We start from the raw sequence: 72089 nt of genomic DNA on the forward strand, positions 1-72089 counted from the left end.
AGTGATCAAAAGCATGAGCATCATTCTACGCAACTGGGATACAATGACCACACGATCCCGTTATTTGCTTCTGACGACAAGACCAATTCTAACCTAGATCTCTACGGATAGACACGTAAGTAATGTTAAATTAAAAAAGTTCACATACTGAGTTCATACTGTTCTCATTTCAGTTCATGCAAAGACCGGTTGCTGAACTATATGAATCGGTTATTTTGCAATATAAGGGAGTTATTGTGGGGTTGGGAGAAAAGGGATATTGATTTCGAAAGAGTATTCTGCTTCATTATCATATTGAATTACATGGGTCAAAAATTTATTTTAGGTTTCAAGTCATTATATCACCCTTTGTAGTTCCGTATTGTAATCTTTTTCTCAAAATTAATTCACTCGACTGCATTCAAAATTTACAATTTCTAATTTCATTTGAATATGTGTACCACCTCAAGGTCGGATACATTATATTTATTACATAACAATATACGTTACATACAATAAATATTTGGTTTAATTCAATGGGCCCCACTAACGGGTATCAATATCTTAGGCCTAAGCATAAGTGTACAATATATCTGACAACCCGGCCCTTGTTAAAACGATTACTTTACGCTGGAACTGAGTGACTGTTCAACAGCAGCATGTGTGAAGACTCCACATATCACAGGTATCGAGGCAACATAGGTGTCACTTCAGCATTCCAGCACATTAGAGGTTACTACATTCTAATTTTCGGTCATGCAACAGAGTCTTCCTCGTATGATACACTGTACCCAAGATGTGTTCTTTACTCTTCACTGCAGAAATAAACGCATGTAAAGTGGATAAATGGAAGGCTCAAGCGTCCTTCTGCGACGAGAGAAACAAAGGTCCCTCACTGTTTTTCGTGTTGGTTTAATGATGACTGAGAGGTTTAGTGGGCTAAGCTTGTTATCTAATGGAACAGACTGGACTACTAATCTATCTATCTATCTATCACATATGCATTTATATATTAAAAAGTCCGCCATTTATGCATAACATTACTACATCTCGAACAATACAACCCCAGCTTCAGCCTGGGACATCTTCATTCCACAGCATCGTAGGTACATCTGATCATACACATGGTATTGAGATATGAATTTGAGGTATGACACGTCGCTTGTCGATGTCTTTGAGATGATATTATAAATAAAACGTTTACATGACATTTTCAGACCTCCTAACCTATTTGCACTTGAGGGGCGGTTGGGTTGTCTTGTTGTTAAAGTGTTCGCTCATCACGTCGACGGCCTGGGTTCGATTCCCCACATGGGTACAATGTGTGAAGCCCATTTCTGGTGTCCCCTGCCGTGATATTGTTGGAAAATCCCTGAAGGCGGCATAAAACCCAACTCACTCACTTTTGGCATTTGCATAAGTTGGAGGCGTAAGACGTTCCTTGCAATTTTTTTGAAAGAGCATACTCAGTTGAACCGGAAAAATTATGAATTGTCGGGAAGGTTTGGAATGTTGCTTAACAAGATTTGATAAGTGGAATCTTGAAGAGGTCTTCTCAAGCAGAACTAAAGTTACATCACTGATGCTTAGCGCAGAGATATGAATATTAATCAGACGAAACGCTCTTATTGGCCTCCTCAATTTCATGCTCAGGAGGGAAAATCAGAGTAATCATGTATCATTAGTATCATTAAACGACGTCAGAACATCGATGTACCTGGACTTAATATGGAACTTCTTGGTCAAATAATCTTGTTTTGATGCCGCCAATCCAAATCGGATTCATATCCATAAAGACAAAATTTCCCCAAACAATTTCTAATATAGTCCAGACATGCATTGTACTGATTCGCATAGAAAGCATCAATTTATGAAATTAACTTTTTATGTAATCATGTATCATGACTATCATAAATACAGCACATAAAATAACGATAAACATTATCTTTAATTACACCACATCATGAAAATGAGATATAATGCGATATATCCTGTGTAACATGTGAGCACAAACATTAGGTCACAACGGGGCAGATATGTCCGAACACTATGAATGTCTGATAATAAGAGTTTAGTTGCTAAAGGATAACCAGCAAATTGACCAACACGACCGGTCCTCGTTCCTCAGTAATAAGCCTTCTCAGGAAACATTTCCACAGTTCCCCTTTGTTGGCTGAGATCAATTGTATATAGTAGGAGTCGTTATGAGCTGGAATTAGTTTTGAAGTCTTGATGTAAGGACTTCTATTGACCGTTGTGATTGGGATAAAGACAGGCGTGCATATTGGTTAAAATCTCTAGTGTTGTATGACTTGGCATTGGACATTACACGAATATCAATTTAAGTTGTTTGGAACCGCCACGATTCTTCACTATTTTCACAATTAATGGGTCTAATTACTCTGAATCAAACACAACAAATTAAACGGTTTTCTGCACAATCTGCGTCATTAATATTAATGGGATTTGCTCGTTTCAGAGCAACTGAAATTTCTGAATAACTGCATCACGTTGAAAATAAGAGAATGTATTGTCAACGAATTCTTCAATTAAGGGATCTGAAAATTCGACAGTATAAACATAACATGAGAGAAAATGTATTTTCTATAATTTTACTTTCAGTTCGGAGCAAATGTTATTCGCTTTATTTTGTATGGTAAACATGGTACACAAATACAATCAATCTGAAAAATGCAATTGTGTCAGTTAAAGGGCCTCGAGGCTTGAAAAGTTAACAAAATACGTTATTCAAATGAAATAGCAATTTCTATCTTGGCAAAAGTGATGCTTTGACAGTCCGAAGCTAATCAGGTCACGCAATGCGAAAAGAATGAAAACATATAATATCTCACAAGATAAACATATAATCTCTTTAATGTATTGGATGAAATCACAGAATGTATATTTTGCTCCAGACAGTTAAAATTATTGCACACTGATAGCCCAGTATATATCAATTTAAGATCTTCGGGAGAATAATTCATAATTCATAATTCATGAGCAGAATGATTGAAATCTATACTTGTTTTCATCAGTAGAATTATCTGCCATATACTTGCCAAACATAATCAATACACAAAATATCGAATTCTATATGTTTCATATACATGAGAACCACTAAAGAATACAAAACGTCTGTAGAGCTTACACTGATGGAGTAGTTCTTAATTCCAAAAGCATGGCAAAAGCCATGATATCGTCAATACATTCAAATCGTGATTCCACACCCTCGTGTATATATAGAATCGCTATAAAACTTTATATGCACATTTTAGCTCCAGTTTTGCATATGCCACCTTCAACACCATTCTCATGTTTGATACTCTTCACCAATATTATATTACTTTCATTTATTGGAACCCATGCAAATGTCAGAGTCCAATTCTACCATATGGCACCACATTAGAAGTACATTCTTTAACCCAACACCAAGTCATCGTTTAGCTAATGCTGAGTGAAATCAGTGAAACAACACCCCTCGCTACAATATAACGGATAAAATCAGTACCATGACATGGCAGGTTTTCTGATGAGATCCACAGATTTCCAGTAATCTATAGCTATTTTAGAATTGTTCATCACTATTTGCCTTGGTGCTCTGTCTGTTGACATTGGAGACTGATGTCGAATCTTGGATCATCACATTCTGACTATTACGGGACGAGACAAAATATACTTCCCATCGAAGCTTAGACTCATTTAAAATACTCACTATATGTTATGTATATATATATATGTGGTTACATCGAAGACTGATTTCTGCCATTTTTTACCAAGTGCAAACCTTATGCACATGAATTGCACAAGGATCATGCATCAAATTGCTGACAAGCATGTGCAAATATCCTGCATGTGAACAGCTGCGTTTTGGTGTAAAGTTTTGTTAAGAATTCGCCAATTTTTACTGAGTTTTATCATTTATGGAACTCATGACAATCATCTTTTCAAAATTACGAATTTGTTTTCAATACATCACTTCATCCGTAAACAGTACCTTTAAACAGTATGGAATATTTTGCAAAATGTAGTTTAGAACAGTTGCCTGAAGCAAGTGGCTATATTTACACTAGTGAGTCTAAATGTTTTAAAGCGAGTGGATGATGATCGAAATAGTATATTCTTTTTGTTTCATGTGTAGTTGTGTAAGTTCTTTATACATATATAGGTTTTTAATTTTTAAGAGTTCACAGGTAACACTGACCACACAAACTGTATTTCTATTGTAGGTGAAAAATAACTGATCACATCTCTCCAGCAATTCTTAGCTGGCAATGGACAATATTCTTACTAAATGAAATAAGCTGGATAGGTAAACATGTTCTTATTGCAAATGTACAAGCAGTTGATAAGACGATCAACTGATATGTGAAACACGTTGGACGTCACGTCTGAAGTCACGTCTAAGAGATCTGCAACTCGACCTTTATGGTTTGCTAGAAGTGAGGGACTGATCTGGCAACTTCTTTTTTTTACCACAAATTATTGTTATTACTCTTTGAAAGACAGTACATTCAATTGACGTATTTACAGTTATAGTTACTGTTGGAATGGCCTACTTGAATGATAACCCCGGATTTTCTTAGCTGGTAATGGACAATATTCTTACTACATAAAATAACCTCCGTCTTCAAGTATATTTTGGAATTGGCATCGTACTTAGGTATGGTAAATGTTTGGTGATTTGTTTTTGTCTACAAAAAGACCTGATAAAAGGGCATTTCGGGACCATCTTTTTAGAGATTCGCACCTGATAGGCAAATATAAAATATATTTGGACATCATTGTCTTTGTTGGACGACGGGTATCCACTGCTGACTTGTCGACACTCTGCATTCATTGTTTGAACGTGACACTTTGAAAATTCCAAACCAATTATACCAATGTCAAACACTGACTGCACATCAGGCACACATTACTTGCAAGAGACTGGTCTGGAAACAAATATGTCCATTATGCAGTGAAAGGTCTAGCGTAGTTTAAAGTTAATTGTCTTCCAGTATAATCTGGACAGGATATTGCCATTTCATAATGCTGTTGCGATGGCACGTTTCAGTCGCCTGTTTGGTGCTTCTTGTTGCATTCTATTGTTTTGGTTTACCGTCAGTTCATACATGTAATTGGTACTCTTCAGTACTATTCTGTTCCTGAAACTTACTTGTCCATCCTATTCCAGACACATTGTCTTCATTCAACTCCGCCACGTACGTCAATAAGCCCGTTTCAGTCATATCGACAGCTACAGTCGTCTCGACTATGTCACTTTAGGGATCCCACACATTTGTTGAACTTCATCCCTTTCAGTCCGCTAACCCTCTCACTTCTATCAACCCAATCACTTCAGTCAACTCGCCAACTATTTCCAGCGAAACTACTTCCTGAAGATATATTCTTCAGTCATTTTCCTGTGCAATATTGGGAGCAGTTGTCAATCCTGTACGCTCCGATCTGGTTCTATGTAAATATGAAGGCGACGAGTTCGAAGATCCCAAGTCTAGGTGTCTAAATATACTCTCGTTTTAGTCGTTCTGTCAAATAAATTATGTTGGATCTGTGGTTCTGACAACTTCATTGTTCGACCGCACCCACAACCACACACGCCTGCACCCATATTACCTTTACATATACATACAATAATACACATATAATACACCAACAACCACTCCCATTGCATTCGATATCTGTCTCTATACCAACCATCAGCCCTTGTTCATGTACATTGTTTGGTTCAACATATATTGTCGAAAGGTTGATACTAATAATAACAAAAAGAAAATATGTTTCAGACGTACAATGTACTTGACAATAAGTCTTTCAATGGACCTCTAAATCGTTGTTTACATAACCAAATAACAGAAATATTGAACAAAGTATATGTTCACTATTTGGACGTAAGTATACATGCACCAATATTTGATGTACCGCTGAACAACATGATGTTTCGACTCCTGAATCACCACAAGGGTACATAAGAATCCCTTTTTGTGTCAAGTTACTACACCAGGTCAAGATGCCTTGTGTCATAGTGACTCCGCCAGGCGCTGGGGTAAGGTCACAGTTAAAAGTAGAGTCGGGCTTTTCGTGCCAGGATTGGACAGTGTCTGAGACGGAAACGGCAACACGCTCACTGAATGATCGACTAAACAGTCAAGAAAACATGCAACCGTCCATAGCTGTCTTTAGCTCTCTCACACACCTCCACCCCTCTAACTCTACTCTAACTTGTCACAACACATTCTTCATCCTCAAAAGCTGATCTATGATCTGTTTAACCAAATGTTAGTTTTGTCCACAGCTTCAGAAGCCACAGTCTGCCTCTTCTTCATAGACCGGCCAGTCTGACCTTGTGCACTCGTCTTATGTGTGCTTTGAGTAACCTCTCATCCCCATCTCATCCCTCTCCACACATCATCAGGGGGATCGACTGACACCAGTCTGTCCATTAATAGCAAACTCCCAACTGTATGTTTAGGGATTCATGCCAAACATTGCAGGTTTCAAGTCAGCTTAAGATGCATGATCAGTACAGGAACCGCCGAGACCATCATGTCATGGAAGCACGGAACGGTGTACGCTGTATATTATACAATTTAGAAGAAGAATGAGGACTATTTTCATGGATATACAACTTATGTAGGCGACGTTTCGTAATAGATTCTAATGTCGTTGTCAAGCAATCTATGTCGAAGCGTCGCCTATATAGAATAAAGAAGTTGTATATCCATGAAAATAGTCCTCATTCTTCATCTACCCAACTTCTAGAATGCCTATCAAAGAAGTCATATTATACAATTTGTCCAGAAAGTTAGTGTAGATCATGGTACAATGTATGTTGTATATTTATATACTATATTTAGTGCAAAGAGTTTGCATGGCACATGGAGAATAGTGGTTGATGTACTACAGTGTATGTTAGGTCCAATGTGAATGGCGCATTGGAAAAATGAAAGGTGCATGGCAGTCTGTATTATGTCCGGAAAGGGTTGGGCGCATGGCACCTCTTCCACGGTATGTGATGGTTCATCAATGTCAGGTTTCAAAGGTAACCAAAGTCAGCATCTTTGAGATGTGGAGTACTGAGATTACAAATGTTCAATACACATTACGTCATCTGGAGATAACAAAGCGAACAGATATTATATCTATGTCAACGATAGTTGGGAGGTCTAGTCATCTAATGTCCTTCTTGGTGGTGGCATGGGGTAAGCCCAATGATTAAAGCGCCAATGAAGCCAGTTTCTTGTGGTCCCGTCGGGGTATTGGACAATGTGGTGTATTGCTAAAGCAGGGTAAAACTAACTCGCTCAATCAGTTAGATATAACATAAGCCCGTTGTCGTTAGTTCGAATGCCCGATTTGACCTTAAAATAGTTCTATGTTAGTACCATACCAAACTGGTAAACGGCTCACAGCTGTATCATTTGTGGTTTTCCTCGTACATGAAGCTGATGCAATACAACACAAACCATCAAATTCACTCACTAACTCACAACAGAGTGTGGCAGTAAACGCATAACACTGAATTTTAATAACATCTCACTATAGATTCCCACCGTCGACTTTTGTTGCGTGTTGGAGCCTATACAGTTTGGGGGTGATGGGGGGTGGGTTTTTTTACCTTACTTATGCATAGATCGATTAACCATTTTAAGGGTCAATTCTGAAGGTAAAAAAATCGTACAGTGCTATGTAAGGATCGTGTAAAACCGATTTTTTCCCAATCTAATATTTGATTTCATGTTGAATGAGTGACCTATTTACCCTGTTGCTCACAGCACGTACGTTATATTTCAATATGCCTATCACCAGGCAATTTGACTGACATCAAAATAATCTGACAACAAAAACCAGACTGGCGCCGTGACCATTAATAATATGCCACGAGATTACAATCGAAAAGTGTAAATACTGCGAATGAAAAGTTATAGCAAAAGTCAATATTAATCTCAGAAAGTATCAAAGTAACTTGCACAATGTGTCCTGGTCGGATGTAGTTGGGTTAAGCGTCGCTGTCACGCTTGTCGCAATGTCTTCAGAGTACATTAGCCCACGCCAGACTATCGACACATACTTCAAGTAAACAACAAAACAGACCAGCATATCCGCATTCGTTGCCTACATATGACAGGCTTGGACTTATTTCTCTGTGTTGGTGACGTCAAGGAATATTTAGTAAGGATGATACGCGCGACATCAACTGCCGTGTTTGATGAAGCTGATACGGTTTAAGACATTGTGACATATATTCTGATGTTTGCTGCAACATCGGCCGTCATCCTTTTGCATCATGTATGTGTTGCTGTATAACCTGTAGCGAGTCCCGAAAGAAAGGGCACGATGTTCTTAAAGGGATATCATAGAGGACCAGGATACATGATAACATTTAGCAATGTTTTACACGGTTCAACTACAGCTTTCAATTTGGTCATCTTATGTTTTTGTCATCACATGGCTCAGTGAATGAGGTTCAAAAACGTAGTAAGCATCATCATACCATTATAATTCCCACAAATACCTATCTCTTCGTTTTGACACGAAAATGCACCTCTGAGCATCCGGAAAACAAGTCAGATAATATCCGCCATGAGTATGAAAACGATGCATCCGGAATCGATATTTACATGGAATTAGATATGTACGCTCGCGGAGTTGCCATATTGTACCGCTATTGCATAGCACATATAGTCCACAAAGTAAGAGACAAGACAGTATGTTAAGGTGCGATGAGCATCCATCAAATACTGACGATAAGCTCTGGCATGTTACTGGCAGTGCAACACGGCCTAATGTCGGCATATCACGGTGAACATCCTCCCAATACTAGTCCTATTACACGGTTCTTAAAGACGGTGATATTTTACGGTCTATTTAATTACTCGCACTGGTTGATCTAAGTCGAGTCGAATGAAAAACTAATTTCTGTCATATTTTCCAACTGGGAATACTGATTTAACTCTACATTTTACAGATCCATATCATAGCAGTAAACTATTTATAAAATATATTCATCACGAATCGTACTTGCAACCTGCTGGATCCGATAAACTGAATCAAAATTGTCACGTTTTCTAAAATGACATATGAACAATTTAAAACCAATGAACATCATATCAAATACCTTTAGTACTTACTTGTTGGATTAAATTAATAACTGATTAAATTAATATTTAATTTGACTTACAGATTTAACCCTACGCATTGTTAAACAATCAAAGAACACTAAACATTTTATCAAATACGTTCATCATTAGTCATACGTTGTTGGACACGCGATAAATAGAGTCAAAACTGCCATCAAGAAATACGCAGCATGTGAAGGAATTATCAAACCACAACAGATAAAGCCCACATAATACCAGAGTTTATTTCGTTACGCCGAAACAAGATAATATGTTAACAAGCAGGGATCGGTAGTCTGACACGGCTCAAAGTCATACCAACAGAGACGAGGGATGAGTTCTCCCTGAAGTACATCTCTGTGGTACGATCTCCCGCGCATGGAGAGCTGTTCATCAGACTGAACGCAACATGATACTAACTAATTGCTCGCAGTGTTTGTTTTTTTTGCGAACGTATTCCCTGGCTTTAGCTGTTAATGGTTGAGAAGAGTTGTGTTCGCTACTAGCCGGAGAACTGTAACAGCTGAGCTCGCTGTAAGGGTTTGGTTAATAACTAAAGGAACATATTTTTATCACATGAATCAAGCGACCGAGGGCGCGTGGTTGCACTTAATCTCGAAACAAAGGTATGAAGCCGAAGCCTAATTTCTAATGCCATTACTTTTCTTCCAGATATAGTTCTGTCACGATTCTGTGTTAAAGAACAACAGCATACTCGAGTTCCATGAAGAGTATATCCGTGCACAAAGTTGATATTCCAAATGGTCTTAAATTGATAGAACCGTGTTATCAAAACAATGTAAAATCAAACACATATTGAGTTCATACTGATGGAACATTTCAGTTCATGCAAATATGGCCGTGTTAGAAGGTCCTCTTCCCATATGAAGGAACTAAACTACCCATCAAAAGTTTAGACTCACTTAAAGCACTCACTATATGTTATGTATGTATATACGGTTACATCGAAGATGAATTTCTCCACTCACTTAGGGGAACCATCTGCAAACCTTATGCAGATGGATTGCACAAGGATCGTGCATCATTTTTCTGAAATGCATGTGCAAATGACGTGCATGTGAACAGCTGCGTTTAGGGGGTAACGTTTTGTTAAGTATTCGCCAATTTTCACCGAGTTTCATGATTTATTGAACTCATGAAAATAATTTTTTCAAAATTACGAATTTGTTTTACAATACATCAGTTTATGTGTAAACAGTACCTTTAAACATTGTGGAATATTTAGCAAAATCTAGTTTAGAACAGTTGACTAAAGTAAGTGTCTATATTTACACTAGTGAGTCTAAACTTTTGATGGGTAGTATACATGTACTTCGCTACCCACAACAGTACCTCCCTGTGGAGTTGACAACTAAGGGGTTTCACACAGGCAATGACAAGCAACTGTTCATAGTTGAGGTCAACGTCGGCATCGAGCCACAAGCAAACGATCTCTGCACTTACAATACACACCCTCCGGGCCACCTTGGTCGTTGTTATCTTATTCTATATAACGCGTGGATGTATCGTTCATTTAGTTATATCTTACAAAGTTTTGAGTTTTGTTTGTGCTTTAAAAGTACATTTTCATTGGACACCCTTGTAACGTTAACACTCAAGAATTTAAATTCAATTGGAATTTTGCTGTTGTTACCCTTTTCGAGATGTGGAGGATGGAGATAAAAAGAATATTGATTTCTACATATCATTCAGTTTCATTACACGTCATATTGAATTACATTGGTCAAATATTAGTTTCAGATTTCAAGTCCTCATATTACCCTTTGTAGTTCCATATTGTAATCCTTTTCTCCAAAGCAATTTTATCGATTGCATTGAAAATTTACAATTTAATCTCCTTTGCTTGCTTGTACCGACTAGAGTGAGTGAGTTTAGGTTTACGCCGCACTCAGCAATAGTCCAGCTATATGGCGACGGTCTGTAAATAATCGAATCTGAACCAGACAATCCAGTGACCAACAGCATGAGCATTGATCTGCGCAATTGGGAACCGATGATATGTGTCAACCAAGTCAGCGAGCCTGACCACCCGGTCCCGTTAGTCGCCTCTTACGACAAGCATGGGTTACTGAAGATTAATATTCTAACCCGGATCTCCACGGGTCCGTACCGACTAGAGGCCTGAGACAATTTTTGTATATTTTCAAAGTAACCATTTTCATCGTAATAGTGTTCTGCCTGTCTGGTCCGCCGTGATATTGCTGGAATGTTGCTAAAAGCGGCGTTAACTTAAACTCACTCACTCGCTCTGCCTGTCTGGTCAATAGTATTCGTATTTCAAATGCTTTACTGTATTAGTGAGGATCATAAAGATTCATTGAATGGTTCATGAAGCTTTGCATGTATAACTAGAGCCGTATCTTGTAAAACCGTTATGACGTCAGTGGGCCTGAGAGTTTCCATCCTCGGTTGGCAGGTGGTCCTTATCTTCATTCTATCATAGTGGTCCATCCATTTACAACCGTAGCCTCCTCTTAATCTGAAATCTTTTAATGCCAAATTAGACGTCACGTAATATTACCCAGATACATTATGTGTCATTATGGTGTCCTCACCTTAGTTGCTAGCAATCTCTAGCTCACCTACATATTGTTTTTGTAAATGAAAAGCTAAATATTTTAATTTTTCAAATAGTTTTAATAATGTTCTCAAACGAGTTTTAATAATGTATGTGATATTCCAGCTGTTATGCTGTCCTCCGATGACAGCTTTTTAATCTACGATTTATTCTAAATTTATGAAATTCTGTTTATCTGACGATATGGCTGAAATATTAGCGATACGACGTAAAATTGAAACTCACTCAATACCTAAATAACGCTAAACTGACACATGGGTCCAGGGTATTACCAAGACAATGGTCTGAATTATTGAGGATCAGTATTGTCCAGAAAGGTTTGTTGGAGCTGCCAGCTTTGACTTTCAGGTGTATATGTTTTATGATAGCTCGGACAATTCCCCTATTTCCCAACACTTATCAATAGAAATTGTCAATGCACTTCTGAAATAGAGCATAACAATTACCACACATACTTGTATGAAAAACAAAGATTTTCATTTCGCTTATAAAAGAAAATGCAGTTGTACCAGTGCATTTATGTCTATTTATACACATATACCAAAAGGAGATTGACATTCACATATCATTCATATGAATACAGTAAACATGAAATATGGAAACTTGCATACAAGGGTGGCTCTAGTGTTATTGAAGAATAGTGTACCCGTGGAGGTCCGGTTTAGAATTGGTCTTCAGCAACCCACGCTTGTCGTAATAGGCGACCAACGGGATCGGGTGGTCACTCTCGCTGACTTGAGTGACATGACATCGTATCCCAATTTCGATGTTCATGCTGCTGATCACTGGATTGTTTTGTCAGGACGCGATTATTTATTTATATCGTTGAGTGCGGCGTTAAACAACAATCCAACCAACCAGATGAGTCGTCTTGTATGACTAGCATGGGTTATCGGGGCATGTGTAATGTATACTGTATAGAGTTGTAGCGATGGCAGAAAAGTTACCGGAGAACGGCGAAGGAGATACGTCAGCACTTCTGTCAATGGAAACCCCATCAACTTGGCAACGACCAGCTCAACTACCATGGGGCATGTCTGAGTGAAAACCAGATGGATGCAAACGCAGTATCGGTCGGTAGCGCAACAACGCAGCTGCGGGTTATCACCAGCTGACAGTAAATAGATAGCTGAGAACCTCTCTAACGTCATTTTCGTCCGAGCGTTACGTGTAAGCACGTGTCAACTTCTCATGGGAATGCAAGGTCGTGCGATCACTTATGAATGTCATCCGTGATAGTCCATGGGAAATATAATATAGACATTATCGCAGTGTGATACATACGATATCTGTCGATAGTTCATTCGCTACGTATTGAAACAAACACATGACTGACGCTTGAACAGTCCGGGTAAAAATGCAATATCGCTTTACAAAAGCTTTACCAAGCATAAATACCCGACCTTCTATTGAACAACGTGCATTGAAAAACCCATATCAATACACGTATCGCATTTAAAACACATCTGTTTATCTGTAAAGATGATGGACATTTATCATATGCTAGCAGGTGGGAAAAGATGATGTAACATGTTTGAGATCTTTTGACGTACATTTTTTATTCACTGTGTGATGTATACACGAGGGACCAGGGGTTTAATGCATCTTATATGTTTATCCTGACAATACATCGGACGTTACAATGTGAAGAAATGATCGAATGTCAAGGGATAGAAAAAAGCTATTTTAAGGATCATTATTTCCACCGTCAATTTGTTTTATTAAGGTTACAACGCTATGTCATGATCGCTCGTGTGGAGCGAGTCTTGAATTCGGACACAGGGTCAGCTTGTGAGTGTATCACTGCACAACAAACTGTGACGCGTCAGACCGGAGGGGTGTTTTAATGTGTATACCACTCAATGTTTATACGAAGGATTGATTTCGTTAATTCTTGCGTTACCTCTTCAACTGGTTAACGTGTTCACCTCAGTAGTAACATTTCCAAGATGACTGACTCAGGGTAATTAAATTCCCATTTAACTCCATTGGCTGAAAACAAGTAACGCCACGTGTAAGTTGCAGTGCTTGGAAAAAAACTAAAGTCAGAAACCACAGCGTTATTTGATAAAACAATCTCAAGCCATATGTTTCACAATTAGGTATGTTGATTGCGATCAGCATGGTCACACATATAACCGGTTGTAAAACATGTAAAGTCAGAAACTACAGCATTATTTGATAAAGGATCTCAGGCGATGTTCATTCTGTTCAGCACAGCCACACATGTAAATACGATTAATAGCAGGTCATGATCTGATTCATCCTTCTCAGGAATCTGCATGACTTGAGGGCATTCCAGTCATTCAGTCTCCGCTAATCTTGTAGTGTTTCAGACAACATATGGGACTACGGTCAAGACAGCAGTCTCTTGTGTGTACTCTTTAAGAATGCTCGATGTCCTTTAGATATGACATATGATATTTGAGATAATAGTATATTATATTAATCATGTGGTTTATCTTTCACAAACATTTCAGGCAGCTGTAAATGTCCGCCTTCTCAAAAGCGAGGTTGTTTGGGTTAAATAAGTTTCTATTTTGACTTGTACCAAACTTTCCTGTGTTTGAGGTAAATATCTGACATACCTTTGGATATGTTCCTGATGGGTGCCACCTCATGAGTCAGACTACGCTAACCATTTCGCAACTATGTGATATGCTAAACCACATGCTTGTGATTGCAATTGTAGAATTAACTCTGCTTCTAGGGAGGGTGAAACAGGTAGATCAGAACATGGTGATCGGAATGTCGGAATGTTCATACTACCAGGATGTATAACATATGTTATATCATACTAGTCTGTAACGATCTCTAAACGTTGAGTAAATTATTGTAGTTTTTTCAAACTGCCTCTGAAATTTTATTTCAATTCTTTGCTTACAAGTATTTGCACAGGAAAAATAAATGTAAATCTCTCGTTCAAAAAAACTATTTTATCAACTTTTGTCTATGACGTTTGCTTCGCAAGCTGCCTGTCCCAGTCCGTCTTTGTAATACCCTCTACAGACACAGATTCAGGGAAGTGATATTCCATCGACAATCAATAGAATAACGCTGTCCTGTGTCGAGGAAATCCACTTTCCCAGATACCGTGCTGAGTACCAATTCCATTTCGAAAACGTATTTTGATAAACCTTCTTATAGTTGTGCTTAAATCGTTTGCTCTCATATCGTGGTATCAGCGTTATCCCAAAATGATCGATGCACGCACACGGTGGAATTCTTCCAAACTCGGCAGGCTATGTGCAGAACTGGACAGAGATAAGATACTACATCTGCACAATATTTTAGAACAAAATGAAATATTATCACAAAGTGTAAAGACAAGATGAAACATAGCAGCAAGATAAATCACGAGAATACGCCAAAACAGGAAGTTATATAGTTGCAGAACCAGAACCAGAACAAGATGAAAACAGTATAATTCGTCAAATACGTGATACGATCTTTATTCACTATGTTCACGAACAAATTATCAACACCAAAAAGGTAACAAAGGATCACCAGCCGAAGGGTTCTACAAAAGTAATCGGCTCCTTTCGGTGCTCCTTCAAATTACGAACACTACGTTAGATTATTGAGTCGCCAGCACCATAAGCTCTGAGAGGAAGGGCCTTGTAGAATTTGTGTAATCTAGCATTTACCCTTCAGACATAAATTGCCCATAGAGAGTACTTCCAAACGAGAAACTGACTCATCCGACCCACTGTAACAGCCATCCTTCCGGAAACTGTCGCTTCCAGTGTCCGGTTGGTTAAATGGAGTCGGCACTGATGTAACTGAACACATTCAAAATGCTCAGCACGTAACATGTTTGTGTCTGTCGATTTTCCCAAGTGTTGGGTCCCACTCCGCTTCCATTGATGGATTACAGCTACTTTAACGCTGTGGTATCTATCTATGGTCAAGTTCCGTGCACACCTTTGCAAAGTCATCTGTTCCGATATGTCATGCAGCTAAAGCTGTACAAGTTGACACTCCTTTCAATTACTTGTATGCAACACTACTCTGTTTAATTTGGACACTGTCTAAATTGACAATATGTGTCATTATAATTAATAACATTGTCACAGTAACCACTTTTAGTTGTATGGGTAAACTAAAAGTAGGGTCAAAATAAGCATTATAATTCAGTTGACTGAATTGCAAAGTGTTGTGTCAGGGAAGGCAATATCTCCGTTTGACTTTTTATGTTATTCTTCAACAATCCTCAGAATTGTAAACGGCTAAATATCTTCCCCACGTATATATCCCGAAATGAAACAGTAAGACGATGGAACCACAGTTATAATTTGAAGTAGTTTTGCAGGTTCATGGAAAGTAGTTTTGCAGGTTCACGGAAGCTCAGCTGCTCTCTTGCTTTCCATCTGATAGATATTCTGTTTCCAACGTTTGATGATGTTTGGGAGTAAATAAGATAAGCCTGTGGTGGCTGAAGTGATAGCTCGTCACCTACAGACCAGGTTGCAGTTCCTACCAATGCACATGTCAGTCAAATTCGAAAATCATCATTATTGATGAAATTTGTTCCAGGGAACCACGCCAAGACGTCAAGCCAACTACTGGCTCCACAACTACTACGAAGTGACACAAGAACAAGTCTTTGAAAAAGCATAAAAGAATTACTGTATTGCATTCCACCTGGTGATAAATATTCTATTCCTGCATGTCATGAGATAATAAGCCATCAATGTTGGAATGAAATTATTCGATTGGTAATTTTCAAAACGTCTGACAGCACAAGCATAATAATCTTGTATAATTTAATGAAGTGAAATGGAGGATTGAGGTTTTTCATGTCCATTCAGTTCCAGTCAACAGACGAATTAGTATTACCGTCACCGTCAATGTTGTCAACAGAAAATTCATATAATTGTATTGACTTTAGCAAATTTAGCGCTAGCCCATAAAAAGAGCATTTTGTAAGTTTCATAGCACTATTTCCAAACTGGGTGAGGTTTTATCTTAATTCATTGCTTCCAGCCCAATATTAAATAGCATTACAGTGTAATCTGTGAACATGATTGATGCATATGCAAGTTCTTTGATTCGTTTCATTATGGACAATAATCTTTTAGATATTTTTGCCATAAGATCAATCCATTTCTAATTATGCATTAAAGTTCAAATGTAAAACGTCAGTTTACTTCCACGTTATAATGGCTGCCAGAGTATTTTCCAGTGTGCATCGCAACATTGACAATGTGACTTAAATACTGGATACTCTTAAAGTTGTGTAGCAGGTCCATCATCGCACGCAGTAGTTATTTGGGACGCATAATATATGATATAGCAATACATAATATAGTGTGTCTAATATGTGTGTCTAACTTGCTCAGAAAAACACGCATTTTGTGATGATTCCAGGGTATTTATTTCTAAGTGTATTCAGAGTGTAAAGATATAATTCTTATTCATACAAGGTTTTGATTCACGTTTTGTCTGAACATTAATCATTATAGATATTTGCATGTAAAACCTACTGGTCTCCATTACCTGAAGTTTCTAAAGTGTTGCAAGTTTAATTCCACCAGTGATGTCAACGCCAGTTAGTGTCATATGGTGTTTGGACATATGATCTCTTCAAATGTCATGCTCTGGTTTCAGCTAACATGTATTTCAGTGAAAGTAACACTTTCTGATTTACTAGTTGGCTAGGTGCGACCCTTGTTGTATCTTCAATAGTTGATGGTATCAATGGCAGACGCCTGCTGGCTGGAATCTCAGCATCGTTGCTTAACTATTCTTGAATCTTTTTTACCTAGATACAATTGCATGTCAAAAATAAAGTTTGCTATGTCAGAAAGATCCCAATCAATTTGCTACCCAAATGAAAGAGCGTTGTTGGGCATTTCCTCCAAGCTCTGCATTATGTAACATGTCACCCACAGAAAAACACCCATCCGTGATTACTACCAGTGTCTGCATGAATTACTACTTGATATCATCATCTTCGACCTGCCTCCCGTGTATGGTGACAGCAAATACATGTAATGTCCAAATGTATTTCACGTGGACTGACGGTACCTACGTAGCCTGCGCGTGTATTGATCAGGGACATCCGCTGATCCTTTGATGGGAACTTCAATTGTAATGGTAAAGAGGCATTTTATTGAGGCATGCACACTGCCAGCAAACACTTTCTCATCTTTTCCTGAACCTTTTTTGGCTCGTTGTCCTCACTAGGATGAAAAGTAGGATCAACAGTTTCAAGCGTGTTTTTCTCCCTAAAATGACGTCTCAAACGGACCATTTTTCCTTAATTGCGTGACTACATTTTGGTCGACGATTCCACCGTGTTTTAAACATCACTTAACTTAGATAATGTAACTTGATTGGAGTGTAAAGTTGTGTTAAAATGTGCTTAGTTTCCTGAAATACATCATCACAGCAGAGACACAAATAATACAAGGTCTTTCATCGACACCACTCCAAAATATCTCCGAGGTAATTTGAGAAACTCACGGCGGATGGAACTCACACTGCTGAAAGGACCAAGTGCAGGTTGGGACAGTAATCAAGCGATTTTATCACATTCACACGCAGTGGTCATGGACTGACTTTTCTACCGAATCTGATTCCATCATTTTCAAGGCGTAAATGGCAATATTGTGCTGCTCTACAGAAGTGTAATTTACAGCAAGATAAGGGAAGGAATTCTGGAAAAAATGGCAGACAGTCATTACGGTGTGTCCTGATAGTCGCAACATCGCTACTGTTACGTTGTATTGTTCTGGGCTACCTGCATGCTAGTAGCTCGTCCTTCTGGAGGTAATGGGGTCCCTGTGTTAATTGTCTCTAACCTGAGGCACCCTAAACATTTAGCTCCAGCTCGTTGAACATAAAGTACTCACTTGATTCTTCTCACCCCTTGTTAAGGAATGGGGACCTGGTACGGCAAAGTGTTATTCAACATGTTTCCCAGTAAAAACCTTCTTTGAAAGTGTGATTGACTCTTGTTGCCATTTTGAGTGCTTTAAAAACTGTGTGGAAAATTCGTGTAAAATCACCGAAATGTGATCCCCGTTTTTGCTTTCTCTAAAATTGCAAACGTCTCCGACACGTGGCTTTATTTATATACCGTTACTATTCCAAGTGGCTTTAAGCTAACTCACAGTCTCAATGCTTAGCCAAATTATATTTTTGATAGACGCCCTCTTTGCGTCGTCCTTGTCCTTCATACACATGTGACATTATCTTTATTGTGTTAGTTCTAGAGGAAAGGACCGCTCAAAGAAAACTTAATGCAGTTAAAGGCGAAGACAAAGAGGGTAATCGGTGAGAAAAGAGTCGAGCTATCATCATGGTTTACCTAACTTTAGACAATTTTCTGACAAACCTTTAGTCTAAACCATATGTTTCTGGCATATATAATATATCCTACATTCAAGGAGGCACTGGGGATAAAGAAAGGACTATTATGTTGTGAAACATGTCACTAATCTAATTGATATCTTGGAATTACTATCATGAGTTAACATGTTCGACTGATGGTTAGAGGGTGGCTATCGAAGTAACATCATTCCCTCCATTCACATATATTCATCAGTGCCATATCTACTTCGACACATTCGTGCACTGTCAGAGGAGAGTTTGTCAAAATTAAACACCTAATCTTTTGGTGTCTGAATTGACATTGCTACCTGACATTAAATCGCACTTCACATATCAAAAGTTCCGTGCGAGGTATATTTTGCTTGATATATTCTTCACACATATAACTCTTTAAATAGTGGAAAACAATTGATTCCAGCCAACAGAAGGATCACTACTGTCGTCATCATTGCTGTTGAGAACAGCAAATTGATAACTTTGTATCAGCCTTCGAGAATTTTAGCTCGCCCCCCAAAACGGAGTTTGAAGGTTTCAGAACATTATTACCAAACTGGGTGAGACGGTTGTAAACAAGGTTTGATCTTAATGCATAGCTTCTGGGCCATGATAAAGCAGCATTACAATGTAATATGTGAACATGATTAATGCAGATGCAAGTGCTTTCGTTCAATGTATCATGTCTAATAATCACTCACTCTTTGCTCCATGATCAATCCATTGCCATCTGTGCGTGAATTTCAAATGCGAAAAGGCTGTTTCATTTCAAATATTAGTCACAGCCGGACCATTTGATTTCCATCTATCATCGCCATATTGGAGATAGTGACTTAAATACTGCTTTCGTTAAAATCGCCGTAGTAGGTTGATCATCGAACTGTAAATTTTATAGAAGTAGATTACCTTAACTTGCATTTGTTTCCTTTCGGAAAGGTTCAGGTTTTTGTAAACATCTGGCATCATCACTGTTTGATGATGATTCATAAATTCACATGCGCTCATACATAAGGCAGTGGAAACCGTACAATGGATACTGACTTTAACAGAGTTTTGATGTCTTTGTCTTTTCTGACATTATAGACGACATTTGACATCTATGAAAAGCCAACGAAACTAGCTTCAATTGCCATGCCACCATCGTCCTTAACTTTCATATATATTTGGCATTATCGTTATTGTGTTAGTTAGGAGAGGGACCGGTGGAAAGAAGGTTTATGAAGTACAAAATACACGAAAATGTCCTGGAAATCGGAGAGAATTAATCAGTCGAGGTCTCGATTTGGGTTACTAAACCATCCATTGTGTCACTCTCGTCCAAGCTTTCAGAACGTACAAGTCGAACCTCTACAGCAATATTCAGCGTTGTTTCCACTTTATGATTTGTTTGGATTTGTATGTATTCCTACAGCCATGAGTCATTCTGGCTTGATGATGCATAACATGACTTACTGTATTGCTGGGGTTTACAATGTATCGGTTATAACGCTGGCTGGTCACTCCAAGACTCTGTGGGGATTATCTTCAATGTATATCAGTCTGAAATTTGACATATGATTAAAGTAGCAACTCTTGTATCATGTATCCAAATCACAGCGCTAAAATCGACCAACACAACGTGCGCTTCTCAATAACTAATTACCTACACATAGAAATTCTACGACTCCAACTTTTTCCACAGTGGATGTTTGGGTGTTTGGGTTCCAACTGCAAAGCATCATGTATAAAAAAAAATTCCGAAGCACTACAACCTTGCCCTTGTTTAATTTTAGGAACTAAAGCACGTGTTAAAAATCGAGTTGTGGATTCTTGGTAATTGGATTGTATTGTTTGCACAATTCTGGGATGTTCTTCTGGGATGTGGTCTGATGGACAAACTTTATGTCAGGAACTGAATTAAACATTTGGCTCAACAAAGGTTTTACACAAGAGTAAAAAGAGCGTATCTAAGCAGTATGTGTACGTATATGTACCCTTGAAAATAAATTTGGACAGTGCATGTGTAGTCTCTCACCACACGAGGAAGGCACGCCGACACGTGTGTTTTCTGTATCATTGACATGTCACGTAACAATTGGTGTTTTTGTCTCACAATTATATCTTAGTCATAAATATTCCATAATAGTTACTCAATTATGTTGAGGTATCAACCAGAAGGCGTCAGCCATAAACACCAGCAGCCGTCAAGACGGGTTTATCGTCTGTTGTTGTAGTACGCGTAAGCTGAAACCAGGGCATGATATTTGAGTGAGTGAGTTTAGTTTTACGCCGCACTGAGCAATATTCCAGCTATATGGCGGCGGTCTGTAAATAATCGAGTCTGGACCAGACAATCCAGTGATCAACAGCATGAGCATCGATCTGCGCAATTTGGAACCGATGACATGTGTCAACTAAGTCAGAGAGCCTGACCACCCGATCCCATTAGTCGCCGCTTACGACAAGCATGGGTTACTGAAGGTTCATTCTAACCCGGACCTTCATGGGTGCATGATATTTGAAGATAGCATATGTCCAAAAACAGAATATAACATGTACTACACTATTTGATACTGACAAGACTGAAATTGAAATTGAAACACTTTGCAAACTTCCAGAAAAGGGACATGCTGGTTTGATATTGAATTTTCTATCATAGATTCAATTTTATTCAATCTTGAAATTGAATTCTGAACCTTTTACGAATTGATATCGAAGCATATCCCCCAAACAGCCCAGTTGTCTCAACAAAACCGTTCTAAAGTGACTGCCAGAAACGCGGAACGGGAATTGTATTGGAATCTATTCCTTCATACAATGTGCTACAAAGTCATCGATGTTGGGATGAATTATTCGACAGGTGGTTTTTGCAAAATCTTTGCAACACAGCATAATAACCGTGTTTAATTCAATAAAGTAAAACGAATAAACGATTATTTTCCTTTTCATTGATTCCAGTCAACAGAAGGATCGCAATGACCTCCATCATCGCTTTTGTTGACAGCAAATTGATAACTTTGTATCGGCTTTAGGGGCTTTAACGCTCGCCCTCCCAAAAAGCATTTTGTCAGTTTTAGAATATTATTGCCAAACTTAGTGAGACGGATGTAAACAAGGTTTTATATTAATGGATAGCTTCTGGGCCAGGATAAAGCAGCGTTACAGTGTAATCTGTGAACACAATTAATGCATGTGCAAGTGCTTTGATTAATTTTATCATGCTCAGTAATCACTACAACATTCTTTTCCTGCGATCAATTCATTGCCTTCTGTGTGTGAAATTTCAAATGTAAAAACTTTCAAGTGATAATGATAGGTCGGTGATTTAATTTTCCAATCTTTCATTGACATGGTGAAAACGTTACTTAAAATATTGCAAAATATCAGTACAGCAGGTCGACCGTCAAACTCATTTATAGACATATAATTTCTGGATTCAGATTGTATTTCATTTGTATCTAGATTGCCAAAACCATGGACTTCCAAAATATATACTAAGAGTCTCAATGTGGATATGTTTTGATAATATTTCGTAATAGAATTCTATTTTAGTCTGTAGATTAAACTTGAAACTTGCATAGAAATTTCGATATGAGACCACCATTTGCTTGATTTCTCGAATTTCCCAAGTATTTTATTTTCACATGTTTTGTCAACATCAAATAGTGTCGTACATATTATCTGCTGCTATTTTTACTAATGATCTGTTCAAATGTCATGCCCTGAATTCCGTTTACGTGCATTAGAGAGGAAGTAACACTTCCTGATTCCCTTAGTGGCGCGATAAGACCTTTTGCGCCTGCAGTACACGCTGGTGTCGATGGCAGTCGCCTGTTGGCTGGAACGTCAGCTTCACTGAGTAACTATTGTGAAATATTTATTACTAAGATAGAATTGTGTGATATAAATATAGTTATGTCAGAATAACCCCACGTCACTCATGATTAAGACGAAAGGGAGCTATGGGGGTATCTCTGTTAAGCCACACACGTTATGTAACATGTAACATGTAACTGATAGAGAAAACTCACAGCGATTACCGACAGTGTCTGAATTGATTTCTCCTTGAATTAACAATCTTCAGTCTTCGACGCGCCTACCCTATGTGGCTAGAGCAAATAATACATGCAATGTCCGAATGTATTATCAAGTGGCCTGACAAGAAGAGAGACCTTTCATAGCTTGTGCAAGTATTGATGATCACTGATCCCTTAAGGTGACTTTCAAATGAGTTTAGTGTCAAAGACGCTTTCAGTGAGGTATACATAGGTACTGCCAAGAAACCCTCTTCTCGTTTTTGCAAAAGCCTTTTTGATTTGTTGACATCACCAGATTAGAATGTGGGACAAAATGAAGCAATTAACGTTCCTTTACCAATATGAAGTAGGTTCCATCAGACCACAGTCACGGATTTGTAAACATGCCACTGTGTAATTTTGGTAGTTGAACCATCCATTAACTAAGATTAACTTGATTTCGGTGCTAAACATAGACGTCACCTGATATTACTCAGTGACATTATGTGATTAGTGACGAAACGAAGATGGTGACTTCACTTCCAAAACAACGCTGGGATGACACATGGGTCCACGGCATTATCAGGCCAATGGTCTGCATCATGGAGGATGGATATTGTCCAGGGATGTTTGTTGGAACTGTTAGCTATGACTTCCAGGTGTACATGTTTCATGACGACTCGGACAATTCCCCAATTTCCCCATACTCACATTACTATACACATTTGCATAAGAAACGAGGATCTCCATTTAGCTTAGAACAGAAAAATACAGTCTTACTATGCATAGATGTATGTTTATTCATTCACATATACTAAACGAGATTTACATTCACATACCATTCATTTGAATGCAATAAACATGGAAAATAGAAGCGCCAATCAATGCAAACATGGACATGATTTGCTATACTGTTATAGAAGAATGGTGACTCACATAGCTGTACATAGCAATGATAATGGTGATATTAGTATGCATAATTAAGTCACTAAACCTGACTACCAGATCAGTCGACCTTCGAGGATCCGGGTTCGAATTGGTCTTCAGCAGCCCATGCTTTTCGTAAGAGGCAACTAACGGGATCGGGTGGGCAATTTCCGTGACCTGGTTGACAAATGTAATCGAATACAAATTGCGTAGATTGATGCTCGTAATTTTAATCACTATATTGTCTGGTCAAGACTAGATTACTTACAGACCGGCGTCATACAACTGGACCATATACGGAGTGCGGCGTTAAAAAACAAAACAACCATCAAACCAGATCATTCGTCTCGAATGGCTAGCATGGGTTGTTGGGGGATTTATACTAATCCGTAATCTGTCAGTGAAGTCGTCCATGTGGAATGTACACTGTATAGAGTTGTAGCGACGGCAGGAAAGTTACCGGAGAACGGCGAAGGAGATACGTCAGCACTTCTGTCAATGGAAAGCCCATCAACTTGGCAACGACCCGTTCAACTACCATGGGGCATGTCTGAGTAAAAACCAGATGGAGTCAAACACTGTATCGGTCGGTAGCGCAACAACGCAGCTGCGGGTTATCACCAGCTGACAGTAAATAGATAGCTGAGAACCTCCCTCACGTCATTTTCGTCCGAGCGTTACTGCCTTGTAAGCACGTGTCAATTTCTCATGGGAATGCAAGGTCGTGCGATCACTGATGAATGTCATCCGTGATAGTCAATGGGGAATATACTATAGACACTACCGCGGTGTGATACATATGATATCTGTCGAGAGTTCATTCGCTACGTATTGAAAAAACCACATCACATACGCTTGAACCGTCCGGGTAAAAATGCAATATCGCTTTACAAGAGCTTTACCAAGCATAAATACCCGACCTTCGATTGAACAACGTGCATTGAAGAACTCATATCAACACACGTATTGCATTTAGAACACATATGTTTATCTATAAAGATGATGGACATTTATCATATGCTAGCAGGAGGGAAAAGGTGATTCCACATGCTCCGAATGTAACATGGTTAAGATCTTTAGACTTTTCCATACTTTTCCCGATATACACAGTTTATTCACTGAGTGATGTATACAACAGGGACGGGGTTTTTTATACATCTTATATGTGTCTCCTGACAATACATCGGACGTTACGATGTGAAGAAATGATCGAATGTCAAGGATAGAAAATATCTATTTTAAGGATAATTATTTCCACCGTCAATTTGTTTTATTAGGGCTACAATGCTATGTCATGATCGCTCGTGTGGAGCGAATCTTGAATTTGGACACAGGGACTGTGACGCTTCAGACCGCAAGGGGTGTTTTAATGTGTATAAAACTCATTGTTTAGTACGTAGGATTCATTTCGTTAATTCTTGAGTTACCGCTTTATCTGGTTAACGTGTTCACCTCAGTAGTAACAGTTCCAAGATGACTGACTGAGGGTAAATATTTTCCCATGTTTACTCAATTGGTTCCCAAACAAGTAACATCAGAAAACACAGTATTATTTAATAAAAGAATTTCAATGTTTCAGTAGAAGTATATGTTGAAGTATGTTGATTGCGATCAGCATGGCCACACATGTAAGCTGCAGCGCTCAGAAAACAAGTAAAGTCAGAAACCATAGCGTCACTTGATAAAACAATCTAAAGCCATATGTTTTAGTTGAACTATATGTTGAAGTATGTTGATTGCGATCTCTATGTCCACATATGTTAGCTGCAGCGCTAAAACAAGTAAAGTCAGAAACCATAGAGTTATTTGATAAAACAATCTCAAGCCATATGTTTCACAATTAGGTATGTTGATTGCGATCAGCATGGTCACACATGAAATTATAAACTACAGCGGTTCGAAAACAAGTAAAGTCAGGATGAGCTATGTTCATTCTGTTCAGCACAGCCACACATGTGAATACGATTAATAGCAGGTCATGATCTGATTCATCCTTCTCAGCAATCTGCATGACTTGAGGGCATTCCAGTCATTCAGTCTCAGCTAATCTTGTAGTGTTTCAGACAATATATGGTGATTACCGTCAAGACAGAAGTCTCATGTGTGTACTCTTCAAAGTCATTAAGAATGCGCGATGTCATTTAGATATGACACATTTCAGATAATAGTATATTATATTAATCATATGGTTTATCTTTCACAAACATTTCAGGCAGCTGTAAATGTCCCCCTTCTCAAAACGAGGTTGTTTGGGTTAAATATGTTTCTATTTTGACTTGTACCAAACGTTCCTGTGTTTTAGGTAAATAACTGATATATCGTTGGATATATTCCTAATGGGTGCCACCTCATGGGTCAGAATACGCTAACCATTTCACAACTATGTGACAGCTAGGCTAGAACACATGCTTGTGATTGCAATTGTAGAATGTATGTTATATCCTACTATTTTGTAACGAACTCTACACGTTGACTAAATTATTATAGTTTTTTCAAACTGCCTCTGGAATTTTATTTCAATTCTTTTCTTCCAAGTATTTACACAGGAAAAATACACGTAAATCTGTCGTTCACAAAACGAATTTTATCCAAAAAAATTCAATTCACGATCGTGAGACGTTTGCTTCGCAAGCTGCCTGTCCCGGTCCGTCTTTGTAATACCCTCTACAGACACAGATTCAGGAAAGTGATATTCCATCGACAATCAATAGAATAACGCTGTCCTGTGTCCAGGGAACCCGGTTTCCCAGATACCGTGCTGAGTCTCAATTTCATTTCGAAAACGCATTTTGATAAACCTTCTTATAGTTTTGCTTAAATCCTCTGCTCTCATAAGGTAGGTATAAGCGAAAAAGATCGATGCACGCACACGGTGGAATTCTTAGAAACACGACAGGCTATGTTCAGAACGGGACAGAGATAAGAAAATACATCAGCATGATATTTTAGAACAAAATGAAAGACAAGATGAAACATAGCAGCACAATACATCAAAACAAGATAAATCACGAGAATACGTCAAAACGTATTTAGAAGTTATATTACAGCAGAATACACCAGAACAAGATGGAAATAGTATAATACGTCAAATACGCGATGCGATCTTTATTCAACATGTTCACGAACAAATTATCAACACCAAAAATGTAACAAAACATCAACAGCCAAGGGGTTCTACAAAAGTATCAAGTAATCGGCTTCTTTCGGTGCTCCTTCAAATTACGAACACTACGTTAGATAAATGAGTCGCCAGCACCATAAGCTCTGAGAGGAAGGGCCTTGTAGAATTTGTGTAATCTAGCATTTACCCTTCAGACATAAATTGCCCATAGAGAGTATTTCCAAACGAGAAACTGACTCATCCGACCCACTGTGACAGCCATCCTTCCAGAAACTGTCGCTTCCAGTGTCTGGTTGGTCAAATGGAGTCAGCACAGATGTAATTGAACACATTCACAACGCTCAGCACGTAACATGTTTGTGTCTGTTGATTCATCCAAGTGTTGGGTCCCACTCCGCTTCCATCGATGGATTACAGCTACTTTAACGCTGTGATATCTATCAATGGTCAGTGCACACCTTTGCAAAGTCATCTGTTCCGATATGCCATGCAGCTAAAGCTGTACAAGTTGACACCCCTTTAAATTACTTGTATGCAACACTACTCTGTTTAAATTAGACACTGTCTAAATTTTTCATCATAATTCATAATATTGTCACAGTAACCACTTTTAGTTTTATGAGTAAACTAAAAGTAGTGTCGAAATAGACAATATAATTCAGTTGACTGAATTGCAAGTGTTGTGTCAAGACTATGTCTCCATTTGACCTTTAGTGTTTTTCTTCAACAACCCTCAGAATTGTAAACGGCTATATATCTTCACTACGTCTATATTCCCAAATATAACAGTAAGACTATTGAACCACAATTATATTTTGAAGTAGTTTTCAAGGTAAACTGAAGCTCAGATGCTCTCTTGCTTTCCATCTGATAGATATTCCGCTTTCCAATCTTTAATGAGGATGTTTAGGAATACAAAGATAAGCCTGTGGTGGCAGAAGTGATAGCGCGTCACCTTCACACCTGGTTGCAATTCCTTTCAATGCGCATGTCAGTCAAATTCCAAAAACATCATTATTGAAGTTACAGAAGAAGTTTGTTCCAGGGAACCACGCCACGGCGTCAAGCCAACAACTGGCTCCACAACTACTACGACGTGACACAAGAACAAGTCTTTGAAAAGGCAAAAAAGGAATCACTGTATTGGAATGCGACTGGTGATAGATATTCTATTCCTGCATGTCATGAGTGAGTGAGTGAGTGAGTTAATATTTAAAGTCACATACGCAGTATTTCAGCCATACCGTGACGATAACAATCTATCAGTTAAATCACAATAAATATATACCATATAAACCTGTCATCGAAGGACAGTAACAATACGAGAATATCACAGATTTGGTTTAAAACTTGTATATTGAAATCTATGACTGCAGAAAACAATACAAAATAAAACCAGGCTACTGATCGCCAGCAACTGAAGGTAAATCACCATACCAGCGGACCATGTGGACTTACATTACTCTTGCTTCCTGCATGGACCCTAGCTGGATTTACACCATCCCCTCAGGTGTTGGCGATATTGCAGAAATTTAGCCGATCATTAAAAGAACAAATATTCTACTATTACAACGATGGTAGATATAAACACCTGCATGTCATGATATAATAAGCCATCAATGTTGGAATGAAATATTCGATTGGCTCTTTTGCAAACGTCTGACAGCACAAGCATAATAATCTTGTATAATCTAATGAAGTGAAATGGAGGATGAGGTTTTTCATGTCCATTCAGTGAACAAACGAATTACTATTACCGTCACCGTCATTGTTGTCAACAGAAAATTCATATAATTGTATTGGCTTTAGCAAATTCAGCGCTAGCCCATAGTTTCATAGCACTATGTCTAAACTGGGTGAGACTGTTGAGAACAAGGTTTTATCTTACTTCATTGCTTCCATCCCAGTATTAAATAGCATTACAGTGTAATCTGAAACAGTGTAACCCAAATGAAAGGGCACTGTTGGGCATTTCCGCCAAGCCCCACGTTATGTAACATGTCACCCACAGAAAAACACTCACCCGTGATTACCACCAGTGCCTGCATGAAAAACTACTTGTATCACCATCTTCGACCTGCCTCCCGTGTATGGTGACAGCAAATAGATGTAATGTCCAAATTCATTATCAAGTGGACTGACGATACCTTACGTAGCCTGCGCGTGTATTGATCAGGGACATTTGTTGATCCTTTGACGGGACTTTCAGATGAATTGAAATGACAAAGACGCATTTTATTGAGGCATGCACACTGCCAGCAAACACTTTCTCATCTTTTCGTGAACCTTTTTTGCCTCGTCGTCCTCAGTAGGATCAACAATTTCAATCTTGTTCTTCTCCCTAAAATGACGTCTCAAACGGACCATTTTTCCCTAATTGTGTGCTCAAATGTCGGAGGATAGATTATGTAACTTGATTGGAGTGTAAAGTTGTGTTAAAATGTGTTCAGTTTCCTGAAATACGTCATCACAGAAGAGACACAAATAATACAAGGTCTTCCATCGACACCAATCAAAAATATCTGAGGTAATTTGAGAAGGCCAGGGCGGAAGAAAACTCACACCGCTGAAAGGACCGAGCGCAGGTTGGGACAGTGATCAAGCGATTTTATCGCATTGACACGCAGTGGTCATGGACTGATTTTCTACCGAATCTGATTCCATCATTTTCAACCCTTTCATTGCGTAAATGGCAATATTGTACTGTTCTGCAGAAGTGTAATTTACAGCAAGATCGTGGACGGAATGCCGGACAAAATGGTAGACAGTCATTACGGTGTGTCCTGATAGTCGCAACATCGCTACTGTTACATTGTATTGTTCCGGGCTACCTGCATGTTAGTAGATCGTTCTTCTGGAGGTAATGGGGTCCCTATGTTAATTGTCTCTAACCTGAGACAGCCTAAACATTCAGCTCCAGCTCGTTGAACATTAAGAACTCACTTGATTCTTCTCATCCCCTGTTAAGAAATGGGGACCTGGTGCGTCAAAGTGTTATTCAACATGTTTCCCAGTAAAACCTGTTTTGAAAGTGTGATTGATTCTTGTTGCCATTTTGAGTGCTTTAAAAACTGTGTGGAAAATGTATGTAAAATTATTTAATGTGATTCCTCTAAAATTGCAAACATCTATGACATCTGGCACCGTTACTTTTAAATTTAAATACCGTTACTATTCCAAGCGGCTTTAAGCTCACTCACTGTCTCAATCCTTCGGCAAATTATATTTTTGATGGAAGCCCTCTTTGCGTCGTCCTTGTCCTTCATATACATGTGACATTATCTCTATTGTGTTAGGTTTAGAGGAAAGGACAGCTCTAAGGAAAACCTAATGCAGTTAACATGAAGATAACCAGGGTAATCGGGGAGAAAATAGTGGAGCTATCATCATGAGTTACCTAACTTTAGACAATTTTCTGACAAACTTTTAGTCTAAACCATATGTTTCTGGCATATATAATATATCCTACATTCAAGAGGCAGTCGGGATAAAGAAGGGACTATTATGTTGTGAAACCTGCCTCTAATCTAATTGATATCTTGGAATTATTATCATGGGTTAACATGTTCGACTGATGGTTAGAGGATGGCTATCGAAGTAACATCATTCCCATTCACATATATTTATCAGTACCATATCTACTTGGACACATATTTGTGCACTGTCAGAGGAAAGTTTGTAAAAATTAAACACCTGATCTTTTGGTGTCTGAATTGACATTGCTGCCTGATATTAATATCGCACTTCACACTTCAAAAGTTCCATGCGAGGTATAATTTGCTTGATATATTCTTCACACATATAACTCTTTAAATAATGGGAAATCACAAGGAAAGCTGAACATATTGTCTCGTTCCTGTTTACCATGAAGTTAAAATGATGCATGCCACTGCGAGACACATTAGGGATTTCCTCCAATGCGTATATAAGTTGGACACCGAAAATATCATTCCTAAAGTTATGTTAGTCATGAATTCCATGGAAAGATCCACAACTACGAACTGAAGGTGAAGTGACAGCTGAAAAATCGGAAAGGAATCACCACAATCGATATTCTATTTCTGTATATAATGAGATAAAAAGTCATCGATTTTGGAATGAAATATTCGATTGGTATTTTCCCCAAGGATAATAATCTTGTTTAGAGTAATGAAGTGAAAAGAAAGAGCGAGTTTTGTCCTGTCCATTGATTCCCGTCAACAATTGCCGTCATCATTGCTGTTGGGAACAGCAAACTGATAACTGTGTATCTGCCTCCGAGAATTTAACGCTCGCCCCATTACGCAGTTTGTAGGTTTCAGAACATTATTACCAAACTTGGTGAGACAGTTGTAAACAAGGTTTCATTTTAATGCATAGCTTCTGGGCCATGATAAAGCAGCATTACAATGTAATCTGTGAACATGATTAATGCAGATGCAAGTGCTTTCGTTAAATGTATCATGCCCAGTAATCATTCATTCTTTGCTCCATGATCAATCCATTGCCATCTGTGCGTGAAATTTCAAATGCGAAAAGGCTGTTTACTTTCAAATATTAATGACAGCCGGACCATTTGATTTTCCATCTTTCATCGCCATGTTGGAGATGTGACCTAAATACTGCGTACGTTAAAATCGCCGTTGTAGATTGATCATCGAACTCGAAATTTTATAGAAGTAGATTACCTTAACTTCCATTTGTTTCGTTTCGGAAAGGTTACGGCTTTTGTAAACATGTGGCATCATCACTGTTTTATGATGATTCATAAATACACATGTGCTCATGCATATGGCAGTGGGAATAATACAATGGACACTGACTTTAACAGAAACTCTTCATGATAATGGAAAGGGTTTTGATGTCATCAACAATGTCGATGACATTTGACATCTATGAAAAAACAGCGAATCCAGCTTTAATCCCAACTAACTCACTGCCTCACATTTCAGGTAAACACCTCATTTTCATGGACGCTTCCGTAGTTCCACCATCGTCTTTAGCTTTCATATGCATGTGGCATTAACGTTATTGTGTAATTTAGAGAGGGGTCGGAGGACAGAAGGTTTATGCAATACAAAATACACCAAAATGGCCAGGGAAATTGGAGAGAATTAATCAGTCGAGGTCTCAATATTGGGTTGCCAAACCATCCATTGTGTTACTGTCGTCCAAGCTTTCAAAGTGTACAGGCTGAACCACTACACCAATGTGCAGCTTTTGTTCCACTTCATGATTTGTTTGGATTTGTATGTATTCCTACAGCCAAAGAGTCAATCTGGCATGATGATGCATAGCATGACTTACTGTGTTGTGACACCTGCCATTGTTACCTTCTGTCCCCAACTGCTACCATATTGGTATCCTGTGATTGCTATCAAAGTTTAGCATGTTTGACTGATGTTAGATGGCATGTCTGTTAACAAATAGATTATATCTAGTATCAAGTTGACATCATGCAGTTGTGCAGTTGCCTTATAAATGCTGGGACACAGACTGAACTTTGACATGTGATGAAAGTAGTAACTCTTGCGCAGCTATCATGTATCCAAATCACAGCGCTAAACTGACCAATACAAGGTGCGCTTCTCAATTACTAATTACCAACAAAGTGAATTTCTACGACTCCAACTTTTTCCACAGTGGATGAGAATCATGTTCTCTGAAGTGAATGTTTTAAGTTCAACGATTTTGATGATTTGGGTGTCAATGCTTTTGCCTATGTTGAGGGTCAATTATCACATAATAACTATCCAATTACAACATGATGCCACTAACCCCGAAAAACAAAATATTAACTGGAAGCGTTATTATGAAAATACATTTTTTTCCGTAACTTCTTCAATGATCTTCAATGGTTCTATTTACAGAGCAATACAAAGTTGCCTTTTTTATTGGAAAATATATTTATTTTAGTATTGCTCTCTAACCTTGTTTCGGCATCTGAGTAAATTGATAGTTCATTAAAAAACGGATTTTGTTACTACAATTTGGGCATGTTCTCGAGGGAAAATGTCCAACTGCAGACCATCATTTATAAAAAGAACCTCTGGAGCACTACAACTTTGCCGTTGTTTAATTTTAGGAACTAAAGCGCATGTTAAAAATCGAGTTGTGGAATCTTGGTATATTGATTGTATTGCTTACAACAATTCGGTGATGTTCTTCTGGGATGTGGTCTGATGGACAAACTTTATATCAGGAAATGAATTAAACATTTGGCTCAACTTTCAATTATAGCGACAACAAGGGAAAAAGGTTTATACAAGAGTGAGAAGAGCGTATCTAAGCAGTATGTGTACGTATATGTACCCTTGAAACTAAATTTGGACAGTGCATGTGTAGTCTCTCACCACATGAGGAAGGAACGCCGATAATGGTTAATTCCACTTGTAATCGTGTGTTTTCTGTGTCGTTGACATGTCACGTAACTTGTCTGGCTTAACGGAAATATCCCATAGTGTCCTATTATTCAAAGAGCGAATGACTTTTGACTCTCCAATAACAATGTTGGTTTTTTGTCTCACAATTATATCGTAGTCATAAACATTCCATAATAGTTACTCAATGATGTTCAGATATCAACCAGGAGCCGTCAGACATTAACACCAGCAGTCATCGAGCCGTCAAACAAATCAAGACAGGTTTATCGTGTGTTGTTGTAATACGCGTTAGCTGAAACCAGGGCATGATATTTGAGTGAGTGAGTTTAGTTTTACTCCGCACTCAACAATAGTCCAGCTATATGGCGGCGGTCTGTAAATAATCGAGTCTGGACCAGACAATCCAGTGATCAACAGCATGAGCATCGATCTGCGCAATTGGGAACCGATGACATGTGTCAACCAAGTCAGAGAGCCTGACCACCCGATCCCGTTAGTTGCCTCTTACGACAAGCATGGGTTACTGAAGGTTCATTCTAACCCGGACCTTCACGGGTGCATGATATTTGAAGATAGCATATGTCCAAAAACAGAATATAACATGTACTACACTATTTGATACTGACAAGACTGAAATTAAAATTGAAACACTTTGCAAACTTCCAGAAAAGGGAAATTCGGGTTTGATGTTGAATTTTCTTCCATAGATTCAATTGTATTCAATCTTGAAATTGAATTCTGAACCTTTTACGAATTGATATTGAAGCATATCCCCCAAATAGCCCAGTTGTCTCAACAAAACCGTTCTAAAGTGACTGCCAGAAACGCAGAAAGGGAATCATATTGGGATCCGCTGTTTGATATTCTATTCCGTGATATAAAGTCATGGATGTTGGGATGAATTATTCGACAGGCGTTTTTTGCAAACACTTTGCAACACAGCATAATAACCGTGTTTAATTCAATAAAGTAAAGTATTTTTTTTCCTTTTCATTGATTCCAGTCAGAAGGATCGCAATGACCTCCATCATCGCTTTTGTTGACAGCAAATTGATAACTTTGCATCGGCTTTAGGGAGTTTAACGCTCGCCCTCCCAAAAAGCATTTTGTTACTTTTAGAACATTATTACCAAACTTAGTGAGACGGATGTAAACAAGGTTTTATATTAATGGATAGCTTTTGGGCCAGGATAAAGCAGCGTTACAGTGTCATCTGTGAACACAATTACTGCATATGCAAGTGCTTTGATTAATTTTATCATGCTCAGTAATCACTACAACTTTCTTTGCCCTACGATCAATCCATTGCCTTCTGTCTGTGAAATTTCAAATGATAATGATAGCTATGTGATTTAATTTTCCAATCTTTCATGGTGAAAACGTTACTTAAAATATTGCAAAATATCAGTACAGCAGGTCGACCGTCAAACTCATTTATAGACATAGAATTTCTGGATTCAGATTGTATTTCATTTGTATCTAGATTGCCAAACCATGGACTTCCAAAATATATACTAAGAGTCTCAATGTGGATGTGTTTTGATAATATTTCGTAATAGAATTTTATTTTAATCTGTAGATTAAAATTGAAACTGTCATAGAAATTTCGATATGAAACAACCATTTTCTTGATTTCTCGAAATTCCCAAGTATTTCATTTTCACATGTTTTGTCAACATCAAATAGTGTCGTACAGATAATCTGCTGCTATTTTCACTAATGATCTGTTCAAATGTCATGCCCTGAATTCCGTTTACGTGTATTAGAGAGGAAGTAACACTTCCTGATTCCCTTAGTGGCGCGATAAGACCTTTTGTGTCTGCAATAGATGCTGGTGTCGATGGCAGTCGCCTGTTGGCTGGAACGTCAGCTTCACTGGGTAACTATTGTGGAATGTTTATCACTGAGATAGAATTTGTGATATAAATAAATATAGTTATGTCAGAATAATCCCACGTCACTCATGATCCATACGTAAGGGAACTATAGGGGTATCTCTGTTAAGCCACACACGTTATGTAACATGTAACTGATAGAGAAAACTCACAGTGATGACCGACAGTGTCTGAATTGATTTCTCCTTGAATTAACAATCTTCGGAGCGCCTCCCCCCTGTGTGGCGAGAGCAAATACATGCAATGTCCGAATGTATTATCAAGTGGCCTGACAAGAAGAGAGACCTTTCCATAGCTTGTGCAAGTATTGATGATCACTGAACCCTTAAGGCGACTGGCAAAGACGCTTTCAGTGAGGTATACATAGGTACTGCCAAGAAACCCTCTTCTCGTTTTTCGGGAAAGCCTTTTTGATTTGTTGACATCACCAGATTAGAATGTGGGACAAAATGAAGCAATTAACGTTCCTTTACCAAAATGAAGTAGGTTCCATCAGACCACAGTGCCGGAATTGTAAACATGCCACTGTGTATTTTTTGTAGTTTAATCACCCATTAACTAAGATTCTACCATGAATGAAGAAAATACTAGATTCTGATTGGTTGTTCAGAAAAATCAGACGGCATCAATTGTGGATTGACGCTCATCTGATTGTAAGGCCGCTTCACCGCGCATTAACAAATCTTATTGTGAGAACTACTTCCGTTTGACCACAGTGATGGCGGATCATAACAACAACTCCATGGATTTTGACGCTGACTTTCGAATATTCCACATAGGCAATTGGGAATTTTTGGATTAAAAATGCGTTTGATTTCATTGCGCTTCACTACGCACGTATAGAACACTGACGCACTACTTCAGCTTGACCACCAACATAACTAATATCAACACAACAGACGTGATGGAAATGCTGATAAAACATTCATTTAAACTCGAAATACAATTATATGATCCCCCACACCCACACACACACACACACACAATTATGAGGGAACCTCACTATCATATTACCTTCTATTAAAAAAATATTCAAACTCAGTTACAATACACAGCCCCAAGCATAAACAAAATAATATCTAACATATAAATCAGAAACCCTTGTAAAAATACATCCTATCTATACAAAATATGCCGCTAAACATTAGTAAACATTTACCTACCTGGTAAATGGTATATTTAATTCCGTTTAGAAAGGGGAAATTTGCAAGATTCATCTAACGGTCGGGCGAAACACCACATTTATGCCTCTCACAGTCATACTCCATCATATCCCGTTGCATCGTTCACAAAATAATTCTGCTCTCTGCCAGCTTCCCCGCAAGGTTGTCACTGTTATGTTCATCTACTTTGAAACACGCTTGGACACAGTCCAGTCCCAAACGATGAAAACAAAGTTCCAAGGAATCACAAGTTAGTCGCATGTACACTAAGCAGCAGCACTGTCACCCTTTTGTCGCATGCCGGGGTGGAGGCAGTACGTGAAATCATGATCGGCCGGTCATAAAAATCAACAGTCTTTGATGAGTTACAGGTCGTAGGTTGATCAGGAAAGGATCTATTCTTCGATTCTGCAGGTTCAGATTCGACAGTCAGTCAAGTATTGCCCACTGTCTCGTCAAATTTCAACCTTTCGCAAAATGTAAACACTGGCTCGTCCGCCATTTCAAACTGTTGCGTAACTGACTACTTCGAAGAAAATAAGTAGGTCAGACGATTCCATTATAGTGTGGCCAAGGGGGTACAGTTTCACGGCACACAAAACAATAAGCTGGTTTTAGTCGTGTGGAGTTGGGATGAAAAAACCCCAAGATCTCGGGTATTACATAATTGCATTGAATAAACAGTAGTTTGATTTCTTTTGGACAGAATATTGTTATGTTGTAATGTTAAAAAAATACGAACGGCACCTACCGCTCCCTTCACAGACGAGTTCAATTCGCCTCTCGTCCCATGCCAGACTACGCAGTGTCTTCCGCAGAGCGAGGAAGTTCGATTTTAAATGGTTCATGGTAGAATGGAGATAACCCTAGTGTGTTTGAAAATCAGAGACATGCTTTACTGAATTGATGGCGACTAAATTTCAATTGGAACCGAACGCGTAGCGTCTCTGCACATTGTCTCTGCACGTCGCTCCACAAGCGATGTCACTCAGCACTTATAGCATAATACAAACATTACGCTACGCGTTCGGTTCCAATTGAAATTTAGTCGCCATCAATTCAGTAAAGCATGTCTCTGATTTTCAAACACACTAGGGTTATCTCCTAATTAACTTGATTCTTGTGCTAAACATAGACATCACCTGATATTACTCAGTGACATTATGTGATTAGTGACGAAACGAAGATGGTGACTTCACTTCCAAAACAACGCTGTGGTGACACAGGGGTCCACGGTATTCTCAAGCCAATGGTCTGCATCATGGAAGATGGATATTGTCCAGGGATGTTTGTTGGAACTGTCAGCTATGACTTCCAGGTGTATATGTTTCATGACGACTTGGACAATTCCCCAGTTTCCCCACACCACCAATGTCTTATATAAGGACAAAAGCTATTCTTAATGTCCGTATGAAATAGACCATAAACATTACTATAGACATTTGCATGAAAAACGAGGATTTTCATTTCGCTTATAACAGAACAATACAGTCTTACTATGCATAAATGTATGTTTATTCATTCACATTTACTAAACGAGATTTCCATTCACAACCATTCATTTGAATGCAATAAACATGGAAATAAGAACCGTCAATCAATGCAAACATGGACATGATTTGCTATAGAATTGGTCTTCAGCAACCCATGCTTGTCGTAAGAGGCAACTAACGGGATCGGGTGGGCAATTTCCGTAACCTGGTTGACAAATGTAATCGAATACAAATTGCGTAGATTGATGCTCATAATGTTAATCACTATATTGTCTGGTCCAGACTAGATTATTACAGACCGGCGTTATATAGCTGGACCATATACGGAGTGCGGTGTTAAAAAACAAAACAACCATCAAACCAGATCAGTCGTCTCGAATGGCTAGCATGGGTTGTTGGGGGATATATACTAATCCGTAACCTGCCAGTGAAGTCGTCCATGTGGAATGTATACACTGTATAGAGTTGTAGCGACGGCAGGAAAGTTACCGGAGAACGGCGAAGGAGATACGTCAGCACTTCTGTCAATGGAAAGCCCATCAAATTGGCAACGACCTGTTCAACTACCATGGGGCATGTCTGAGTAAAAACCAGATGGAGTCAAACACTGTATCGGTCGGTAGCGCAACAACGCAGCTGCGGGTTATCACCAGCTGACAGTAAATAGATAGCTGAGAACCTCCCTAACGTCATTTTCGTCCGAGCGTTACTGCCTTGTAAGCACGTGTCAACTTCTCATGGGAATGCAAGGTCGTGCGATCACTGATGAATGTCATCGGTGATAGTCAATGGGTAATATATACTATAGACACTACCGCGGTGTGATATATACGATATCTGTCGAGAGTTCATTCGCTATGTATTGAAGCCAACACATGAAATACGCTTGAACAGTCCGGGTAAAAATGCAATATCGCTTTACAATAGCTTTACCAAGCATAAATACCCGACCTTCCATTGAACATCGTGCATTAAAAAACTCATATCAACACACGTATCGAAGTGAAGAAGTGATCGAATATCAAGGGATAGAAAAAAGCTATTTCAAGGATCATTATTTCCACCGTACATTTGTTTTATTAGGGTTCCAACGCTATGTCATGATCCCTCGTGTGGAGCGAATCTTGAATTCGAACTCACGGTTAGCTTGTGAGTGTATCACTGCACAACAAACTGTGACACGTCAGACCGGAGGGGTGTTTTAATGTGTATACCACTCAATGTGTATTCATTTCGTTAATTCTTGCGTTACCTCTTTAACTGGTTAACGCGTTCACCTCAGTAGTAACATTTCCAAGATGACTGACTGAGGGTAAATATATTCCCATTTAACTCCATTGGCTGCAAAACAAGTAACGCTAGAAAACACAGCATTGTTTGATAAAACAATCTAAAACCAGATGTTTCAGTAGAAGTGTATGTTGAAGTATGTTGATTGCGATCAGCATGGCCACACATGTAAGCTGCAGTGCTAGGAAAACAAGTAAAGTCAGAAACCATAGCGCTATTTGATAAAACAGTCTCAAGCCATATGTTTCACAATTAGGTATGTTGATTGCGATCAGCATGGTCACACAATGTAAGCTACAGCGGTTGGAAAACAAGTAAAGTCAGAGACCACAGCAATATTTGATAAAGGATGAGGTTCAGGATGAGCTATGTTCATTCTGTTCAGCACAGCCACACATGTGAATACGATTAATAGCAGGTCATGATCTGATTCATCCTTCTCAGCAATCTGCATGACTGGAGGGCATTCCAGTCATTCAGTCTTGGCTAATCTTGTAGTGTTTCAGAAGACATATGGGACTACCGTTAAGACAGCAGTCTCTTGTGTGTACTCTTCAAAGTCATTAAGAATTCGTGTTGTCATTTAGATAGGACATATTTTAGATAATAGTACATTATGTTTATTCACAAACATTTCAGGCAGCTGTAAATGTCCCCCTCCTCAAAAACGAGGTTGGGGGTTAAATATGTTTCTATTTTGACTTGTACCAAACGTTCCTGTATTTTAGGTGAAAAACTGACATACCTTTGGATATGTTCCTGATGGGTGCCACCTCATGGGTCAGAATACGCTAACCATTTCGCAACTATGTAATTGTTAGGCTAAAACACATGCTTGTGATTGTAATTGTAGAATAAAGTCTGCTTTCAGGAGAGATTTGTTCTGAGGAAGGGTGCAACAGGTAGATCAGAACATAGTGATCCTTTCTGTGATCGGAATGACGGAATGTTCATACTACCAGGATGTATAACACATGTTTATATCATACTAGTGTGTAACGATCTCTGAACGTTGACTAAATTATTGTAGTTTTTCAAACTGTCTCTGGAATTTTATTTCTATTCTTTGCTGCCAAGTATTTGCACAGGAAAAATAACGTAAATCTGTCGTTCACAAAACCTTTATCAACTTTTTTTTCTATGCACGATCATTAGACGTTTGCTTCGCAAGCTGCCTGTCCAGGTCCGCCTGTGTAATACCCATTACAGACACAGATTCCGGAAAGTGATATTCCATCGACAACCAATAGAATAACGCTGTCCTGTGTCCAGGAAACCCAGTTTCCCAAATACTGTGCTGACTCGCAATTCCATTTCGAAAACGTATTTTGATAAACCTTCTTATAGTTTTGCTTAAATCGTTTGCTCTCATAATGTGGTATCAGTGTTATCCCCAAAAGGTCGATGCACGCACACGGTGGAATTCTTCTAAACTCGACAGGCTATGTGCAGAACGGGACAGAGATAAGATAATAGATCAGCACAATATTTTAGAACAAAATGTAACAAAACATCAACAGCCAAGGAACCCCTGCTTCAAAAAAAGTATCAAGTAATCTGCTTCTTTCAGTTCTCCTTCAAATTACGAACACTACGTTAGATAAATGAGTTGCCAGCACCATAAGCTCTGAGAGGAAAGGGCCTTGTAGAATTTGTGTAATCTAGCATTTATCCTTCAGACATACATTGCCCATAGAGAGTACTTCCAAACGAGAAACTGACTCATCCGACCCACTGTGACAGCCATCCTTCCGGAAACTGTCGCTTCCAGTGTCTGGTTGGTCAAATGGAGTCGGCACTGATGTAATTGAACACATTCACAACGCTCAGCACGTAACAAGTTTATGTCTGTTGACGTTTCCTAGTGTTGGGTCCCACTCCGCTTCCATCGATAGATTACAGCTACTTTAACGCTGTGATATATATCAATGGTCAAGTTCCGTGCACACCTTTGCAGTCAACTGTTCCGATATGCCATGCAGCTAAAGCTGTACAAGTTGACACTCCTTTCAATTACTTGTATGCTACACTACTCTGTTTAAACTTTTCATCAAAATTAATCATATTCTCCCAGTAACCACTTTTGGTTGTATGAGTAAACTGAAAATAGTCTCGAAATACAAATTATAATTCAGTTGACTGAATTGCAAGTGTTGTGTCAGGGAAGACTATATATCCGTTTGACTTTTTGTGTTATTCTACAACAACCCTCAGAATTGTAAGCGGCTATATATCCTCCCCACGTATATATCCCCAAATATAACAGTGAGACCATTGAACCAAATGTCTGACAGCACAAGCATAATACTCTTGTTTGATTTAGTGAAGCGAAATGGAGGATCGAAGTTTTTCATGTCCATTCACTTCTAGTGAACAGAAGAATTTGTATTACTTACACCGTCATTGTGGTCAACAGAAAATTCATATAATTGTATTGGTTTTAGCAAATTCAACGCTGGCCCATAAAAAGGATTTAGTAAGTTTCATAACACTATTTCCAAACTGGGTGAGACTGTTGAAAATAAGGTTTTATCTTAATTCATTGCTTCCAGCCAAGTATTAAATAGCATTACAGTGTAATCTGTGAACATAATTGATGCATGTGCACGTTCTTTGATTCGTTTCATCATGGGCAATACGGTTTTAGTTATTTTTTGTCATAAGATCACTCCATTGCCAATTATACATTAAGGTTAAAATGTAAAAAGTCCGTTTACTTCCAAGTTATAATAGCTGCCAGAATATTTACCAATTTACATCGCCATTGCTTGAAGTTTCTAAAGTGTTGCAATATTATTTCCACCAGTCATGTCAACGCCATTCAAGCTTATTCATACAAGCTTTTCATTCATGTTTTGTCTTTGTGATAATCTAGTAATTTTACTGTCCTTCGTTGACAGGGTTTTCTATATTATATGTTTGTATTATTTAGAACTAGTTTTAGTCACGATATGGCTCAAATATTGCCGATGTGACTTTAAATCTAAACTCACTCACTCACTCACAACATTAAATTAATCATTATAGAAAATTGGATGTAAAACCTACTGGTCTCCATTGCTTGAAGTTTCTAAAGTGTTGCAATTGTAATTCCACCAGTCATGTCAACGCCAGTTAGTGTCATATGGTGTTTGGACATATGATCTCTTCAAATGTCATGCTCTGATTTCAGCTAACATGAATTTCAGTGAAAGTATCACTTCCTGATCTACTAGGTGGCTAGGTACGACCCTGGCTGTATCTGCAACAGTTGATGGTATCAATGGCAGACGCCTGCTGGCTGGAGTCTCAGTTTCGTTACTTAACTATTCTTGGATCTTTATTACCCAGATACAGTTGTATGTCAAAATGAACTTATCTATGTCAGAAAGATCCCAATCAATTTGCTACCTAGATGAAATGGCACTGTTTGGCATTTCCGCCAACCCCCACGTTATGTAACATGTCACCCACAGAAAAACACTCACCCGTGATTACCACCCGTGCCTGCATGAATTAGGCAAAGAGGAATTTTATTGAGGCATGCACACTGCCAGCAAACACTTTCTCATTTTTTGCCTCGTTGTCCTCACTAGGATGAAAAGTAGGATCAACAGTTTCAATCTTGTTTTTCTCCCTAAAATGACGTCTCAAACGGACCATTTTTCCCTTATTGCGTGCCCACATTTCGGTAGACGATTCCACCGTGTTTTAAACATCAATTAACTTAGATTATGTACCTTGATTGGAGTGTAAAGTTGTGTTAAAATGTGCTTAGTTTCCTGAAATACATCATCACAGCAGAGACACAAATAATACAAGGTCTTTCATCGACACCAATCCAAAATATCTCTGAGGTAATTTGAGAAAGTCACGGCGGACGGAACTCTCACTGCAGAAAGGACCAAGTGCGGGCTGGGACAGTAATCAAGCGATTTTATCACATTCATACGCAGTGGTCATGGACTGACTTTTCTACCGAATCTGATTCCATCGTTTTCAAGGCGTAAAAGACAATATTGTGCTGCTCTGCAGAAGTGTTATTTACAGCAAGATCATGGACGGAATTCTGGAAAAAATGGCTGACAGTCCTTACGGTGTGTCCTGATAGTCGCAACATCGCTACTGTTACGTTGTATTGTTCCGGGCTACCTGTATGCTAGTAGATCGTCCTTCTGGAGGTAATGGGGTCATTGTGTTAATTGTCTCTAACTTGAGGCACCCTAAACATTTAGCTCCAGCTCGTTGAAATTTAAGTACTCACTTGATTCTACTCATCCATTGTTAAGAAATGGGGACCTGGTGCGTCAAAGTGTTATTTAACATGTTTCCCAGTAAAACCTGTTTTGAAAGTGTGATTGATTCTTGTTGCCATTTTGAGTGCTCTAAAAACTGTGTGGAAAATTTATGTATAATTACGTAATGTGATTTCTCTAAAATTGCAAACATCTATGACATCTGGCACCGTTACTTTTAAATTTAAATACCGTTACTATTCCAAGCGGCTTTAAGCTCACTCACTGTCTCAATCCTTCGGCAAATTATATTTTTGATGGACGCACTCTTTGCGTCGTCCTTGTCCTTCATATACATGTGACATTATCTCTATTGTGTTAGGTTTAAAAGTGGGGACCGCTCAAGAAAGAGTTAATGCAGTTAACATGAAGATAACCAGGGTAATCGGGGAGAAAATAGTGGAGCTATCATCATGGGTTACCTAACTTTAGACAATTTTCTGACAAACTTTTAGTCTAAACCATATGTTTCTGGCATATATAATATATCCTACATTCAAAGAGGCAGTCGGGATAAAGAAGGGACTATTATGTTGTGAAACCTGCCACTGATCTAATTGATATCTTGGAATTATTAATCATGGGTTAACATGTTCGACTGATGGTTAGAGGATGGCTGTCGCGAAGTAACATCATTCCCTCCATTCACATTTATTCATCAGTACCATATCTACTTGGACACATTCGTGCACTGTCAGAGGAGAGTTTGTCAAAATTTAACACCTGATCTTTTGGTGTCTGAATTGACATTGCTGCCTGATATTAATATCGCACTTCACATATCAAAAGTTTGATGCGAGGTATAATTTGCTTGATATATTCTTCACCTAAACAACCCATTAAATAGTAGGAAATCACAAGGTAAGCTGAACTGTTGCCTTGTTCTTGTTTACCATGCCACTGCGCGAGACAGTTACGGATTTCCTCCAATGTGTATATAGGTTGGACACCGAAAAATCATTCCTAAAGTTATGTTCGTCAGGAGTTCCATGGCGTCACGTTCCACAACTACGAACTGAAGGTGAAGTGACAACTGAAAATCGGAAAGGAATCACCACAATGGATATTCTATTTCTGTATATAATGAGATAAAAAGTCATGGATTTTGAAATGAGATATTCGATTGGTATTTTCCCAAAAGTCTGACAACACAAGGATAATAAACTTGTTTAGAGTAATGAAGTGAAATGAAGGAGCGAGATTTGTCCTGTCCATTGATTCCCGTCAACAGAAGGATCACTATTGCCGTCATCGTTGCTGTTGAGAACAGCAAATTGATAACTTTGCAGTTTGTATCAGCCTTCGAAGATTTAAAGCTCGCCCCCCAAAACGCAGTTTGTAGGTTTCAGAATATTATTACCAAACTTGGTGAGACGGTTGTAAACAAGGTTTCATTTTAATGCATAGCTTCTGGGCCGTGATAAAGCAGCATTACAGTGTAATCTGTGAACATGATTTATGCAGATGCAAGTGTTTTCGTTAAATGTATCATGCCCAATAATCACTCATTCTTTGCTCCATGATCAATACATTGCCATCTGTGCGTGAAATTTCAAATGCGAATAGGCTGTTTACTTTCAAATATCAATGACAGCCGGGCCATTTGATTTTCCATCTTTCATCGCCATGTTGGAGAAGTGACTTAAATACTGCGTACGTTAAATTCTCCGTCGTAGGTTGATCATCGAACTGGAAATTTAAAGAAGTAGATTACCTTAACTTGCATTTGTTTCTTTTCGGAAAGGTTCAGGTTTTTGTAAACATCTGGCATCATCACTGTTTGATGATCATTCATAAACACACATGCGCTCATGCCTAAGGCAGCGGGAATAATACAATCGCGACTGACTTTAACAGAAATGGTTTTGGTGTCTTTGTCATTTCTAACATTGTCGACGACATTTGACATTTGTGAAAAACCAACGAAACTAGCTTTAATCGTAGTGCCGCCATTAACTTTCATATACATGTGGCATTATCATTATTGTGATAGTTTGGAGAGGGACCGGTGGAAAGAAGGTTTATGCAGTACAAGATGCACGAAAATGTCCAGGGAAATCGGAGAGAATTAATCAGTCGAGGTCTCAATATTGGGTTACTATACCATCCATTGTGTCACTCTCATCCAAGCTTTCAGAACCTACAAGCCGAACCACTACAGTACTGTTCAGCGTTTGTTCCACTTTATGATTTGTTTGGATTTGTATGTATTCATACAGGAAAAGAGTTTTTTGACTGATGTTAAGAGGGCGTGTCTGTGGATTATATCGCGTATCAAGTTGAGATAATGCCCCGTCATTCACATCAGGGCCTAGATAGTCGTAAGTGCCAAACATTAACTTAAACTTACGACTATGTCAGCGCAAAGAGAGCTTCGAAAATCTAGGCCCAGAGCAGGAACTAGACAGTCTGGCAATGTACACTTGAACGTACTTAATGTTAACCTGTCTCAACTGACAGTATTGTCAACTTATACTCTATGTCTTCTGCCATCTCAACTGACATCTTTCAATTGACACTTTACATAGTATTTAACTGTCTGAATTGACATTAATCTCGCACTACACACGTTGTCTTCGGCTGTTTAAATTGTTTCTGATATTTTAAGCAACCGTCATAGTTGAACTATGATGTACATTTGGCTAAATATCTCCTCCATATACATAAATATATCTTCAGTAAAACAGTAAAACCTCACAAGATGAGACATTGAACCACTTCAGTAAATTGAAGTCGTTTTCCAGCTACACAGTGAAGCTGAGATGTTCTCAGTATGTATATCTTTTACTGTCCAAAGTTTTCCTTTGCTGTTCGTGGATGGGTGGGGCTTTTGCAATATATTGGTTCTAATGCTGGCAGACAGCCAGAAAAAGACATAACAACAGATGTTTTACATCACAATTTGACATGTGATGGAAGTAGCAACTCCTGTGCAGCTATCATGTATCCAAATCACAGCGCTAAATCGACCAACACAACGTGCGCTTCTCAATTACTAATTACCTACAAAGAGAAATGCTACGACTCCAACTCTTTTCCACAGTGGATGAGAAGCATGTTCTCCAAAGTGTCTTAAAGGTCAATGATTTTTATGATTAAGGTGCCTATGTTGAGAGTCAATTATCACATGGTAAATATCCAATTACAACATGATGCTACCAGCACAATGTTAGCCCCGAAAAACAAGATTAACTGGAAGCGATGCTATGAAAATGAATGTTTCCGTAACGTCTTCAATGATCTTTACACTTTACAGAACCAGGCAACGTTGTCTTTTTCTATTGGAAAATATAAACCAAATACTGCACTCCAAACTTGTCTCGGCATCTGATTTAATTGATAGTTCCAAAAAAATAGATTTTGTTACCATAATTTTGGCAAGTCTCGGGGGGAAATGCTCAACTGCATGGCGTCATTTATAAAAAGAACCTCCAGAGCACTACAGTCCTGCCCTTGTTTAATTTTAGGAACTAAAGCACATGTTAAAAAAACATCACACACCAATCGAGTTAGGGAATCTTAGTAGTGTGTGACTTTAGTTTTATGTCGCACTCAGTAATATTCCAGCTATATGGCGGCGGTCACTAAATATTCGAGTCTGGAACAGACAATCCAGGGATCAAGAGCATGAGCATCGGTCTGCGCATTTGGGATACGATGACATGTGTCAAACATGTCAGTGAGCCTGACCGCCCGATCTGGTTAGTCGCCTCTTTCGACAAGCATGGGTTACTGAAGACCAATTCTAACCCGGATCTTCATGGGTAGGAATCTTAGTAAATGGATGGTACTGTTAACAATAATCTGGTGATGGTCTTTTGGAAGGTGGTCTGATTGGACAATCTTTATATCAGGAATTATATGTTGATTCGAACATGTGGCCCTCACCACACGAGGAAAGCACGCCGATAATGGTGAATTCCACTTGTAATCGTGTGTTTTCTGTGTCGTTGACATGTTATTAAACTTGCCTGGCTGAACGGAAATATCCTACAGTGCTCTTTTATTTAAATCGTGAATGAATTGTGAGTCTGCCATAACTTGATCATAAAGATTCCATAATATTTACTCAGTGATGTTGAGATATCAACCAGAAGGCATCAACCATTAACACCAGCAGTTAATGCAGACACAAGCAAGGTAAGGTCAAATGCTGCCTGTTGTAGTACACGTAAGCTGAAACCAGTGCATGATATTTGAAGAGATTATGTGCCCAGAATATAACATGCACTACCCTATATGATACTGACAAGACTGAAATTGAAATACTTTGCAAACTTCCAGAATGTTAATATTGAATTTTCTATGACAGATTCAATTCTACTCAATTTTGAAACTGAATTCTGAACCTTTTACCAATAACAATCAACCGTATCCCCCCAATCTGCTTAAATGTCTAAAAAAAAGCGTTCCAAGTTACTGCCAGGAATGCGGAACGGGAATCGCATTGGAATCCGCCTTCTGTTGGATTTTCTATTCCTTCATACAATGTAATATAAAGTCATGGATGTTGGAATGAATTATTCGACCCGCGTTTGACGCAAAATTTTGGGAACACAGACATAATAATCTTGTTTAGTTCAATGAAGTAAAACGATGAAACGATTTTTTTTCATGTTCAATGAATCCAGTCAACAGAGGAATCGCTATGTCCTTCATCGTCGCTTTTGTTGACAGCAAATTGATAACTGTGTATATTTGTTAGTTTTAGAACATTATTAACAAAGTGAGTGAGACGGTTGTAAACAAGGTTGTATATTTATGGATAGCTTCTGGGCCAGGATAAAGCAGCGTTACAGTGCCATCTGTGAACATAATTAATGCATATGCAAGTTTATCGTGCTCAGTAATCACTACACCATTCTTTCAAGTGATAAAGATAGCTGGGTGATTTAATTTTCCAATCTTTCATTGACATGAGGGGCGGTGGGGTAGCCTAGTGGTTAAAGCGTTGGCTCGTCACGCCGAAGACCCGGGTTCGAATCCCAACATGGGTACAATCTGTGAAGCCCATTTCCGGTGTCCCCCCGCCGTGATGTTTCTGGAATATTGCTAAAAGCGGCGTAAAATCAAACTCAGTCAGTCAGTCATTGACATGGTGAAAACGTTACTTAAAATATTGCAAAATATCAGTACAGCAGGTCGACAGTCAAACTCGTTTATGGTATAGAATTTCTGCATTCGGATTGTATTTCATTTGTATCTAGATTGCCAAAACATGGGCTTCCAAAATATATGCTAAGAGTGTCAGTATGGATATGTTTTGATAATATACTATTCAAAAAAGAAACGCATAACCAGAAATCTGTTGCGAAAATGTCGTATTTTCAAACATGTATAACTCGTCCACAAATAGACTTTAGGAAATGAATGTTTGCATCAGTTTAGAAGAAGGAAATGTCTATAAAACCAAGTCGTCGGATCTCCTGACTCTCAGTCCAATCACTCTCATATATACTAAGTGTGTCAATGTGGATATGTTTTCATAAATTTCGTAATAAAATTATATTTTAGTCTGTAGATTAAGATTTAATCTACCATAGAATGTTGTATATGAGACAGTCCTCCATTTGCTTGATTTCTCGAATTTCCAAAGTATTTCATTTTCACAAGTCTTGTCAAGATCAAACGGCGTCGTACATATTATCTCCTGCTATTTGAACATATGATCAAATGTCATGCCCTGAATTCTGTTCACGTGTATTAGAGAGGAAGTAACACTTCCCTTAGTGTCTGCAATACATGCTGGTGTCGATGGTAGTCGCCGGTCATTGAATAACTATTTTTGAGTCTGCATTACTCGGATAGAATTGTTTGATATAAATAAATAAACAGCAAATAAATATAGTTATGTCAGAATAATCCCAAGTCACAAGCGATCCAAACGAAACGGAACTGTGGGCGTACTTCTGCTAAGCCACACAGGTTATGTAACATGTAACCGACTCACGGTGATTACCACCAGTGTTTGCATTGATTTCTCCTTGTATTAACAATCTTCGACGCGCCTCCCCTGTGTGGCGAGAGTAAATACATGCAATGTCCGAATGTATTATCAAGTGGCCTGACGAGAAGAGAGACCTTTCCACAGCTTGTGCAAGTATTGATGATCACTGATCCCTTAAGGCGACTTTCAGATGTGTTTACTGGCAAAGACGCTTTCGGTGAGGTATACATACTGCCAAGAAACCCTCTTCTCGATTTTCGGTAAAACCGTTTTGATTTGTTGACATCGCCAGATTAAAATGTGGGACAAAATGAAGCAATTAACGTTCTTTTACCGATATGAAGTAGGTTCCATCAGACCACAGTGCCAGAATTGTAATCAATGCCACAGTGTATTTTTTGTAGTTAAACTATCCATTAGCTGAGATTCGGTAACTCGATTTGAGTGTAATGTTTTGTTAACGTGCCTTTACTTGTCCGAAATACATCAGAACAGCAGAGGCGCCAAATGTTTTTCAGCAACAACGAACACAACCTCTGAGGTAATTTGAGACAGTCACTGCGGAGGAACACGGAGAAGTGGTGATGAGGTGCAGGTTTGGATAATCTACAGGTGAGTTCACAACAGTCACACGTGGTAAATATGCTTTACGAACGGGTCTGGTCAGGATTTCAACATCACCGGATGTAGATTCCTTATTTTTGGATTGTTAGAAAAAGTAGGGTTGTGCAGGTTGCTGCTAGAAATTTCGAAATATGTGGACTCGTAGATGTAAGTAATTAGTTATGGAAAAGCATACTTTTCGATTGATCAACAGACTACTGTCTGGTTAAGAAATATATGGATGTCAACACTTCTTTATTGTGTATGTTTGCTCCTTCATCCTTCTTGACCTGAGACCGCCTCCGTGGCTTAGTGGTTAGAGCGTCCGCCCGGAGTGCGGAAGGTCGCGGGTTCGATCCCCGACCGCGTCATACCAAAAGACGTTAAAATATGGTACTTGTTGGTCCCTGCCTGGCCCTCGGCATTAATGGGTACATCAAGGACTGGTCGGCTCGGAGTCAATATAATGTGTCTGAGTGGGGTATTCATGCTTCTAGCACTATAAAACCATGCACGTCGTCATATGAGCGAAATATTCTCAAGCACGACGTTAAACCCAATTTCACCTCACCTCATCTTGACCTGATGAAGGAGCAAGCATACACTCCGAAACGTCGTGTTATTCACAATAAAGAAGTGTTGACTTCCATAAATCCTGCTTTTCTAATGTATTCCACTTCTAAATGCCCTTCAAAGATTTACTATCTGGTTGACTGAACGCTGTGATTTGGATGCACGTTTTATGTCTAATTGTAACCTGAAATTTTCAATGTTATGTACTCTGATATTTGTGCAATGCCAGCTTATTTTACATAACTTAATTGATACATTTGTCTTTTGGTATGAGTGTTGCGTTTGACAGGACGGTATCAATGTCCCATGTCCCAGTTCATTCGATTCTAATCATATGACTCCAATGAAATTGTCAATCTGCCTTGATAATGTGTCGTAGTCATTTCATGGAGTTTCTATGTCGCCTTCGTTTTGACAGTATCGTAATAGTATACGTGATCATTTGACTTGTCTGTGCATGTTTGTGATGAGGATTACAGGTGGGTTGGATACATTCATATTTGTGCAAACATGTGGTGTCATTTCTGTTAGATGGTGATTCGAAAATGCATGCGTGACAGACAATGGGAATTATATACTGGACAAAAATAGTTAGGGATATATGTAAATTTTGAAATTATGAATAATGATCTATTTATTCATTGACACACTGATAAAATATCATTCTAAGATGCCTAGCGGTTAGAACAATCGAAAAAAAACAACATTATCAGACAATAAAAGTATAGTTTTTTGATGATGTAACAATTGAATGACGTTATACCAGAGCAAGCGCCTCACAGGCTGCACGGCTTTTACTTTGCTCCTCAAACTTTGTCAGATTTCTGTGGCAGGAGGCATCTGTTGCGTACAACTTTTTACATGGATATACATGAAGACATTTCCTTTCTAATGATGTCAAAATGTTGGTGAAAATATTGCTGAAAAAACTGTTTTTGATGCAAATTGTTGCAATTTTGCATGTATTTTCAATCTGTGAGTTGTGGCTCACATACCAAGTACAAAGGACTACCTATTGATTCTGTGATTGATCCAAGCCAGGACATGGGACAGGGGAGGCTTGTATCATACACCAGAGATGAACTTCTCCTGATTGGAGACTCTTGGTTTCAACCTATTGTATGGACAACACCTTGCCCATTGTTACACATCAATGCTACCAATCAGCAATCTAGTAAATCGGTGAGAAAACGCAAAAGAAGAGGGAAACGATCAGGAAGAAGGAAACAAAAGCAAGGCTTGCTTAGGCTTAAAACAGGTCAGAAAAAATTGAACTCTTATAATATTTCTAAAGTTCAAACAAATCTGAAAGTGTGCTTACTTAATGTGCAGTCTTCTCGCAACAAATGTGAGGTAATTCTGGATTTAATTCTTGACAGAGACATTGATTTAATGATCTTGACAGAAACTTGGTTGTGTAACCACGGTGATGAATCCAAGATGGCCGCTGTGACACCAAATGGCTACATGCTTCAGCATCAACCAAGACTAAGTCGTGGTGGCGGAATAGCAATTATCTATAAGTCACACCTTAATGTAAAGCCGCTTACAAAGCCAAACGTGTTTTCAGAAACTTTTGAAACTTTGGATTTCATACTATCACGGGGAAAAACAACAACAAACCTTGTTGCATTGTATCGCCCCCACCTTCAAAAAAGAATGGTCACACGTTTTCACAGTTTTTGCAAGATTTTTCCTCTTTCATGGAGATGAAAGTTGTTGAAAGATCAAGGCTAATCGTGATGGGAGATTTTAATATACATTTTGACAATCCTTCTAATACTGAAACTATCCATATGTCAAAACTTCTTGACTCATAAGACTGCATTCAACTAGTGAACGGTACCACACATAAGGATGGTCATATCTTGGATTGGGTGCTCACTAAGAACACAGTGAGGTGTGCAACCAGAACTAGTGTTGAGGACATTCAAGTGTCCGATCACTACCTACTGACAGTTGACCTCGATACTGAAAGACCTCCCCATCCTAAGAAACACTTTAGGTGCAGAAACATAAAGAAGATGGATAAAGAAGCTTTCCGTCAAGACCTCATGTCCTCAGAACTTTTACAGGCTCTGCCATCTGACCCAGACCAATGCGCTGAACTTTACAACAAAGTACTCCTTTCCTTGAGTTGCTTGATCATCATGCTCCCGAGAAGGTGAAATTGATACCATACCGACCAGAAACAACTTGGATTATGACCCCTGAAATCATTTCGGCCAAGGCACACAGGAGAGTAGCTGAAAGAACATGGCGCAAATCTCATCTCGAGATTCACAGACAGATCTACTGTGAGGCAAGGAACAGGGTTAGAGATGAGATCAAGCGTTCTAAACAGCGTTGTATGAACTCTAAGATCCGGGACAGTATGGATGACCCAAACTCACTGTACCAACTTATGTTCAGCTTACTTGGTAAAGAGACACATAATCCACTTCCAAATCTTGGAGACTCTGTGCAGATAGCTCAGTCATTTCAATCATTTTTCTTCGATAAGATTGAGCGAATCCGTAAACCTATGATTGAAACTTCTACAGATGATCAAGACAGTATATCTTCGTGTGATCAACAAGTATTGGTGTTGTTCGACTCCTTTACAGAGTTCCCAAAGACGAAATAATGAAACTCATCCGGAAATCTAAGCCAACATCTTGTGTTTTGGACCCACCCTACGCCATTCCTATTAGAAAACATTGATATTCTTGTGCCTGTCTTCACAAACATGATAAACACTAGCCTCAGACTTGGCATCATGCCCACTCCATTTAAATCAGCGATAGTGACACCTCTTCTGAAGAAATCAAATCTGGATCCAGATGAACTCAAGAATTATCGTCCTGTATCCAACCTTACCTTCATGTCCAAGGTCATAGAGAGAGCAGTGGGAGACAGATTATCTCAGCATCTGATGCATCATGACCTCTACGAGCCATATCAGTCGGCTTACCGCAAGGACCACAGTACTGAGACAGCTCTTGTCCGTGTGTTTAATGACTTGAGACTTAGTGTTGACAATAACATGACTTCTTTATTGGTCCTCCTCGACCTCAGCGCCGCATTCGAGACCATTGATCATAGCAGGCTTCTGTCTCGTCTCAGGAATAACTTTGGTATTGATGGGATAGTGCTGGATTGGTTCACATCCTATTTGACAAATTGTCATCAGGCTGTATTCATTGATGGTTGCTCTTCTGACAACGTTCATCTCCAATGGGTGTTCCTCAGGATCTCGAGCTACCGGGACCGGTCCTTTTCACACTATACACAAAGGACCCGTGACTCTAATTGACCAGTTTCAAGTCTCGCGACAGTTGTATGCCGATGACACCCAGCTTCATAACAGCTTCAAACCAAATCCAACTGACGTGCATTCTGCAACGGACCACATGGCAGAGTGTTGTGACCAGATCAAGTCATGGATGTTCACCAACAAGCTGAAGCTAAATGAGGACAAGACAGAGTGTCTTCTGGTAGGGACAACACCTCGCCGAGAACAGACCAACATCAAGTCGTTTCACTTTGGCGAAACCAGTGTTCCACTATCTAACAGTGTTAAGGACCTTGGCGTGACTGTTGATCCAGAGCTGTCATTGGACCAGCACATTACCATCTTGTGCAGGACATGCTTCCTACTCCTCCGAAACATTGGAAACATTCGAAAGCTTCTCACAAAGGAGTCAGCTATAATCCTTGTCCTCTCATTGGTGATGACAAGACTAGATTACTGCAACAGCCTCTTTGCTGGTGCAACAAAATCCCAGATTGGTAGACTGCAACGGGTTTAGAACACAGCAGCAAGAATAGTCACTCTCTCACCCAAGTCAGCTCACATCACCCCTGTGTTGAAGGACCTTCACTGGCTGCCCATTCCACAGCGCATCACTTTTAAACTCTGCTTTCTCGCCTTCAGATGTCTCTCTGGAAGTGCACCTCAATATCTGTCCGACCTCCTTTCTCCATACAAACCAACAAGATCCCTCCGCTCCGAGAAACATAATCTTCTGTGTATTCCTAAAGTCAGAACAGTTAAATTTGGTCAAAGAACTTTCTCTTATGCTGCAGCCTCAGAATGGAATCATCTCCCACAACATTTGAGAGAAATGACAGAACTTTCAACCTTTCGAACATCGCTAAAGACCCACCTTTTCCAAAAAGCCTTTTCGTCCTGACATCAGCGCTTTGAGCATGCATTGTGCATGGAAATATGTGCTTTATAAATGAACTATTATTATTATTATTATTACGTTATCCCGTCACTGCGCCATTCTAGTGTGCCCCCCTTGTAATCGAACCATTTTACATTACGTCACAATGTAAGCGACGTCACGATGCATGTCAGTTGTCATCGCCTCGTACGGCCTCCTACAGTAAACTACAACATTGCATCCAGTTTCTTGGTTTGCTGTTGCTTCACGCAGCTAACATCACTGGTGGAAACATTACGTTTATGTTTTACGACGGTTAAAATGTGTCATTTCGACTCACAAGTTTTCAGCGACACGGTAACGTTCGTAATGTTTACATTCCCACAATGCAATTGTGGAATATCGCTTGACTACTCAACTTCCTCTGGATGTACTGATCTAAACTTACGGTGGTAGTAGAAATGCAACGTTCATATTGCCCCATATGGTTTACGTTAATGACAGATGTAATTAAAATAATTCAGAGAAGATATTTAATCCGAACGTAAACCGTCATCAAACTGTTATCATTTGTTTTTTTCTGGTAACGTTCGTCTTAACGTAGGGGGCAGACACATCAATAGAACAGCGCGCCAGTTAGCCCTGTGCGAGGATTCTTAATTTAGGTCACCGACACCGTCGTTTGTTTTCTGCCTTAAATTAATCGTAATTATCTTTAGAAAGTATTAAATTTGGCATCTTAGAAAAGAAATACACTTCGCCCTACCACCATGTATAGTGTAATAAAACTATAATAGTTCAGGGCAATAGTGTGTTTTATTACACTATACTTGGTGGTAGAGCGAAGTGTATTTCTTAAATCATAAACATACCACTATCCCTAACTTATTTTGTCCAGTATATATTCGACACTGCTTTAAGGACATATTTCTTGGACAGGTTCATTTTCATTACACTTAATTTTGTATACGTCTGTAACATGACATCTTCGAAACACCATTCAAAGCAGCCTAGCACACTCATTGTATAAATGTTTTATAAAACAGAACGATTTGTTGGACGCCGTCGTTGTGTTGCCTGTGTATTTGGTTATCATAAGTATTGTGTGAGGTTCATGACTGCATGGAATATGCTTAATTCAGTAATGCAAGACAAAAGACTTTGTTAGTAGAGCTATCGGTATAGGATTGCGCTACCATCCCTGTTGTGACCATCTGAGAGGATTTCACTCTAAATCACACCATGACAACATCTTCCCTTCTTGCGATGTGATTGAACTCGCTGTGTATCCCTGCGTTCAAAGAGGTACCAGAGATAAAAAGAGACCGTAATATTTATAATTGTGTTGTGAAACCTGTCATGGTTCTTTCACAAAACACTGGCACATTGTTATCAATGGATTGTTGAGACTTAAAGGATAGATTTAAAGGATAGACATAGATAATGTGTGTACTTAAGAAGAGTTTCCATGAACTATCCTTCAGCCATTTTCAAAGGTATCATATCGTTTTATGATCGAGTAAATAGTTGCAGTGATGTTCTACTGGTGCAAAAATCCGAACTCAGTCAGGGTATCGTTTTTTCTTATCCAAATCAGTTATCCATGTACACTAATTAGCAAAACATGATTATTTATTTATTTTGCTCAAACTTGCATTTCATATCATGGTTTCCACTCATACTGTCAGAGAACAGAGTGTGATCAAGAATATATTATAGATGCAGTTCAAATTATAGAATTCTTACCTTCACTGGCAGGGGGTGAATTGGGGTGGCGTTCAGATGATTACAGTGGAGGAAAGAAGAGACACTATTTTCAAATTTAGTGTCACTGAAAGCTGGTCCGTATAAAGAAATATATACACGTATATTTCAATAAGACGAAGATGCTTTTGGGTTTCATTTCATTAAGGTCATTATTGAAAAAAAAAACACGACACGATATAACAGCAATACCACAACTACTGTAATGATTTATCTGTTGTGGGAAAGGAATGTACAGCCATGTACACACACAAACACAAACACACACACACATACACACCAATCGCAATCGGTGAGCACAATGAAATTTTATCTCTCTTGCGTACAGTCTCTCTTACTTTCTCCCCCCCCTCTTAGGTTTATGTCACCCAAATTCATTCGAAGAGGTAGGCATTTAAACATATTACTATTTGCAATAGTTTAGTAGTCCAGCAAGGTGAGCTGTTCTGTTGTTCTTGTTTACCATGAAGTAAAAATGCGGGATGTCACTCAGTAGGGTTAGTTAGTTACAAGTTTACGTCAAATCGGCAATATTTCAGCGATATCGTGAATTTGATTATAAATACTAAACATATTCGTAATAAGAAATCTGTCATCGATGGACAGTAGAATAACTAGATTATCACAGATATAAGTTAAAAGTACTTGAAAGCATTTAACAGAATAAAGTAATAAACAATATAACATTGTAAAAAATGGGCTTCAGATCGCAAATAACTGAAGGTAGATCACCATACTAGGGACAGTACTTTTGCAACCTGTATGGGCCCTAGCTGGATTTATACCATCCCTTTAGTCCCTGGCCACTATTCCTGAGATTCGGTAAGGATTCGCTCAATGCATATACAGGGTGAACATCGGAAACATCATTACCGAAGTTATATTAGTCATTTGTTCCAGAGCTCGAAGGCGTCAGGCCACCAAGTAGCTCTACGACAACGTCCTGAAGGGGAAGTGACAGACAGAAAATTGGAAAGGAATCATCATAATGGAGTCCGCCGTGGATATTCTACTCCTGCATGTAATGCGATAAAAATAGAGATCTTGGGATAAAATATTTGACTGGTATTTTTGTCGAAAGTCTAGAATCACAAACATAATCATCATGTTTAGTTTAATGAAGTAAAATGAAGAAGCGGAGTCTTTCCTCTCCATTGATTCCAGTGAACAGAACGATCACTATTACAATTATCATGGATGTTGCGAGCACCAAATGAGTAGCCTTGTATCTGCTTTAGGGAATGCTACGCTCGACCCAAAATTTATTTATGTTTCAGAATACTGCAACCAGTGTGTGAGGTTTTTTATCGTAATGCATTGCTTTTAGGCCAGGATTAAACAGTGTTACAGTGTAATCTGTGAACATGATTAATGCATTTGCAAGTGCTTTGATTAAATTCCTCATGCTCAGTAATCACTGAATCATTCTTTGCCCAAAGATAAATCCATTGCCATCTGTGCGTGAAATTTCAAATGTAAAAATGTCAAATTACTATCATGTGATACTGCCAGTTGGGCGAATTTTCATGGCAATGCTGGAGATGTGATGGCAAAATTTAAAGTTATAGTAGTCAGTGTAGCAGGTTGACATTCAATGCAACCAGACTCTGCTTGGAAATTACTTGTGACATTACCTAATATACTTACTTACTTTATCCTCTTCGTGGTCTTAGCACATAAGGCCGTTACTAGAGTTTTCCAATGCTGTCTACCCTGGGCCCATTGCTGCACCTGTCCCCAAGTCCACCTCGCGTCCTGTATCTCTACCTCCACAGATCTTCTCCATGTCTCCTTTGGACGACCTCGGTTTCCTTTTCCTTTTGGTGTCCATCGCATAGCAACCCTTGGTATGGAATGTGGGTGCATCCTGCAGACATGACCGATCCAATTACCTAATATAGCCCCCATATATTTACGTTGTATGTTTTGTGTCCATTACAATATCTGTCTTACCTCATAAGTGATGCTTTCGAATATCTGAAGGACCAACTCTCGAATCCTGTATTTCATTTGATTCTAATCTGACAGTGATTTTTTATAATCGTCCAGCTGTCTATTGACATGTAGCGTCACGTGTCACAGTAACTGCAAAGAGTTTATGATTATCCTTGGTGTTTGTTCATTTGACTTATTCGTGCATGGGCTTGTGATGGACACCAAAGATTGGGTAAAAACGTTAAACTTTTGACCATACACACGGCTTCATCACTGTTTTATGGGATCCGTGAAGATCCGGGTTAGATTTGGTCTTCAGCAACCCATGCTTCTGGTAAGAGGATCTGGTGGTAGACTAACGCTTAGTCTCTGAATATATATAATTTTGATAGTAACAAACAAACCCATTTAAATTGAAAAGGAGGCCCAGGGAGACCAGAGATTCAGGGACTAATAACATCTGCATTGGGGCTGCACGTGCTGGGGTCATTACCAATTAGAAGTCACATCATACAACCATCAGATAACATTTTAAGTGACAGGCATATTTATTATACCAATTCGTTGGTTTGGACGTATTTCTTCTATTCATAGTTTTTCATAGTTCAAGAGTTGACCGATGAAAATGTGAGGCAAGATGTTGGTCCGGCCAGCCATGGCAGTTGAAGTTTACTTTGTAACCCGACCCCTAAAGTGAGTTAGTTTTCTTGCAGATGTTAACAGACCCTGAACCTGAGGAAATCTAGACTTGCTTCATTTAGGGCTTTAGCACCGCAGAGAGGACTAGGCAGTAGGGTAAATAATGTGGTTCAAGGACTGTGAGACAGATTAGATCGGGTGGTAAAACTCACGGACTTGACACATGTCATCGTATCCCAATCGATTGATGTTCATGCCCTTGATCACTGGATTGTCTGGTACAGACTCGATTATTTATAGACCGCCGTCATATAGCTGGAATATTGCAGAGTGCGGCGTTACACAACAAAACAACAAAACAACCCAATTATCCGTGCATGCGCTTGTGATGGACACATAAGGTGAGAACAACTTTTAGTATACATACGGTATCATTACTGTTTGATGGCGGTTAAACACAGGAACATGATACAATGGGAATCGCACAGTAGAAACTACTTATAGAATAGATATGTCATAGTTAGTAAAGGTTTAAATCCATCTGTCTTCTCTTCAGTTGTAAATGTCCACAACATTTCACATCTAATATAAAAACTCATTTATAGTGTCCCTATTTGAGATACGTAGCACAAATTGTAGGATGCTTTGTTGTGTTGTCTTTTGTTTGGGCTGTCGTTATTGTGTTATGTTTCGTCAGAGGGACTGCTAGAAAGAACCTAAATTCCGAGATAAATAAACATGTTCCTGGGAGAGAGTGAATACGTTCTTTGAGCTATTGGCATTGGATTAGGGTATCAGTCCTGCTTTGACAAGCTGGCCAATGCTCTCTTCCCGTCTGTTGATTTGCTTTTATTCCTTCATTCAAAATAAGAATAAAATAAAACCGTTCAGTATTATTGTGTTCTGAAACCTGCCACATTTCTGTCACCAAACACAGTGGCATTGTTATCCACGTACTGTTAAGATTTGCGTTGTTGAGTTTGCGTGGAGGTGAGTGAGTGAGTTTAGTTTTACGCCGCACTCAGCAACATTCCAGCTATATGGCGGTGGTCTGTAAATAATCGAGTCTGGACCAGACAATCCAGTAATCAACAGCATGAGCATCGGTCTACGCAATTGGGAACCGATGACATGTGTCAATCAAGTCAGCGAGCTTGACCACCCGATCCTGTTAGTCGCCTCTTACGACAAGCATGGGTTACTGAAGATCAAATAAAACCCGTATGTTCACGGGTCGCGTGGAGGTGAAGATGCTCCAACATTTCTTCTACATATTACAAATATTACGTTAGACAGTACGCCAGCAGCATATGGTTGAAAGAAACCAGCAAGACATAATTGTCTAAAGTGAGTAGCTCCAAACCAGAAAGTGACGCGTCCAACCCACTGTGACAGACATACTTCCGGAACTGTCGCTTCTCATGTCTGGATGGTCACTTGATATGTGTAAATCTGTCGCTATCAGCCATATGGCGATGAGTCCCTGGTATGGTGATCTACCTTCAGTTATTGGCGATTTATAGCCCATTTTTATACTGTATTGTTTTTCCCCTATAGTTAAAACGTTTTAGATTTAATTACTAGTTTTACATACATATCTGTGATATTCTAGTTGTTTTACTGTCCTTCGTCGGCAGGTTTTTTATAATATACATATATTTCATTTCAATATCAAATGTTCTCGTCACGATATGGCTGAAATATTGCCGATGTGACGTTAAATATTAACTCACTCACTCACTCACCCATATGGCGATGAGAACAAGTTGGGTATTACTTAGACTAACAGCTAGTTTCAGAAATGAACATATTTACACAAAAACCCTCATTGTAAAAAAAATAAAATATAATGAAAAGGAGCCCTGAAACTTTCTTCATTAAGCTGTGGAAATCTAGACTTGCCACATTTTCAAGACTTGTGTGGGCTTTCTTGGCTATACTTGCTTTAGGGTCTGCATGACAGACTAGGTATAACTAAATACATGTTAAGGACAATAAAACAGAAAGGTAGATATTACAGTTGTAGTGAGTGAATGAGTTTAGTTTTAACACTATTGTCGCACTATACACTTTATTTTCAGCTGTCTGTATTCAAAAAATGAATTGATATCAGATATCTATCTTCTGCTGTCATGATTAACACAGTGCAAACGTAGTAGCCTGAAATTCCTTATTGTCACAGTACACACTTCGTCTTGTATCTGTTATTCTTAAACAACCACTGCAGTGACTGCTAATCATATTCCATTGGTATTTTTGTCAAAACACCTTTAACACAAGAATGATAGCCTTGTTTTAGTTCAATTAATTGAAACGAAGAAGACAGATCTTTCCGGGCAATTGAATCAATCCAACAAAAAGGTCACTATCACTGTCATGAACATCAAATTAATAGCATTATATCTGGGGATTGTAACGCTCGCCCCAAAAAGCATTTTATTACTTTCACAACAATGTTTACAAAGTGAGTCAGTTGTAAACAAGGGTTCACCTTTATTCAATGCTTCAAGCTCAGGAATAATTAGTTTTACAGTGTAATCTGTGTACATGATTGATGCAAGGCATGACCGTTTATTCGTTTTAACATGCTCAGTAGTCACTGCGTCATTTATTACCCTAAGATGAATCCATTACCATCTTTGCGTGAAATGTGAAATGCTAAAAGTCAATTTAGGTTAAAGTGATTATGGCAGTGGGGCATTTTATTTTGAATTGTTGGAAATGAAACGGAAACACTGCATACTTTGAAATTACTGCAGCAGGTCGAGCATACATTTAAGGCCTTAGAATACCTTCATTCGATTTTTATATTAGGAACTGGCAAAATATTTCATTTTCATTATCACAAATCCTGTCAAAGTCAAACAGTTATCACATTATTTCGTTTTATTTGTCTTCGGGTGTTGAGACTGTACATACGGAATGTCGAAATGCACTAACATGTGGTTAAATGAGAAAACGAGTTGTAGCTTGTGCCTCCACTGACGGGACCAATATATTGTAATGGCAAAGACGCATGTCAATGAGATGCACACATGGCTAATAAAACCCCGTCTCGACTTTTAGATAATCTTTCTTTAAATAGGTCCGACAGTTTCAATCAACCTTCTTCTTCTGGTATGACATGTCCTCAAGAAGAGTTATTGTAAACGATTTTAAGTGACAAGTGGGACTGTCGAAAACCAATGCTTTATGTCCTTTACCATATCACAGCAGAGACGCGAATTATATATGGCCTTTCATTAACACAGTATGCAAGTTTTTAGAGGTAGACAGTCACGGCCAGATGGCACTCACTCTGCTGAAATGACGTGGTACAGATTTGGACAATCTACAGTCCGTGGAACACGTCACAATTTAATTCTGGACTCACAAAAGTCCAGAAACTCTCCGCACTGTGGGCACTTTCTGACAAGGGATTTTACCAAATTAAACATGCAGTTGTTATGAATATATGCCAAGGATGAAAAATTGAAAACAATTTTTTTCGAAAACTTCAAGTTTAAACTCGCTCGCCCATGGGCCGGCCCAGTGGCGAACAGTGGCCCATGGGCAAGAATGTTTAATTTTGCTCAGATTTCATGTTTTTGAGGTTGTACATTAATGAGTGTATGTTTATAAGCATCATGACACAAATTTCATCTCATTTTGACTTAATTCGAATAACTTAGGGCGATATTAAAAAAGCTCGCCCATGGGCGAAAAATATGTTGGCCCATGGGCGAGAATGTTTAATTTCGCTCAGAATTCATGACTGCTGATTTCACCAGAGTGTTTATGGACTCTCTCTTCCAACAAAACTAGTCCACCATTTTCAAGAACAACGGTCTATTGCTTTGAATGAGAGACGTAAACTTCATGATCACGGAAGAAGTTACGGACATCAAGTGCAGAATGGCATCATGGGAGTACCCCGATGGTCGTAACATCACTAACAGTTACCTTGCGTTGTTCAGGGATACCTCTCGTGGAGGTAATGAGATATCGTCCATTTGATAATTGTCTCTCGATGTAGGCAAACCCAAACTTGTTGGCCTTTAAATACTCACTTCACAGAGATTGCTTCTCATCACGTGTGGAAACACGTTCATCAATGCGTGAATCAACATTTTAACCGATAAAAAGCTATTTTAAAAGCGTTAGGGACTGATGCTGCCATTTTGGAGCAACAGGACTCTGCCTCGAATATCCAGTACAGTCTCTTTCACGGAAAGCTGATCAGTCAATATTGCCAATAGAAATTGCTTTGACTACTAAATATGTGGACTCGTAGCTGTAACTCTTTCATAATTTGTCTTTGCAGGTGATAAGTAGTTTAGAACAAACGTTGCGTTTGATCAACATGAGCGCATGTGGTTGATTTAGCTCTGTGATCTGGATGCATGATAGTTGTGCCCGAGTTGGTACTTCGTCAGGTGTCAAACTGAAACCTTCATTATAATGCCTAATAACATTTGTACAATGGTAACCGTTTGTACATTACTCAATCTGTCTCACGTGTCGCATCTGTTTGATGGTCTCGTGCAAGAATCTTACGCTCATTCAATGCTAATCTTATCAGGCTGCCAACCGTCATGTATGAAACGATGTTGGTGACTACCCAGTCTCTTCCCCCTCCAGTTTGAAGACGGTTTACTTTCGGGTAAAATATCTTCTCCTTATTGTTTTAATCAAATTTCAGATTACCATATGGAGCATTTCTACTTCAAATCAGATTAGTACATCCAGATGAAGCTGACAAGTCACATTCCACAGATGTATTGTCAGGCTGTGGACATAGGCTCAGTTAGAGAACATTGCCGTGTCGCTGTTTAATTGTGAGCTGACACACTGTTTTCCGTCGAAAACGTTAACGCCGGTTATAGCAACTGCAAACGGGTGCTACGGAGTTAGTTGTACTGTACTAGGCAATGACAACTAACGTGTATCATGTATCGGACATTAAAGGTACGTTTGATAACAAGGGGAAAGACGAGAATGGTGTAGAATTGTCAATACAGTGTGACGAAATCAAAGAGTGTACTTTCGGCGCCTTTGATCTTTTAGCGAAGCATCTTTACTTTTGTGTTACACATGAAGCTACGATGCTGCCATCCACCTGGCATACATCGTCTAACGTCCAACGTTCACCTGGGCTGTGGAGGTTAAAATGGTGGCTCACAACCATGATAACAGGTTGCAATCCCTCTCAAAGCTGATGTCAGCCGAACTCGGGAATCATCATTATTCAACTAGTAATTTGTTCCAGACCTCCACGGCTCCATTTCCACAAGTGACTCCACAACAGTGTCCTGAGGTTGAGGTGACATCAGAAGGAAGGAATGGAATCGCTGTGTTCTACTCCGCCTTGTGATGGATGTTCTATTTCAGCATTTAATGAGATAAAAAGTCATTGATGTTGGAATGAATTATTCGATTAAATTTTTTCAAAAGTCTGTCAACACAGGCATAATAATCTTGTTTAGTTTAATGAACTGGAATGAGGGAACGAGGTCTTTCCGTTCCATTGATTCCAGTCAATGTAAGGATCACTATTACCGTCATCATCGATGTTGATGCAGCAAATTAATGGCATTGTATCAGCTTTAAAAAATTACGCTGGCCACAAAAATTGTTTTGTGAGTTTTAGAACACCATTATCAAACTTAATGTGTCTGTTGTGAACAAGATTTTATCTTAATTAATTCTTAATTAATTGCTTTTAGGCCAGGGTTAAATAGCGTTATATTGTAATCTGTGAACGTAATTAATGCATATGCAAGTGCTTTCATTAAATGTATCATGCTCAGTAATCACTATGTTATTCTTTGCTCTAAGATCAATCCAATGTCAACGGTGCGTGAAATTTCAAATGCAAAAAATCAATTTACCTTCAAACGATAATGGCAGCCGGGCCATTTGATTTTCCAGTCTTTCATCGCCATGTTGGAAATGTGACTTAAATACTGCATACTTTAATATTGATCTGGAATGTCAAGCATCTCACTTGATACTTTTATAGATGATGAATATCTAAATTTGGAATATTTTTCTATGTGTTTAGATTGACGCAAAACCCAAACTTTACTTCGGGCTAATTTCAGAAAATTCTTGGATGTGTAAAATTTCCAATTATGTATTTTGTGTGTAAAGGATGTCTTTTGAAATTTATTTGTAATGGATATTTTGTTATTTTAGAGAAGAAATGTGGAAACTTCCATAATAAACCCGTATGTCTCGATTTCGTGAAGTTTGCAAAGTAATTCAGTTTAAATCTTCAATTTCACAAGCATTGTCAAGGTCAAAAAGTGTCGTACATATTATATCCTGTTGCTGGGGTAGCCGAGTGGTTGAAGCATCACGCCGAAAACCCGGGTTCGATTCCTCACATGGGTACAATGTGTGGAGTCCGTTTCTGGTGTCCCCGGTCCTCATATATCTGGAATATTGATAAAATGTGCGTAAAAAACCATATTCACTCACTCACTCCTGGTGCTTGGACATAGGATGTCTTCAAAGTGTCATGTCCTGATTTCAACAAACATACATTACATTCCTGATTTCCGTTGCAGCTGGATTCGCCCTTGTCTGTGTCTGCATTAGTTGCTGGTGTCAAATGAAGACGCCCGTTCCATTATTGAATGCTTAATCAGGAATCTTTATTACTCTGATAGAACTGTGTGACAAAAATTATATAGTTATGTCAAACTAATCCCAAATAACTCGCGATTCACACGAAAGGGCACTGCATGGTATTTGTATCAGGCCACACATCTCAACAACACAGACGACTCACGGTGATTACAAGACTAACGCTTAGTCTCTGAATACATGAACTTTTGATAGAAACAAACAATTCCTTTAAAATTGAAAAGGCGCCCCAGTTAGATGGGAGATTCAGAGAACCAGAGATAATCCAGACTTGCTTCATCTAGGGCTTGAAGGGAAAATAATGCGGTTCAGGGACTGTGACAAACTAGGTGATTACCAGCAGTGCCTGTTTTATTACTACTTGACTTTAAAGAGATTAAATACATGCAATGTCCAAAGATATCATCAAGTGGCCCTGACGAAACGAGAGAATGTTCCGCAGCTGTTGCATGTATTAAAAGCCTGATAAATATCCTCACACATTGAATGCATTTGAATGTCATATCACAGCCAATCTAATTTTATATGAAATAGATTCAAATCTAACATTTTCTACATCTATAAACTTTCGGATTTGATGCTCGACCGGCTTCACCTGCTGCATCGGCTTCATCTGCTGCATCGGTTTACCTGCTGCATCGGCTTCATCTGCTACACCGGCTTCACCTGATGCATCGGCTTCACCTGATGCATCGGCTTCACCTGCTACAACGGCTTCACCTGCTGCATTGGCTTCATCTGCTGCACCAGCTTCACCTGCTACACCAGCTTCACCTGCTGCATCGGCTCCACCTGCTGCATCGGCTTCACCTGCTACACCAGCTTCACCGCCTTCACCTGCTACACCGGCTTCACCTGCTGCATCGGCTTCACCTGCTCCATCGGCTTCACCTGTTGCATCAGCTTCACCTGCTACACCGACTTCACCTGCTCCATCGGCTTCCCCTGCTACACCGGCTTCACCTGCTGCACCAGCTTCACTTGCTACACCGGCTTCACCTGCTGCACCGGCTTCACCTGCTGCATCGGCTTCACCTGCTACACCGGCTTCACCTGCTCCATCGGCTTCACCTGCTGTATTGGCTTCACCTGCTACACCGGCTTCACCTGCTGCATCGGCTTCACCTGCTGCATCGGCTTCACCTGCTACACCAGCTTCACCTGCTACACCGGCTTCACCTGCTGCACCAGCTTCACCTGCTACACCGGCATCACCTGCTACACCAGCTTCACCTGATACACCAGCTTCACCTGCTGCACCGACTTCACCTGCTACACTGAAAATAAAGTATGCAACAGCCATTAGTTTCCATCATGACGATGAAATATTGCACAGTAAAACACGGACCGATTGCAACTATCGTGAACAGACGTTTTTGATTTTCAAAGGATTGAACTTCGGGCAAAGCGTGACATCGTAATAAAAGAACACAATGAAACAAATGAACGCATTTGTTGTGATGCATTGCTAAACAATAATATCACTGTATTACATTGTTTCTTTTCAGATTCAGTTGGGTTTGTGACATTGTTTTAACAATGAATGGTTGTCGGAAATGTATTGCTATGAAACGTTCACAGTCTTGGTGAAATTTCTATATTTTGATACGTTTTGGACGAAAGCGTTATCTGGAGATCTGTAGACTAATCTAGCAGTTATGACACATTCTAGAAGGTAGAGATATATGCATAATTGGGCAAGCCCATGTATCTATCATCCCACATTTCTAAACCTGCAAGTGACTGGGTTGTAAGTCACTGGAGTGGTGACGTATCACATATCAATCTATTCAAGTGTTGAAACGCCACGACATACTTGTAGATGTGATTTGCATCCAAACGCTGTATTTTACCTGGTTGATATGCTTGATAAGGATATGAAAATAGTTCCTATTTGTAATAAAGAAGAATTTAGTACTCCAGCTTCTAAAAGAACCTGAAAGACGAATGCAGAAGATGATATATATTATGAATTGAAAACGAAAGATAATAAGCATTATGTGTGTCAATGGTAAATGCTAGGTTGTCCCAATTATTCATGGATCATTCTTTCTGAGGATGTGGTTCTTGCATACTGATGTCTTACGTAAGATACGTAATGTCAAGAAACAGTCGAGCGAGTCGATCAAATGACATTCTAAGAGCTGCTTCCTGTTCATGGCGTCTTTTTCAAGTAATTTGTCCTGGAAAGACACTAAGCAGATGCACACACGGAAAATGTATCACAACACCCTATATTTTTCGTGGTGTCAATATGTTACCATTAACTGTAACAAATGGACTCAATTTAATTTAATGTCAGGATCCATTCACCTTCGAGGAACATTTAAATGGCAAATCTAAACGAGCGAAAAACTAACATAACTAATTTCGTAGTCCTGGTGGCCTTGTGTTCAGGGGACAGTGATCGAAATTTTGTACAACAACCTTGTTTGGATATCAGTGATGTACCGTTGTCCAGTCCTTTATTGTCTGATTGTTATGTTCACACAATCAATGACTCTTGATATGAACGGATGGCGTCTTGTGGTTCTTAGAAGAGGTGTAGGTTCCCAATGAGTTGTCACTCGTAGTCGACCTGAAGGCTGGCGGTCCTTAACGTCATTAGTTTGCTGAGGTTTTCTGGTCAATCAGCTGATCGACGATGTATGGCAACCAACATATCTTGCAGTATCACCCAATGATACATGCTTATGCCAACCATCGTTGAGCAGTTTCTGTCGAGGAGGCCCCGCATTTGCTTATTAACCACTAATTCAATTCACTTTCCAAGTTATCGAGCTGTAAGAACAGTTTACTGAAACCTGATATTTGCTTAATGACGGTACATGTATTGGACGAGATATCGGCATGTGCATGTTTACAGTCAGTGTACAGTGCGCAGGAAGAGTTAAGATATTCATACAAACAAACTTGATTATGATATGAATATAAATGGCAATATGGAGTTAAAATCACAAGTGTTGAGTTACCTTTTTTCCTTGTGCTTCATATGTCCTCAGTTTTGTGTTTTACATTTTTTGTATAAGTAGCGCAAACAATTATAAGAGGAATTTATACGTGTATATTGGTTGGAGGACACACGATAATAGCCTTGTTCATAGACACGTCCTTTATACAATTTTAGCTATCTGTCTAGTATGTAAATCCTTATTCCCAGAATAACAGTGCGTCAATGTCTGGTACAAAAAAGCATGATAATACAAAATAAGCTCTTACTTCATCCCCAGCGCCTCCTTGAATGTGGGACAAACATGCGAGTTCAAACACATCACCAGACAGGAAAAGACCGCAGACTTGTTCAAGTGTTTTAGACTGAAAGCTTGTCGGATCGTCACACCAGGGACGGCAGCGTAAGCCTATATCAAAAGCTATATAACTAATTCTCTGGACGTTCGTGTTTCAGTGCATTAAGAGCCTTCAAGCAGTCCCTCTCGCTAAACCTAACACAATAACGATAATGTCATAGTTGGCAGCCAACGACATGGTCAGTACGACTAGAGCATCCATCATATTGTGCTATTTACCTCAGATTAAGACTGAGTTGAGTGTAATGCTTTAATATTGTTTTCAATGATTTTTCCCAAAATGCATATGTCCTAGACGTTTGCAAGTTCAAATAAACAAAACAAAACCCTTTTAGTTGTCATAAGAACAGTCTGCTATTTTTCAGAATTCATAAAGAAGAGTCCATGCACAAAAGAGTGCGCAAATGAGTCCCTTTGTCTCTGAGTGACGAGAGATCGTTATAACCACTGAGGTTAAACCCCATCCACAACCAAATGGTCATGGTAAACACAGGAAAGTAAACGATATATACCTGATGGAAAGCATGAGAACAGTTAAGCTTCACAGTATAGCTCGAATACTACTTCAGTATACTAGTGTGCTTAATTGTCTCATCTTGTAGACCGCCTCCGTGGTGTAGTGGTTAGAGCGTCCGCCCGGAGAGCGGAAGGTCGCGGGTTCGATCCCCGACCGCGTCATACCAAAAGACGTTAAAATATGGTACTTGTTGGTCCCTGCCTGGCGCTCGGCATTAATGGGTACAACAAGGACTGGTCGGCTCAGAGTCAGTATAATGTGTCTGAGTGGGGTATTCATGCTTCACTGCGGCATGGTATCTCAGTGGGCTAGCACTATAAAACCAGCTTAAGTCTGGGCTAGTACAAGCAGCCGCACATACACATACACACGCCTGCACGTCGTCATATGAGCCAAATATTCTCAAGCACGACGTAAAACCCAATTTCACCTCACCTCACCTCACCTCACCTCATCTTGTCAGTTTTAATGGGGTTATTGAAATATGAAGTATATTTGGTTATTGTAATGTAAGGTATATTTAGCTAAATATCTCAACATTACGCATTAAATATTGCCTTTTCGCTTGAATACCCAATGCAACCAAACGAAAAGTGAGTGAGTGAGTATGGTTTTTACGCCGCTTTTAGCGATATACCAGTAATATCACGGTTGGGTACACCGGAAACGGCTTCACACATTGTTCCCACGTGGGGAGTCGAACCCGGGTCTTCGGCGTGACGAGCGGACGCTAACCACCAGGTTACCCCACCGTCCCCCAAACGGAAAGCCACATAAGTTAGGTCACTGACACAGAAAACACTCAGTGCCTGCATACATTCCCAATTGATCTAACAGTCTTCGACTCACCTCCCGAGACAAATCAAAAACATGCAATGTCCAAATGTATTATGAAGTCGCCGGACGAGATGAGATAATATTCCCTAGCTACTGCAAGTATTGATCAGAATCCCTCCCTTGAGGTTACCTTCAGAAGAATTTTACTCGCAAAGACGCATTTTAAAGATGTATACACGCTGCTAATAACTCCCCTTTCTTGTCTTTTGATAAACCTTTTTGTCTTGTCATCACCACCAGGATGACAAGTGGGAACAACTGTTTCAATCAACGTTCTTTCCCCGATATGAAGTTAGTCCCTTTGGACCTTTTTCCCATACAACATGCCGGAATTGCAGTAAACGATTCCACCGTGGTATTTTTTGTTTGAAAATCCATTAAGTTAGATTCCGTAACACGATTGGAGTGCAATGTTTTGTTAACATGTGCTTAGCTTTCTGAAAGACATCATCACAGCAGAGACATGAATTATAAAAGGTCTTTTATCATTACAAAAGACTAATCCTCTGAGGTAATTTGAGCAGCCACGGTCGGACGGAACTTGAAAAGTAAAACCGCGGTGCAGGTTGGGACAATCTATGGAGAAGGTCACCACAGTCATATGCAATGCTTTGGAACGGCTTTTCAAACGAAACCGGTCCCGTCACGTTCCCACAGACAAGGAAAACGTTGTGTCGCTCTGGAAAAGAGTCATTAGCATCAAGATCGTGGAAGACGTTCCGGACAAAAATGGCAGATTGGTTTTATGGGTGCATCCAGATAGTCGGAACGTCACTTCCTGTTCTGTTTGGTTTGGGTCTGTCTGTATGCTTGCTGCTGGTTCTCATCATGGTGGTAATGGGACATCGTCTAACTGATAATTGTCTCTGGACACAGACACCCTAATGATCAAACTCGTTGACCTTTAAATACTCACTTTAGAAAACATGCTTCTAATCGCGTGTAGAAAAACGGGGATCTTGTTCATCAAGGTGTGAATCAATATTTTTCCCATTAAAAAGCTACTTTGAACCTGTGATCGACTCTTGTCGCGTTTTTGGGTGCAAGATGACTCTGCTTAGAAAATCCATGTATCACTACCTCATATAGCCCTCTGGAATTGTCAGAAAAAGCAGGTCAGTCAATACTGCCGCAAGAAATTACTCTGCCTTCTAAATACTCGTAGCCGTAACTCTTCCACCAATGGCCTTTGAAGGTGATTAGTATTGTAAGGGCAGGCAGTCGTTTGATCAGTGTACTCCTATCTGCTTGAAGTGACACTGTGATATTGATACATAGCGGTGGTCATCAAATCGGTACTTGATCCGTGATGTCACATTGTAATCTATAAAGTATAGTGTTGTATCTGTTACTATTTGTGCAAAATTTACTTTTATACCTTACATACCTTATCTGACTACCGCCATAATGTCGCACTGGACACGAATGACGAACCCTACAGCTCTTTTGCTTCTAATTAGATGAATTTCTTCTGAAGCTGACAGAATTTCCTTGGTGCGACACCACCGTACCGTGTTTGATGAGGTGAATATGTGCCTTGTGTTTGCATGCGTTTGTAATGAGTGCCACAGATAGGGTAGGGAATCTGTTCGATTTTGATGAACAGTATTACGAGGGGCTATCAAAAGTTTTGAGCCTA

Source organism: Haliotis rubra, unplaced genomic scaffold (genome assembly GCF_003918875.1).
Source record: "Haliotis rubra isolate DU_JTF1 unplaced genomic scaffold, ASM391887v1 Scf236, whole genome shotgun sequence".
Taxonomy (NCBI): domain Eukaryota; kingdom Metazoa; phylum Mollusca; class Gastropoda; order Lepetellida; family Haliotidae; genus Haliotis; species Haliotis rubra.